This window comes from Toxorhynchites rutilus, chromosome 3, assembly GCF_029784135.1.
Source record: "Toxorhynchites rutilus septentrionalis strain SRP chromosome 3, ASM2978413v1, whole genome shotgun sequence".
Taxonomy (NCBI): domain Eukaryota; kingdom Metazoa; phylum Arthropoda; class Insecta; order Diptera; family Culicidae; genus Toxorhynchites; species Toxorhynchites rutilus.
Genome location: NC_073746.1, coordinates 180,920,809 through 180,978,771, shown reverse-complemented (window position 1 = coordinate 180,978,771; position 57,963 = coordinate 180,920,809). Strand labels below are relative to the sequence as shown.

General features: G+C 39.0%; 1 protein-coding gene across 1 annotated transcript; it reads left to right on the top strand.

The window, feature by feature from the left end:
• The first annotated feature begins 16,130 nt into the window (after positions 1 to 16,130).
• On the top strand, positions 16,131 to 46,988 carry LOC129777244 (ER degradation-enhancing alpha-mannosidase-like protein 3). Its single transcript, XM_055783411.1, has 12 exons — positions 16,131 to 16,694; positions 16,755 to 16,901; positions 34,922 to 35,074; positions 35,131 to 35,284; positions 35,338 to 35,901; positions 35,960 to 36,049; positions 36,117 to 36,369; positions 36,437 to 36,699; positions 36,763 to 36,994; positions 46,158 to 46,253; positions 46,321 to 46,493; positions 46,554 to 46,988. Exons 1-12 carry the CDS (start codon positions 16,552 to 16,554, stop codon positions 46,686 to 46,688), a joined length of 2,403 nt encoding a protein of 800 aa, XP_055639386.1. The 5' UTR covers positions 16,131 to 16,551; the 3' UTR covers positions 46,689 to 46,988.
• The last annotated feature ends 10,975 nt before the right edge of the window (positions 46,989 to 57,963 follow it).

The window sequence follows — 57,963 nt, the reverse complement described above, 5'->3', positions numbered from 1 at the left end:
AAAATTCCATTCTGTATTCCGTTCGAGTTGTGTTTGCATTTCGTTTGATCAGTTTCTCTTCGAACATCAAATTGGCAAACCGTTTGAAATAGGAAATGCGAAATTATAACTCGATCGAAATGACGGTTTCGAAAGGAATGAAAATCCTTCCGAATACAGAATAGGACTAAAAAGTCACAGGAGGTTGTGTCCGACACGACCGCATAGTTGACGTAGGATTACGTTAGGCTGTCTGTCGCATGCTGATTTTGGAAATGTTTCAAAAAATATATTGTTAAACTCTTTGATAATGATCTGCTGGCCCTGAAAAGGGCCGTTTGGTTTGGTTGTTGGGTACTTTCTGTTCACTTCACCAGTGTTACAATCGAGCTTCCGGTATCAGTGAAAGACAGTTGTTTCAGCTCCGATGCACGTTTACGGGATCGGCACTCATATTGCGTAAACATTTATTGCGACATATGTACTCGCATAAAACTTTATGAAACAACAAAAACAACAATTCACTTCTGTTGGTTTATTGGCAGCGGTAGCTTTTATCTGAGCCGCTGCTGCTTATTTCTGCTTTGACGTCTTCGGCTTTCTAGAGTTTTCGTTGACACCACCACAGCGAGCAAAGCGACGGATAGCGAGTTTGATACACTGGATGTTGTCATGTAGAACGATAATGTTCGATCCTTCTTTGCCTTCCTTGCCGCATGAAGTCGTGTTGGTTGATGTTGATTTGATGTGACCACACTTGAAACACTAAAAACATAGATGTTCACCGATCTAAGCGTCGAATAAGAATGAGAAATCCGACTGAGCAGCAGCAGCAGCGAGAAAGCATGCCTGAAACTCTCTCCTCATGATGTTTGCTGTTGCCACTAGTAGTGGACCGATGCGAGACACAGCTTGATTGTTATTGTTAGGCCTCGATGTTTACCGCCGTTGCTGCTGCTACTGCCACTCAAGTTCGATGTGAGACACAACTCAATTGTTGGCCGCTCAGATTCGATGCTCGTATTGAATTTCACTGCTGCACCTTCACGATGTCGAAAAGCGCGTTCTTGCACTTCTGACGTAGAGAGCGTGCCCGAAACGCTCCGCTCGTAATACTTTGCTGCTGCCACTAGTAGTAGAGTAGTAGTAGTAGTTTGTCGCTGTTTATACTGCCATAGAAACTCAATGTGAGGCACAGCTCGTCTATTGACCACTCAGCTTCGATGCTCGCCTTGATATAAGCTGCTTCCACTACTGCTGCTGCTACTTGTTGTCCGTTCCACGTCCGTTGTAAGAATGAATGATATCTACTTTTTTTTGGCGTAGGACTACGTCTTACATTAAGTAGCCAAATCTGAAAACAGGTCACGTTTTTATGAAATAAAGTTAACGTTAATAACTATTTTTGCTGCGAACGGATTTTAAATATTTGCGTACCAATCGAATCGGAAACTTTCTAAGATTTGTTTGATATGCTAGACATCACAATCCCATAGTCTGTATATGGTTAAAATTGATGAAAGTTGGAAGCATTCCCATTTCTACATACATTCGTTCTGTCCTGTCTGTGTGCTTTCCCAAACAGAGCTGTCAATAACGAGCAACTTATGCAGCCGCTAGAATAGAAACAGTCGGAGACGAATGAATCGTTGGATTCAAAGTCTCCGTAAATAAATGGAAAGAAGAAGAAGAAGAATAGAAATAATGAAGGGGGGAGAGCGAAAAGAAATTTTTTAGAATCTTTCTGTGCCCGAAACAGCAAAGATTGCTTATTCTACTCGTTTTGTGTTTCACTTGAAATTTATCGCTGCAACTGTGTCCATCTGTTAGACGCGTGTTTGATGTTTTTTGAATGGCGATATATGGAAAATGCCTCTCGTTAAATAGTTAGTGCAATGCGTGCATTGATATAAAGAAACAAATTGCGACATATCGCCAACTTAGAGGCGAATGAACTGCAAAGTTTAAAGCCTCTCAAAAACAAAGAATCAACATATCGCCATTCGTTGCGTGGACACCGACTGGACAACATCGTTGCTGGACGAGCTGGACGGCGAGGGATCGAGTGCCTTTCTCAAGGCAATGAGGGTGGAGGTGTAGTGCTGAAGTAGAGTAAAGTTTTCCAATGGCCTTTCTTCAAGACGAATGAACTGAAAAAGTTTAAAGTCTCTATAATACAAAACCATCGTTCCATTTCGCCAATTAGTGTATTGTTCTCGCAAAGGCAAGGAAGAATCTTTGATTCTCGAAATGATTCTTCAAAACTACGCAAGCCATTACATTTTTTTCAGGGTCTCCGGAACTTTTTACTAATGAGTTATTTATGAACTTTCGACGTATTCGCAGATAATATCCGAAATTATAAACCAACATTTTTTTTTAAAAAAAGATTGCGTTGTCCTACGCATTGAGCGGTCATGTCTCGGATACAACCCCTAGAATTTTTTTCACTTAAATTCTTTTTATTTCTTAATTTGGTTTACATTATAATATAATACTACATTTCAAGTGATCAACCTAGGGTTCTACATATTTAAGTTGAATGATATCTACGAGTGCTCCCTCGTTTTATATCATTTGGTATGTGTGAACTACGCACCTCCTACTCGCTCGCGATACAAATATTATTGGGCGCGAAAAAGCGAAGCCGCCACAGCAAAGGTTGTATGAGAACAAAGATTACTTTCACGAGTCGGTCAAACAGAACCCGGGGTTTTAGTTTAGATAATATTCGAGATTTTATAAACAAATCAATTCTACACGGTTGTCAATTTTGTATGTAGCTACTTAATGTACTTACAGTACGTACACCCGCATTAGGTTTGATGACATAGAGAATGACAACGTATGTTGCGAAATATGCGACATTTTTGTGGCACTCCGGTGCCACAAAATATATGAAACAAATAATATATGCTACAGTTGTGGGAAAATCATCTGCAGAAGTTTTAAAACATTTGGAATCCTCGCCGTGATTAAAGATCTCGATTACTCGATCGATTAACTCTAATATCTGCAATTATAATCGAGTAATCTTGTTTCGAATGGTACAAAATCGAAATATGAACACATCGAGTAAATGGGGGCGATTAATAAGCCAAAAAAAAGTCATAAGCGCCACATATATATTTTCTAAACAAATATGCTACTCCAGGAACATTTGACAAGCAGAAAAATAGTACGTTTTCCAATAAGAGTAATGTTGTTTTTTTTTCGTAATTTGTTGATTTTCCATCGCTCGCATGAATCATGAATTGTTAAAATATTCAACAAAATGAAATACGAATTTATTCAAAATATTTATTGTGCACTTCGATTTTTGTTTCAATATAACTTGTAAAAGAATGATATCATAACTCTTTCCATTATCGATGCTTTTCCAACAAATATTCGCTCAATTAATCGAATACTTAAAGACAATTAATCGAATGAATCGGTTATTATAAAATGCCCCAACGAATGTTCCATGATCAATTGCCCGAAAATTTTAGACATTTCTAGCTGTTAGGCAAGGCGCAAATTGAGAAGCGTATAGCGCTCGTAAACGAACACGAGACCACCAACACGACTCATACGTGCCACAAACGTAGCTTGGTGGAGCGCATATTCAGTCGCAGTTTGGTGTAAATAACGTGCCACTCGCATACAATGTCTGATTCATACAGTTTTGCGCGATATATTTATTTACTAACACAATCACCCGACCGGTACGACCAGCACGAGAAACTGTGGTTCAGCCACAGCGTCACGCGAGTTGACACTCACGAGCGCTCCACAATCTCGCGTCATCTGGCCAATTTGCGCCGTTCTGTCTGTTTTCATTAGCCACAAAAACAGGCGCTATTACGCGGCAAGTTACTCGCGCTATACGCGTCTCAACTTGCGCCTGGCCTTAGGCTAGGCGCAAATTGAGAAGCGTATAGCGCTCGTAAGCGAACGCGAGGCTACCAACACGACTCATACGTGCCACAAACGTAACGTGGTGGAGCGCATATTGAGTCGCAGTTTGGTGTAAATAACATGCCACTCGCATACAATGACTGATTAACACAGAGTTGCGCGATATATTTATTTATTAACACAATCACCCGACTAGTACAGCCATACAGTGTCAAACAAACGGCGCTATTTGATTGTTCACCAACACAACTACCACAACCGGCGTGACCAGCACGAGAAACTGTGGTTCAGCCACAGCGTCGCGCGAGTCGTGTCTCACGAGCGCTCCACCATCTCGCGTCATCTGGTCAATTTGCGCCCTTCTATCTGTTTTCATTAGCCACAAAAACAGGCGCTATATCGAGCCAAGTTACTCGCGCTATATGCGTCTCAATTTGCGCCTTGCCTTATAGTTGCACCTAGTCAAAGAAAAAGCAAAACTTAACAGTATTTTTGATCATAGTTTTATATCATTTTCATGATAAGTGGAAAACAATAAATTAAACTCTTTCGTTCAAAGCAATATCGATAGTCCTGAATAGATAGTCCTGGATGATTTCTCTGTTCATGTTTTAGTCGGATGTAGCAGTTGTTTACTTTTTAGCAGCGGTAGTTTTCTCTAAAGCCGCTGCTGCTTTCCTTGGCTTTGGCATCTTCGGCTTTTGTGCGTCGGTTTGCGGGGGTTTCGTTGACACCACCACGACAAGCTAAACGACGGGTAGCGTGTTTGATACCTTGCATGTTGTCATGCAGAACCTCGCAATGCGCTTCACTCCTCTGCCTCCTATACCTCTCTTGCCACATGTAGTCGTGTTGGTTGATGTGAAGAGGGTTATTGACCACACTTGAAGCATAGTGACAGCACAGATGTTTGTCAATCTGAGCGTCGAACAAGAATGAGAGATCTGACTAAGCAGCAGCAGCAGCAGCAGCAGAGTAAGAGAGCATGCCTGAAACTCTCTACTCATGATGTTTGCTGTTGCCACTAGTAGTGGAGACGCATGCGAGACACAGCTCGATTGTTGATGTTTGGCCTCGATGTTTACCGCCGCTGCTGCTGCTACTGCCACTTAAGTTCGATGTGAGACACAGTTCAATAGTTGGCCACTCAGATTCGATGCTGCACTTTCACGATACCAAGAACACGTTCTCGTACTTCTGACGGAGAGAGCGTGTCTGAAACGCTTCGCTCGGGATGCTTGCTGCTGCCACAAGTAGTAGACCGGTTTCAGCAACCGTTGCTACTGTTTGCCGCTGCTTATGCTGCCATAGAAGCTCGATGTGAGGTACAGCTCACATTTTGACCGCTCAGCTTCGATGCTCGCCTTAAGAGAAGCCGCTTCCACTGCTGCTGCTCTCCACTTGTTGTTGTCCATGCAGCTTGCCGGTGAACGAACGTCAATTTCGACCAATCAGGACTGGGTATCTATGTTTGGATAGGGGTTGAGATTTTACAATTGTTCGATAGTTAGTTACATGATATATACTATTTTATTCAATGTGAAAAAAATTATAGGAGGTTGTGTCCAAGATACGACCGCATTGTTGACGTAGAACAACGCTGTTATTTTATATAAGTCGCTTATTTATACCTTCGGATATTATTATATAATGCTATGAAATTTTAGAAACAACTGTTGTGTTGTTGTTGAAAGTTGCATTACTTTTTCATTCTCGAGAGAAGCGCAGCTGTCACCCTTAGTGGAGGAAGTTTTGCTACTGGCATGCGAAACCTAATCACATACAAAATTTTTGTTAATAACCTCGAAAACAGTAGCAATGCTTCATTCATTATAAATATTAGCGCAAATGCAATCCTAGTTGAAGGCAGTTTTGCGACTGGTACGCTAACCTAAATAACTTATAACATTCCAATAAGACATTCAAGATGCTTGGTATTCTCTAAATATTTTTTGGCACACAACCTCAACGCCTGCTTCGCCATAACGTCAGTTTAATGCATTGATGCATTCTCAAATGCACCAACGAAGCCCTTATGATGACGGAGAACGAACAATGTTAACTGCTTGGAAAAAGACTGAATTATGCCACACAGCTTGTACTCTGCCCATGGATGCGAATTCGCTGATGAGTTTGTCAAGAGCGGCCGCCTTCACCACCAGCGGGAGGAGCTTGATTTTGGTTGCTACCTGGGTAACGGTGTTTACATTTTCGACCAACGCGCCGAAATCACCTATTTCGCTGTTGTTCGATGCGGTGTCACACTCGCGAAGGCTCGGTTCAATGCGAGCGCTATTCACTGCACCAACATCGCGTGCATCATTAGATGACGCTTGCCTCGAAATTTTATTGCCCCTGGCAATGCGTTCATTTTTTGCAGGGCTCGAGCCTGCCTTCTTCTTCTTCGTGCTCATCACACACTACACGAAGCGTCCAATTTATGACGCGGAAAGAAAAACACAATACGAATAACGCGAAAAACTAACAGAAAAACCAAACGACGATATCCAAGTTCGATTACCACTGGTGGGGTCCAATCTTAGATCGAAGCGCAGCGAAAGCAAAGTGAACTGGATTACTCAACAGTCCGATGCCGAATGAAAGTTTTCCTCAGCGAGATCCACTGTTTATACTCTAGGCAAGTATTCCCCTTCATTCTTCTACTTTTCCTTCGTTCACGGAGACTTGCAATCCTACGATTTCCCCTCCGTTAGTCGTCGATAAGTTGCTCGTTATTGACATCTCTGTTCGGGAATGCACACAAATGGACAGAACAAATGTATGGGAAAATGGAAACACTTAAAGTTTTAATGAATTTAAACCATTTACAAACCAGGGGATTCTAATGTATAGCATATTTAAAAAATTAGTTTGTGTGTAAATCGTCAAAATCCGTTCGCGGCAAAAATAGTTATTAACGTTAACTTTATTTCATAAAAACGTGACCTGTTTTCTGATTTGGCACCCTTAATGAAAGACGTAGTTCTACGTCAAAATTGTTATGGAGTGTCGAAATGCAAAAATCTCACCAATCTATCAAGAAACGAATGAGTAATAAGTGTTTGAAATTGGACATTTTTCACGACGCGATCGATTTTCGTTTTTCAATTTGTACCCCAATATGTTCCCGAAAGACGTAATCCTACGTCAAAACCTGGTTGCTAAAATCCCTGCAAGCCCGCCATAGTCATATTCAACTGAGGATAGTCAGCTGATTATCTGACTGACTATATCCGTATTCAGTTGGAAATGACTTGGCTTCTTCACGCAGTTTCTCCGCCAAAACGACTAAACAGTCAATCGGATGTTTAGGCCATGTTCTCACTGCAGCGGGGCGTCAACGTGGCGTGAGCGGGGCGTGTTCACTTCTCGCAACGACATTTTAATTCACTCACATTGCACCGTGCCAGCGGCGTGGTTTATACAAATTGTCAATGTGTATTTTTGAATGAAAGAATGAAAATTGGTTTATTTTTAAATATTCCAAATCGTTGGACGAACGGAGACAAAAATCGGACGGTGAAAAACGTTAAAACTAAAAAAACGCGAAACATTAAAATTATGTCACTACTACAAACAAACATATGCAAGAGAGAAGCGGAGAAGTACAAATATCGCCGGCGTGAAGTGTTTTCGTTTGCACGCCAGCCACACGCCAAAACCACGCTCACGACACGTCAGTCTGGTGTGAACACATCGGTAAGAACACACACGATTAATCGTAAGCATCACACGCCCCGCCCAAGTCACGCTGACGCCCCGCTGCAGTGAGAACAAGGCCTTATTCGCTTTCCCCCTCTGCGACTGGACTATCTCATTCCACCGAGAGTACTACTATGTACTATAAAAATGGTATCGAAAAGTTGGAAGATCGTTATAATCGTTGTATCGCTGTATGTAGAATAATAAAATTGAATTTTGCAAAAAAAAATTGTTTTACTGTGTTACCTTATAAACTTTTCAGCCGAACTGTTATTACAGGTGAACTATATTGTTTTGTATTGTAGACTGAAATAACTCACACATATAAAATAGCGTGCAATGTTGTGCCCAAACTGCATGCTATTTACTGATAATAACGCGAGGACCTTTATAGCATACACCTAATAACTGTATAAGTTCGTTGGTTTGAGTTCACGGTGTACAGACAATAATCCGTCCCAAGGCGCGTAGAAGTATATCCTAAGGTGGGCCAACTTGCTATAACCACTCTTCAGCCATCTTGGAAGTCTATTGTGTTTTGTTTGTAAACAAAACACAATACGCTAGTGCCGAAGCTCGCTCCTGATCAGTCAGTCTCTTTCACGCTTCAATGAAATAATTCCCCTTCTGCTTTCTTCCGTACTGTTTTCATATACCGCTCCCCTAACCAATTTAGTGACAAAACGGCCTCACCTAGTACCATAGACCCGTCTTGAATCCGTCCATTAATGGTGTAGCACTTTTTGCATCAGAAATGAAGTTTTCGTTTCACTTTATATCCGCGTTGACGGCATTGAGCTTATTTTTACGGAATGGGGGAGTAGGCATTACCAGGGCCTGACAATTTCACTTCAATTAGCACATCGTCACTCAATAATGTGTCTATGGCTTCTCAGAACAGAACCAGAACCATGCAGGCTAAAAATATATCTATTCTCTTTTCACGCACAATAAGAAAAATATCTCGTCTCTTTCGTACATATTCCTTTCATTTCACGTTGATTCCTTTCATTCTGCAAACAAAAGCAACGTTAGAAATCGTCACTTGGAAATTAATTTGAAGCATCCATGTATTCTGGCAGTTTGTATAGAAATGAATGTTTCCTTGTTGCATTCGAAACTTATTCACTGAAACTAATGAAAACGGTGCAGTGAGGGTTGTGTAGTATGCCTGCAGGAGTAATTTTTTACCGGCGCTAGTTGTCAGTGTGAAATTAGTGATGAAACGGATAGTAGTTTGGTCGGATACTGGATACCGGTCAGCTTCGAGTCCGGATAGCCGAGTATTCGACAACCCGATGTTTGTGTTTGTGCACGTGTATTTGTGTGGGTGTTTGTGTATGTTCGCGCGTTTTTTGGGTGTTCGTGTGCATGTGTGCGCGTGCGTTTGGGCCTGTTTTTTTTGCTTGCATGCAGGTGTGCGCTTTTTTTATGCGCGGGCATGTGTAGGCGTGTTTGTGCGCTTTTGTGCGTGTTTGTGTGCGCGTGTGTACGTGCGTTTGCGCGTGTTTTTTTCTTGCTTGTGTGCAGGTGTACGCGTTTTTTTGTGCATGGGCATGTGTGGGTGTGTGTGCGTACGTGTGCACGTATTTGTGCGTATTTGTGTGCGTGTGTGCACGTGTGTGCTTGATTCTTTTTTTCCGTGCGTGCGTCTGTGCGCGTGCACGTTTGTGCGCGTGTATGTGCTTGTGTGTGCGCGTTTGTGCGCACCTGTGCGTCCATTTGTATGTTTGTGTGCGCTCACGTTTTTGTGCACATGTTTGTGCATGTTTGCGCGTGTGTGTGCGTGTTTGTGCACCCAATGGTATGTGCGTGCGCGTGCTTCCGGCGTTGTGTATGCGTTTGTGCGTGCGCTCGCAATTCTGCGTGGGCACGCTGAAAGCGCAGACCTAGTCGAAAATCGCGTAATTTCGAGCAAATCGTGTAAAAAAATCGCGTAATTTCAAGCAAATCGCATAAAAAAATCTATTACATTTTCTGTAACAATCATGTATTCCAAATAACAGAGAAACATGTTTTTTACAAGTGATTGAAGAATTTTGAACACGGTCCGCGACGATCCATTTTGGTAAAATAAAACTTACGTTTGAAAGCAGCAAGCATCCTCTAACATGCGAAATGAAAATAAATATAACCCGTTCAAGCAGTTTTAATCGTCAGTGAAAGCTTCTGCTTTTATACTTGTAAGAGAACGAAAGAGGAAAGGAACGAAACAAAAGAATCAATGTTACTGTATTCGTAGAGAATATTTCGTTTCCACTTCACCCCGATACACTGAAATTAATCCACCGAAAATGACTGTAGTAGAAGTGAGAGTTGTATGAATAAAATTCAATCACATTTATTAGCTTCGAAAAAAACTAGCCCTGGGCATGACAATATGGGTTTGCAGAAGAAACGAACACACTTTTAAAATAAAAATTATGAATGAAAATCATTTTCCCAAATGAAATTAATACTCTATGTAAATGAAAAACAGGAAGTGGGTTATATCTATGGTATAACCGCAAGGGTGACGTAGGACTATCGTTGATTTAGAGATCATTTGTATGAATTTGAATCTTAATTCATTCTGTATGAATGTTAAACCATCTGTTAATAGCACTTGAGAAAACATTCAAATAAACTCTTTCACATGAATGTATTTTTAAATTCCTAGAGGAACTGGCAGATTATTTTCCGGATCTTTCTCGATCCAAACGGAAAGAATTCCGTGCGTGTATGTGTGTGTGTGTGTAGCGGCTGCTTCGAGATCTTCCCGGGGAACCGTTTGTAGCATCACTCTCCTCCTGATGGATTCCCTTCTGGCCTAAGGTGCACAAACAGGCTCTTGGTGACACCGTTCATCCGCGCTTTCATGATAAATGAAAAGCTTCACCACAAGAGCGACAACATGCTCCAATCGCTGTTCAATTAGAACTGAGTGGATTTCCGAGCGGCGCTCGCTTATATACCGATTGGTGATTTCAATAGCCTATTTTGAAAGCAAATTTAAGACTATTGAAACAAGTTTTTGGATCAGAAAGTAACAAGTATAGAACGCGTTGACATTTTATCTTTCGAATGAAGTGTTTATCATACCATTTCGTTCAGTTGTTTAGGAGCTATTAACACTCAAAATCTCGGTCTCCGGCTTAACGCTTTCGTTTTCGAAACTTTGATTTTACACCCCGGTATAGAAATGAAAGACGTAGTCCTACGTCAAAACACTTTTGCTTGCTAGTAGTGAAAAAATATCATACAAAAATTGTGTCTAAAATAATGTTATATTATAATGGTAAGTTTTGGTGAGAATATCTGAAAATTCATAGAAAATACTTTAAATTGGGGTCAGAACAACGTATTTCTAGTAGGTAAATAACGGCCAGAAAAAAATTTCATCAAATTTTAGCAATTTAAAACTGCCTCAGAGCTGATTAACCTGATAGAGAATAGTTGGCCTCATACAAACTAATGTCGTATCCAGATGTCGACACCTAGGTAGTGCGGACTGAATCAAAACGGCTGTCAAAAAAGATCCAATTGAAATGTCAAAAGAGATCCAACGATTAGGAGTGTTATTTTTCTTATGATAATCAACACTACAAAAGAGGTATTGTTATCAAAGGCAAACATAATTAAACTTATAAAATGAACGAACTTAATTTTTCCGTCAATTGTTTAATTGGCCATTGCATCTCTGAAAGAGAATCTCATATTGCAAGGTATCAGGACCTGACCGATCATCAACAAACTACGAATAACACTTAGTTCACTCCAAGATTTCAACGTGGGAGCGAAATTCGACATTGGCGAATTTGATACGTACATACATAGCAAAAGTGAAATGTTTTGGGTACTATTTTTTCTAACGTCGGTGAAAACAGTTTTGCTAGTGAAGCTGGCCGAATGAAATCCGCGTAATTATGATCCGCTAGTACTGGTTATGAATATAACGGTAAAGCAATCTGCGCTTCGTGGTTTCTTTTCCGGTTGAAATGTAACGATGTATCTCTATCAAAATTGTACAGTCACAAGCACACTGAAGAGAGAACAGATGCATGCGATGCAATCCCTCGACGCCAGACCCTAAAGTGCAATCCACAGCTCTCTTGCAAAAAGAAACGAACATGCTCCGCCAACGGATTGGATGATAGTTTTTGCTGTACAAGGACAGCACACCAGTTCGATTAAAGACAGCAGAGTGTACGCAACAGCAGCAAATTTGAAGCAGAATTTAAGAAGAAATTGAAGTGCTTGTATAATTTATAACTCTGTATAATTTCATGTATATTTCTATAGTATTAAGTAAAATACAATGTACATAGTTATAGTTTAGGCGTGTGTTGTGTTTTGTCTCCGATGAAACGAGTCCCTCAATCTGCCACAGTGATGTGAAGTTTCATGCGAATGGAAAATCCCCGCTGCATCACTTCAATGAAGGCAGTCTGCATCGCGCCCACGGGGGGAATTTGGTTTCTCAACGTTTGGCAATCCGCATAAAGGCTGCTTTGGTATCGCGCAGCGGGATTAACTAGCAATTTTTACAGTCCACTGCATTAAGACGCTATAAAAATAAACCTGAAAATGTGTATGAAAGGTTTGCTACAGTTTTGGTTTTCAATAATTCAAACATCGTACTTACTCCACAGATACGCGAATCCTCATTCGGAACTAGTTTGTCGTCTCCGCAAAAATCGACCCAGTGCGTCTGTAAATACGTTTCCGAAAGAATACGATAAAAGCTAACGCGAACATTTTCACTCGTATTCGGGCAGTCTTTCACTGAGCAACGCATTTTTAATGTCCACTTTCCCTGATATAATATTTCTTCGAATGAAATAAAAACAAACGAAGTCACAGTCACCTAAATGTTTACTCTTGCGATTTGAAAACATTCGATGAAAAGTGGAACGAAGAGTTGCCAGATGATTTTAAAAAAAAGTCTGTAAAAATATGTGAAAGTCTGTTAAAAATGTGGAAATTTCTGTAAAAGTGTGCGGATCTGTAGAAATATCTTTTAACGTTATTTTTTCCAGATTCATTGATACTTTGTACATCGCGATGCACGTGAGATTGTCTTTTGTATATTATGGTATATTTTGTATATGTACATCTTTTATATATACAGCCATTCCATGCCAAACCGATATAGTAGTTCTCACATTTCGATGAAAAGTGGTAGTTTTGTTCTTTATCGCGAAACATTAGACCCTTTTTTCCACCATTTCCATTTTAGGGTGGTCCGAAAAATCATTTTTCCCCAGTTTTTCCCAAAACTGACTTTTTTCAAAAATTTAGAAATTTTGAATCACTGAACCGATTTAGATTATCGACATATCTAATTGAAGCCAATGAGCTAGCTTTTCATTAAAATATAATATATTGAAATTGCAATGAAAAAAAGGATTTTGTTTTCGTAATTATCGATTGTAGTTTTTTTTATTATTTTTATGGTTTTAGACTATTTTTTTATACTTTTCTTGAAAGCTGCGGATGTTATACATTACATATCTAGATTTCAGGGATGCTATTTTTTTTTGTTTTTGAGATATGATTTTTTGAAGTAAACCGGTGGTCCGAAAAATCATTTTTCCCCTTGAGAACCACTTTATTGGCATGAAATGGCTGTATATACAGTAGTTTACATTTAATGCGAAATTTAGCAAATTGGAGAGACCTGTAATGCGACACGTTTAATTGGACATTTTTGTAAACATCAAGTTTGGGGCCTAAACTATGGTCAGCTGACCCGGCGAACTTCGTCCCGGGTCAGCTAGTATATGTAGTATATGTCATATCATTATTGTTTTGATATAAATTCTATAGAACGAATTTCAAAACTTTTTCTCATCATAACATTGTTCTGTGGGCAGAATACTCCAAATACAATAAAATGAAGACAGCTCAAAAGGGACCTTTCCTTCATCGGATTTTGGGATAAGCAACACATTTAGCCTTCCATTTTTATTTATATAGATATATAAAAGATACAGGAATGCGTTGTTTTGCCTGAAAATCCATTTCCACTTTCGAACAAAGATCAACTTCGCTAGCGCAAATATTGAATGGACTAAAAACGCTTATCATGATGTAATTTTCGGTCATATGGAAATTCATTTTTACGAATTTTCCGACATTCCTTCTGAGTTTTCCGGAAACTTTCCGATTTTGCTCTCCACTATATTGATCTACGGGAAGAGACGAATACAACAAAATAAAGAAGGCTAAAATCAGATCATCCCTTCCTCGAGGCCCGCTTACGAACAGATTTGGCCTTCCATTTTCATTTATATAGATAGATATAGGCTAACAGTGCGAGATTAAAGGGATGCTCAAGGACTGGGATAAAACGGTCTCCGTTTTCGCTCGGATGTAGTCAATCTTAATATTACTCAAAGATGTTCAATTAACCCTTTCATTACGGCAGTGTGCTCCTCCGAAGTGCTACCCCTGTACGGAGTATTGCGCCGAAAAGTATGCACGTCGCGCTAGTGTGATCGAAGAGCAGTATGAATTTCATGCCGTCTAAAGACGACGCTCGTACACACAGCTCGTCGCGCGGATGTCGTCTATAGACGACGCTCGTAACGAAACGGTTAAGGCTTTGAGAATCAACTCATTGTCGTTTGCTCAAAAGATACCCCTCTAGGAGAGTCATTTTTAAGGAAATTAGCGACGCACATGTTGCACCGTACGTTTGCTAAAAATGATTCGCTTGGCGGCGGCAGCGCTAATTCGGTTTACTTGGTTTGTCATCGGCTGTTCTTGATATTCTCGGGAAATTACAATCTGTTAAGTTGTACCAATCGCATCGATAGTTCTCATAAGTTCTCGACTCTGTTCCCTCACTGTCATGAAATTTTGAAGCATAGTATAAATACATTTAATGCAATTTTTCATTCATCGTGAGGAATCGTATTGTCTGTTTCGTCTGCAATGAGTTCAGGGCAAAAGCACTTATGAAATCATGAAAAACGCTGACGTATACAACTTATTGTTACCAAACCAAACACCAACAGAATGCAAAAGATACTGAAGTACTGTCGTCGGTCACTGAGCGATACTATGCTCACAACATCACTGCAATGCGACCTATTTTGCGCACGTAATCACTGTGGTGACACCGGCAGTTAGGCGCTAGTTTGCGCACATAACCACTGTGGTTACGCCGGACTAAATAAAAACTAAATATAAACACACGCCACAACTTATATAAAAACTTATTATGTATTAAAACTATGGAAAAATGTAATACGAACAGTCAAATATCTTTGATGTGATAAATAGAGCCTCTCATTTTTTAAAAACCTGTGAAATATTGTTGTATCCAAAAAGTCTGCAACAAAAATAAAAAGTATTTTACAGATATGTCTGTAAATTCACAAACATATCTGTTAATCTGGCATCTCTGGTGGTCTGAGAATTTATTGCAAGAAACCGCTTGAAAAAATCCATAAATTTGCTTGAAAATGAAGTGGATTGAGTCCGCACCACTTAGGTCGACACCATTCCGCCGTCAACGCGAATGGACGTAAAAATAAAATTGTATAGGCGGGCATGAAATTAGTGTCAGGGGGAAATGGTGTGCATTGAAGTCAGGTAAATGAAGAAGCAGATTTGTATCCATTGGTTGCGTCAGTCAGAATTAGTATTGACTAGAATAATTCATCAGTCATCCTCGCTCTCAACGCTAGTCGATTCATTTTCTAGTCAATTCACTTTCTGCTAGCGACGACTGCCGAAGTAGTCCAATTTCCGAATTCCATCATTAGTATGATATCCCTTGTTCATTGCAACTATCTTTAGCTGTTTTTAGTCTTATCTATGATTTTGTTGATGTATTTGGGAGGTATATTTATCATGTTTATCATCATTATTATCATGGTTTTTAAAATCGTTATATTTTTGAAAATTCAATGGTTTCTAAACTTTCTACACAGATAACTTCCCTAATTTTTCACTGGGATTGATGTCGGAAGATTGTGGAGGAATATCAATAACTTTTTAGCAATAGTAATGTAACCATGTGCGAACTTTATATGTCTTGAGCTTTGGGTCGTTGTCTTGGCAAAACTTGAATCCTCGATTTCATCTCATTTTGTTGACACTTTGCTTCATATTTTTCTTCAGGATGTTCAAGTAAACATTCTGATCCATTACACCATCGATAAAGACCAAATTGAGCAAAAAAAGTTTGTAATATGGCTAGGAAGGGCAACTTGAATGCCCGAGATTTTTCCAAACAGCATGAAACACATTAATGTCTTTTTATTTATTTATTTATTTATTTATTTTATTTGAGTTTGAGTCAATTTTCATATATTAGCATATACATTCGCCATTTTTAGAGAACCATTATTCTGAAAACAGATAGCAAACCTTCTAACTCTCATATGACACTATGACCTTTTCTAAATAGAATGTTCCGAAAGCTTGTTTTTGACCTTCAAAAGAAGGGAAAAGATGTCTGCATGGTAGAGTACGATTACGAGTCCGAGTCACTGTATGTATAAACAAAAAATAATAAAGGCAACACTGTATGTGCAAAATGTCATAAGTTGTCACCAGCGTGCAAATGTCAAGGCAGAAGTTGTGTTGGAAGAGTGAATGTTTCATGGGAAACAAATGAAAGTGGTTCTCATCCGTATGCTTTGTTATCTCTCGAATTGTACGAATAAAAATAATAACTGTACCAGTTTCGTCAAAGGATGATTATCGTCATGTTCCCGGGATACGAATTCCACCGATCCTGATGGTGGAAGCTACACAGTGGATCGCTTAAAATTGTTTATTGTTTATCCTTTAAAAGCCAGAGATTAGCCAAAAAGCGAAATTGCGAAGCGTCCTCGAATGAAGTTCCGGAAAGTGTTCTCATAAATTCCCCCTGGTTGGTGGAATTAAATATTTCTGTTGTGATCTGTGTTTTGTTTTGTGGAGTTTAGAGGAAGAGGAAGAAAACAGTGATTGGAAGAGGCATTCGGTAGCAAAATGCGGACATCGAAAGAAAATCGACACTATTGGATTGAATATGCAGCAATCTTGATGGTTTCGTTGGGATGGGCTGTGAGTTCGGAGAAAATTCCTGCTATACCGACTAACAACATATCCAACAAGGAGCGCCATCAGCTGAAGTAGATCCAGAGTTAATGAAAAAATGTAACTTCTTTCGTAATTGTGAATGTATTTTCTAGGGAGGAAGCAAGAGAAATGTTTTACCATGCCTACAATGCTTACATGGATAAAGCTTATCCGGCAGATGAACTGATGCCCCTCAGCTGTACCGGGAGATATCGGGGAATAACGCCTTCGAGGGGAGACTTAGACGATGTGCTGGGGAAGTAAGTATTCGGGATGGGAGAATGTTAACATCGTCAGCATTGTTAGCGTGGAAGTGCTGTTGTTTACCTTTTGCTAAATTTAAACTGACGTGTCATTATCAGTGATAAGAAATATCCACGAGAGGTTGTTTGATTCGAGAATGTTACTGATATTATATTGCTTTACGAGAATTTAGTCTGAACGAAACATTCCTTCTACGCTTTTATTATACTTTTAAGAATCAACCATGTTCAAATTCTGTTTTTCTGGTCTTGGAATATATTCTTTTTGTTATTTTGAAGTCAAAACAACTAATAAGTTAACATTGGATAATTGATAAAATATTCTTATTATGAAAAAAGTAGAACGTTACAATATACCTGTTTTTCGAAGTAATTCCTCAAGCAGTTCAAAAGGGTCTCATTTATTATTTGGTCTATTGTTTGAGTATTCAACCAAAAAGTTCAACAGAAGCAGAATTTATTATACTGATTTTTAATTCCTGAGTCAAGAACATTCATTTTGAAACGAAATACCTAGAATGAAACGCGATTCAGCGTTCAATTTTCGAGGTTCACTTTTCTTGTCTGGCCATGTGATCCATGTTTTGAGTTAAGTTACTTATTTTAAGAAATGGGCCTACCGTAAAACAGAGGCGAATAAACTGAAAAGTTTCTCAAAGCCGAACAGAAGAAGCCTACCGTAAAACTGGGTCGTTGAAAATTCTATTTGTTTAATGTTGTTTGATTACTATTTTGTATATCCATTGGACAGAGTATTCGTAACGATATTTTGAATTCTTTTTGTTCCATATTCAACAAATTATTCTTATAACTTGTTATCAAACTGAGAATATTCCAATTTTCTGCGCGAGATACTATATATGGGAATACAGCTGATCATCAACCAGGAAAGCCCCCAGTATGTACCCCGCATCGCCTATGGTGCATTTCTCACGACAAGAGGGGTCCTCCGCAAAATGGTCGCCGGTAGCCACTCCGTTCAGTTCTGTTTCTACCTGTGAAGAGTATCTGTATGTATTGGTTCTAGTAAGTAGGAGTTTATTGAACGAATAGAAGAAAAAATGGTACAGGGGTATGACGGAGAAAACATCATTAAACGTTGACATCAGCATCTAAAAAGAAAGGTATAGATCAATAGCTGGAGGAAAAAATAAGGAAATATCTATTCGTGAAGAATAGTGTACTATAGCTGCACGCTATTTTGCTTCAAATTTATTCATGTAACACGGAAGTCAAAAACACAAAATTCAAGGCTAAGGATTTCCTTTGATTAAAACATCCAACGCAACTGGTTACTTTCCTGTAATACAGTCAACTCTCCCTAACTTGATATCCAAGGGAACCATCGAGTTAGGGAGGTATCGACTTACAGAACATTTTTTTTATAATTTTTCATGTCATAATTCGCAAATATATTATATTAGGGTAAGTGCCCCAATTATGGTATGAATTTGAATTTATGATTCATCCCCTTAAAGTCAGAAAACACCTTTCTCTCATGAAAAATATTTGTTATCCAGAATGTTTCAGGAGGTTATATTTGACGAAAAAAATTACTTCTACGTATATGTTCGAGTTTGAACGATGACAGAGTTATAGATTTTTTTTGTTTCGGACTCTGTTGTCTCAAACTGGCTCTACATTAAAAAGAACGCTACGGAAGACGACTATGTTGCTTTCATTTGAATGTTGAGAAAATGTTGTACAGGATATAGTAGTGGAACATCTAAATTAGTGGAATTCAATAACATTTTGGAAGTGAAAAATTTAAAAGTTAGTAATTTTCAATATGTAATTATTAATATAATCCCAAAAATTTCTACTAAACGTGATTGTTTCTATCAATAAAGTTAAACCTTTCTAACCACTCTACAATTTGTTCTTGGACACCCAACTTATCTTAAATTTGCTGCAACAATTCCTGGTGAAAATTCAAGCAAAATTTTTTAAAAATGGCGATTTTTAACCTACTGTACTTATAAAAGCCACTTAAATTTCACTTTAACGTTGAAAGGTTACATTGCTTCTTGAACCTGAGAGAGCAATGTAATTTTTCTCTCTGGATTGATAAGACAAAAAATCCATAGATCGCTTCAGCTTTTCGATTCCGACCTACCTTGTATGCTTTTTGTCTAGATTCAATTTTTCCTTCCGATTCCATTTTATCTTTAGCTTGAATAGTGTTGATACCGTACTTTGTGCAATACTGAAATCTTTTGCAGCTTCAGGCCCCTTTCGTTAATACTTTTCGATCTGCTCGATCAAGGCGCCTAGAAGTATATCCTAAGGTGGGTCAACTTGCTAAAACCACTTTTCAGCCATCTTGGAAGTCTACTGTGTTTTGTTTGTAAACAAAACACAATACGCTAGTGCCGAAGCTCGCTCTTGATTAGTCTGTCTCTTTCACGCTACAAGCAAATAATTCCCCTTCTGCTTTCTTCCGTACTGTTTTCATATACCGCTCCCCTAACCAACTAAGTGACGAAACGGCCTCACCTAGTACCATAGACCCGTCTTGTGCTCGATGATGCCCAACGTTGCGCGATGGTTAGCGTTTTGATTGTTCGCTTGAAAGGTTTTTCGTGGTTTCCATACTTGAAAAGAAATTCCTTGATGACACAAACACTTCGTCTTAACTTTCAAGAGCAATTGAAATGACAGTTATTAACGCACAAAAATATGTACGCGAAAATCAATCGAGTTAGGGAGGTGATAACCCATGGAAAAATGAATCAAAAGCCATCGGGTAAGGGAGGCATCAAGCTAGGAAGGTATCGAGTTATGGAAAGAAAAATGCTTGTAAAATCAAAGGTGCCATGAAATTCATCGAGTTAGAGAAAATATCTAGTTACAGAACATCGAGTAAGGGAGAGTTGACTGTATATGGCAAATGAACAACACAAAACACAACTACAGTAGAACCCCGATTATCCGCGGAATGGTCTGGCTAGGTCACCGGGGATTACGGAAATCGCGGATAACGCAATTAATGACTAAAAAAAATGCAAACAAGATATTTCAGCATGATTTTTTTTTTTTTTTTTATCCAAAATATATATTTTATTAAGGCTCATATGGCGTCAGCCTAACGGGGCCTGGAGTTCAATATTTTGACAATGTTTGCTTACAACTATGTTAGTAATATGTAACCGATTACTCGCGGTTGACATGAGGTTAGTATTACAAGTGTATGTTGCTGTCTCCAATGCTCTGTACGTGTGCTCGACACGGGATACTTCCTATTGGGATGCAGCTGACCATTAATCAGCAACGCCCCCCTAGTCTGTACCTCATATCTAGCGTGGTGCGTCTTTCTCGACTCGAGGAATTCAGGATAGAATGGTCACTAGCCGGCGCAATCATCAGTTCGTGTAGAGTTGTCATGAGCGGTACAACCTTTGGCTCTTGTTGAATGATCAGTGGACTGCACAACCTTTGGCCCGTGTATCTGTAAAGAGTGTGTGTATGTATTGCCGCGACTAAGTAAAAGTTTATCGATCGGATAGGAGGGATATAAAACGGGGACACAACGAAGGAAACATCATTAAACGTTGACATCGGCGTTTCTGAGGAACAGGTATAGATGAAGCAGAAGATCAGGATCCCAGCTACCTAAGATATCCCGGACGGGGATATCCGATTGTCTGTCTTGTGCTCTCAGTGCTCTAGAGAGCTGAGAGCGAACAGCATGGAACCGGATACACGACCAGACAACATGCTCGATGTCGTGGTAGCCATCGCCACAATCACAAAGATTGTTTGCTGCGAGCCCAATGCGATAGAGACGAACGTTTAGGTTGTAGTGATTGGACATAAGCCGATATATCACGCGAATGAAATCACGACCTACATTCAATCCCTTGAACCATGCACTCGTCGAGACCTTAGGGATAATCGTGTGTAACCAACGACCGAACTCATCTTCACTCCACATGCGCTGCCAACTTACGAGCGTATACTGACGAGGAATGTGGAAAAATTCATCATAAGCAATTTGCCTTTCAAAAATATAGTGCCTTCTAAAGCGCCCACCTTAGCTAGCGAGTCCGCTTTCTCATTCCCCGGAATCGAGCAATGAGAGGGAACCCATGCTAAGGTAATCGTGAATAATTTTTCGACCAAAACACTCAATAGTTGTCTTATTCTTGTTAGGAAATAAGATGAGCGTTTATCAACTTTCATTGAGCGGATTGCCTCTATTGAGCTGAGACTGTCTGAAAAAATAAAATAGTGGTCGATGGGCAATGTTTCAATGATCCCTAATGCGTAATATATCGCACCCAGTTCAGCGACATACACGGAACAAGGATCTTTGAGTTTGAAAGAGGCACTAGAATTTTCATTGAAGATTCCGAAGCCAGTGGACCCGTTTATGAATGAACCGCCAGTAAAGAACATTTTATCAGATCTAACTTTCCCATATTCTGCCGAAAATATCGGCGGAATAGAATCGGAGCGTAGGTGATCTGGGATTCCATGAATTTTTTGTCGCATGGACAAATAGCATGATAACTATGTTTTATCAATACAGAAACTATTAAACTATCCATCCAAAAGGTCGTGTACACCAGTAGTCAAATAATGTGAAAGTTATGACCAAAACAAAAGAGCAAAGGCCAACCACTCACTGATAAATTCCGGGAAAGTCCATAGAATTACTATGGAACTCGCTTTCGCGGATAAACCGCACCGCGGATCATCCGCTCGCGGATAATCGAGGTTCCACTGTAGTTTGAAAAGTAAACACGAACCTGTTTCAATCATTGTCAACCTCCTTTTGCTCTAGCATTTATGCAAAACCAATTACTTGTAACAACTCTTTCCGGATCTTCTGGATCTGGTAATCTCCTTCCCGGTATATGCACAGGATTCTCCTCCTCCCTGAGCGAAATCAGTGAAGCCACAATCAGCGTTATTTCTTGTCACCATCGCCGTAAGCTGTTAGTACTCTCTTCCCCACCGATGGGAGCCAAACAGAAGTACATCTTGCTTGGAAAGAAAGGCATTGATTGCGGGGTTAGGAGCGAAAAGACTAAACACATCCTTCTGCAGTGTTATGATTCTACCGCTAATTGTAGATATCTGAAAAAATAGAAGCAATTATGAGAAATTGTTATAATAGACATCCAGGTATTTTGCCAACGAAAGCATTTGTCACCAATAGTATACGATTTGTTTTGTAAACGAATTTGTTTGTTCACTAGCAATGGCCGAACAGCAATTTTGTTCCGGTCCACCTATAGTACAACGCCTTGGTATATATAAAGTTGAAGATCAGTATGGCAGCTATCTAAAATATTTCGGACGGGGATTATCGATTGCGGATAACGCAATTATGTCGCATGTGCTCTGGAAATTGAGAACGAGCAGCATAGCACTGGGTACATGACTAGACAACATGCTCGATGTCGTAAGCAGTGTTCTTCTTCTTCTTCGATGGCACTAACGTTCCTAGAGGAACTTCGCCGTCTCAACGTAGTATTACTTGCGTCATTTTTATTAGTACTTAGTTGAGATTTCTATGCCAAATAACACGCCTTGAATGCATTCTGAGTGGCAAGCTCTAGAATACGCGTGATCACAGTGCAAGTCGGAGGAAATTTCTTTTGACGAAAAATTCCCCCGACCAGAACGGGAATCGAACCCGAACACCCGGCGTGTTAGTTATGACGCTAACCACTCGGCCAAGGGAGCACCGTAAGCAGTGTTGCCACATTTAAATCTGTACCATCGAAAATATTCGTTGTAGAGAAAAGTCTATTTTGTTAGCATGAAAACAATGCTCATTTATTTACTACAAATCCTACATTTACATTTGCAAGTCATTCGTGTGTTTGTTGATGCTTATACATAGTTTTTCTGAATCTAAATGAAATACTATCATTTATTAAATTTTTCGAGATGCCGTCACGATGTTTAATCAAATGTTCTGATCTCAAAATAGTAAGAAAATTTTATGTTGCCCCAGAAAGAATGGCAAGCAATTGAAGAGAGCGTATTTTTTGGGAAGAAATATCAATAAATTTGTGTGAAGTTGAGATATAGACCAGTTCTGCTTAGTAAAATGTTTGTATTAGTATGTTCTAAAAATCTTTCGAGGACAGTTTGTATGTAGAATTTGAACTATAAAAGTTATAGTATAAAAACCGTTTTTTTTCATGGTGCCCCTAACGCAACTTAGGAAAAAAATAGGAGGTTGTGTTCAAGGCACGACCGTATTGTTGAAGTAGAACTACGCTACGCTACGAATTATTTTATAATACTACGTAAATTTTGATATTACCATTCTACCAGGTCGCCCTGAAATGTTTTTTTATTGTAGAATCATTTCACGATAATTGTTTGATGTTTCATTCTTGTGCTCGCAGAACAATACATGCTCGAGATAAGCGCAGCTGTCATCCTTAGTAGAGAACGTTTTGCTACTGGCAAGCGAAACCGAATCACATACAAAATTCCAGAACAACATTTATTTTCTTGGTGACTAAATAAGCGAAATAAACTCTATCTGCACACGAACCCAAATAAATTAATGACTTATTAGAAGTTATTAAATAACTTGGTATTCCCCAAATATTTTTTTGGTGCACAACCTTAACACCTGCTTCGCCATAGCGTCAGTTAAATGCATTGATGTAATGTCAAACTCACCAACGAAGCCTTTATGATGACAGAAAACAAACAATGTTAACTGCTTGGAAAAATGCTGAATATTTGCCTCAGCAGAGATTCATTACTAATACCCTAGCGTAAATAATTCCCTTCCGCTATCTCCCCTTCTTGTTTATATTTATCATTACAAATGGGGTTTCAGCGTAGCGAATATGCACTATTTTTACGTACGGGTTATATTCTCTATTCTTTATTCTTTATTATTATTGATTCATCTGACAGAAATAGTCTTAATGAATAATCTATCACGTTTTAAAATACATGCAGTCTTCTAATACTATTAACAAATTGTGACGTGGACATTCCAAATTCAAACACTGATTCAACGGACGAAAACATGCGGATCATTGCACAAACAGGTTGGTTGTATCCATACAAAGTACGATGAAATCCCGGCTGCATTAGGGATCGGTATCTCAGCATCCTACCCGAGGCTCGAAAGTCCAAAAGCGATAGGAGATACGAGCAGTCGACATCGCCATTGAGTAGTTTAACTACAAACGTCGCTTGTTGAATCTTTCGTCTCCGATCAAGTGTTTCAAGTCCAAGCAAGCGACACCTGTCAGCATATGCTGGTAGGTTCAATGGGTCACGCCACGGTAAATTTCTGAGCGCAAGCCGTACAAACCTCTTTTGCACTCGTTCAATCCTTAGGTTCCACGTGACATCATTAGGAGCCCAAACAGCAGATGCATTCTCCAGGATCGGGCGAACAAGAGAGCAATACAATGCTTTTAGGCAATGCGGGTCCTTGAAATCTTTGGCAATCTTGAATAGAAAACCAAGTTGTCGGTTTGCCCTAGATATGGTCCAGGTATAATGAGAATGGAAGGAAAGTTTAGGATCCAGCACTACGCCAAGATCTACCACTTCTATCTACTCTCTCAAGAACATTTTCAACGATGTGATAGTCAAAAATGATTGGGTCCTTGGATCGATGAAAGGTCATTACATGGCATTTACCGATGCTAATAACAAGTTTGTTCTTGTGGCACCAATGAACAAACTCATCGAGTAGCCTTTGAAGACGTAGACAATCCCCGATGCAACGTACCACGACATAGATCTTCAAATCATCAGCATACATAAGTTTGTTCTTGAAGCCTAACGAAGATGCAGCGTCATTGAAATATAACACGAACAATAAAGGTCCCAAATTGCTTCCTTGTGGGACACCAGATACGCTCACAAACGATGATGATACGCTAGAGCCATGCTTGACACGAAGCTTCCTATCAGTAAGGTACGACGACAACCACGACACCAATCTGTTCGATGCGCCCATCCGTGATAGTTTACACAGTAGCACTTTGTGGTCGATCTTATCAAAGGCTGCCTTTAGGTCTGTGTAGATCACGTCTACCTGTGCCTTTTGTTCTAAAGCTTCGAAACAAGTACTGGTGAAATCCAACAGATTGGTACTTACGGATCTACCGGGAATGAAACCGTGCTGATCGGACGAAATGTGGGACTTAGTAGCATGTAGAATTTGATCACTGACGATAATCTCAAAAATTTTCGATGCAGCGGGGAGGCTGGTTATTCCACGATAGTTCTTCACATTACGTCGATCCCCACTTTTATGTACAGGTAACATATATGATTCTTTCCAGCACATGGGAAACACTCCTCTTTCAAACGAGTGTCTGAAAATGAAGGCAAGCGGCTCTGCAACTGCAATTATGCAGCGACAGAAGACAGATGCAGGGATATCATCCGGTCCAGGAGAAAATGAATTCTTCAATTTCTTGGAGGCGTGGATGATCATTGCAGGTAATATTTCAAACGTATCCAAATATACTGCATCCGCAACGATGTTAGACGCAGCCAGTTCAGCATCGGAATCGCTAGATGGCTCGGGTTGAAAGACGGAAGCAAAATGTCTCGCGAAGAAGTTGCACGCTTCGGCTTCATCACTGGATTCCTTGTCTTCATACACTAAATTGGACGAAACTATTGGGTTTTTGCGTTTGCTATTGACAAAGCTCCAGAAGGATTTTGGATCACGACGTAGACCAAACTGCACCCTTAATACATGTGATTTGTAGAGTGCAGCATTTAGATGCCTGTAGTCATCGCTTGCATGTTTGAAATTGACTTTTGTAAAGTTGGATCGATGAGTTCGCATACGTCGCTGCCATTGATTGCGTACACGCTTCGCCCTCCGGAGGAGAGGCGTACTCCAAGGAGGTGAAATTGGGCACCGTTTCAAAGGAACGTTCGCAATCAGCCATTGGCGAATGATGTCGCAAAATTTGAATGCCATGTCATGGACGTTCGTACAATCGTAGATACAACTCCAATCAGAACCGGACAGATGGGCAGAAAGGCTGTCAAAATCAATTTTGCGGTAATTTATTTTCCTTTCTTCTACATTTCCCACTGGAAGCGAAGTCACTGATTTAGCTGGTGCGTTGAAGCGAATGGTCAAAGGAGGGTGATGAGGATCTACGGACACTAGTGAATCAACGGCGGTCAATACTTCAGCATGGCTTCCTTCGGTTAAAAAAACCAAATCCAATGTACGGCGCAGGTGATTTAGTTGTGCATTAATTTGATTCATGTTCAAGAAATCCATTCCGTCAATCAGCGCTGCGCTCGCCGGAGTCAAAAGTATCGGGTTGTCGAGACGTAAGCTGTTGTCGTCGTTAGACCATGCTAAACGCGGCTGGTTATAGTCGCCACAAGCGAGAATGATAGCTTCGGAGTTGGCGGACACACTTAGTTCACGGACGGTGGCGATATGATCTTCCATCAAAACAACGTCCCGGCTTTTATCGGGTGGAATGTAAATGTTACACATCAGGAAACGATGGCCCCGAATATTCGCAGAAACACACACTTGCTCCAGTCGATTTCCGTTAAGCGTGTCGATGCGTGTGCTCACGTGTCGATTGGCGACAGCTATCAGTACACCGCCAAAATTACGCTTGTCGCTATTCAGAGAACATCGATCACATCGAAAAACGTTATACGATGATCCGAAAATTTGCAGTGAATTGATGCTATCGTTTAGTCCAGTTTCCGTCAGCAATATAACGTCATAACCCCAGTCGAGGGAAGTAAGAAATATATTGTCCAGCTTGGTCCTCAATCCTCTTACATTTTGGTAATAAATCCAGACGGCATCATCGATGGAAGTAGAAGTATGCTGCAACACAGACTGATTGAGTGCTGGGGTCGAGAGAATAGAATGGATATACTCGCCTGTGATGGGAACCCTTGGGTTCCCACCATCCTCATCATAACGCATTGGAACATCGATCAATTCTGCATTGCATCTACCGGTGGTGTGATGGATGTTGGCGTCAGGTTGACAACGGGAGGTTTCCGAAATTTTTGGACAGTAATCTCCTCGAACTCACGGAACATGATGCCCTTTGGCCAAGACGAAGGGTCCATTGCTTTGGATTTCAAAGCTGGATCAAGCCCGACTTTGAACGAGATGAAGGTCATGTTGCCGATGTCTGCTCCTTTGGGGACCAGTTTGACTACATCGGGATCCTGGGTTAATTGCAAATTTGCACGCACCATTGCTGAAATTTCCCCATTGTTCACATCGGGACGTATGCGAGACAGGTAGAGCCAAAATTTGGGTGCTGGTTTTGCACTGATGGCAACAGATACAACATCATTCCCAATCAGCTTAGAGCCAGACTGACATTCAGACGATTTTTGTGTGACATCAGGTCCACGAAGACGTTTGGCAGCTCGAACAGGTTCTAATGAGGGCCAACGCTTCACTGCGGGTGACATGGTCAACGAAGTGGGCCTAGATGACAATTGCTTTATTTCCGATTGCAAATTGGTGATTGCTTCCGTGAGTGCAGCCAGCGGAGATTTTTCATCTGCTACCTTAGTAATGGAGCGGAGATGGGAATTGCTGAACAGCTCAGCGCATTCATCGCACATCCAAAAGAGATTTTTCCGATGTGACGAGAAATAGCCCAGAAGGGCACGTGTCACTACCGGCTGGCCAGCACATTGCAAGTGGAATATGCCACCACAATATCCACGGCATGTGACGAATTCAATGCCGTTTATCATTTGGCAGCAGTTTGCACAAATCTTCTCCATGATAACCGTCGAACTTATTCGCCTATCGGTAGGCTTACAGCACAGCACAAACACAAGAACAGCAAAGAGGTGCCGAGGAATGTTTATTGTTTTTGTGTAAAAGTGGATGATAAATCAGATGAACAAAACGAAAACTTTTAGGCAGCTACAGTTGCAACACAAACGTAAGAACGATAATATCGACAACTTTGTCACATTCGCACAACAAACAGTCAATGGACAGTCACTAATTAAAAAATATTTGAGTGCGAAATCACACTCGGTAAGGAATAACGATCAAAACAAACACGATACTCTGATCGTTGCATCTGAAGTTATGAAGTACGCACGTACGCACGTACGCACACAAATATCCATATATCGATGACTTGAAGCAACTAAATATACACACACTTATCTCTGTTTTGCGCTCTTCTCAACAGAAGCCCTTTCTGTTAGTATTGCCTGTCTGGATTAGCTTAGCTGTCATCCTTTGTGAAGAGAGTTTTTTCTACTGTCATGCGAAACCAAATCACTGACCAAATTCCAGAACAATTATTTTCTTGGTGAGCTGACGATAGCCTAGCTTGATGATTCCACACGCAATTGTGTAGCTCAAAACATTAATGCAATGGCGTCAGTTTGATGCAATGATTGCAATGCCAGAGACATCAGCGAGTGAGTAATTTGGTCGCGTCCACAGCTCATTCCGAAACAAAGACATGTGATGGCGCAAAACAAGGAAGAACAAACGATGTTAATTTTTTCGTATCTAGAACAATACTGAAAGTTTGCCTTTCCTTTGTTTCCTTGTTGAATTTAGGAGACTTTAAACTTCTTCAGTTCTTTCGCCTCTAGCCTTCAAAAAGGCCCTTAAAAAACTCTACTCTTTCCTCATAAAACTCCTCCATCCCCATTGCCTTGAGAAAACCATTCGATCTCTCGTCGTCCAGCTCGCCCAGCAACGGTGTTGTCCAGTCGGTGTCCTCACGAAGAATAAAGTTTGCCTCAGCAAGATCCACTGTTTATACTCTAGGCAAATATTCCCCTTCGTTCTTCTTCTTTTCTTTTGTTCACAGAGACTTTACATCTTACGATTTTCCTTTCGTTGCTCATCGATAAGTTATTGACAGCTCTGTTCGTGAAATCACACAAATGGACAGAACAAATGTATGAGGAAAAGGGGATGCTTCCAATTTTCATCAATTTAAACCATATACAGACTATAGGATTGTAATGTATAGCATATCAAACCAATCTTAGGGAATTTCCGATTCGTTTGGTATGTAAATCGTCAGAATCCGTTCACGGCAAAAATCGTTATTAACGTTAACTTTATTTCATAAAAACGTGACCTGTTTTCTGATTTGGCACCCTTAATGAAAGACGTAGGTCTACGTCAAAAGGCGCTATATTGGTTATTTCAAGTGATAGAAAATAAATTGTTCTACAAAGTTGTCTCAAATAACTGGGACTACAACATTGTTGAACTATGTTTATCTCTATCTATAAAGATAAAAAAGTTATATTTTTTATTTCCTCGACAATTTTGGTCACCCTATTTTTGACAACATGAAAATGAGCGCTCTATCCTATGTAACAACTTTGTCGAAGACAGTTTTTGTCTAGAGAACAACCGTCGAGCTCCACTTAAATGCATCTCCTGGATCATTGTGCACTGGTCGTAAGAGCCATCGTTGAAATCACATATGTTGCTTTTAGCGAAATAAATGCTATAAAGCAGGAGTGGCCAAAGCATAGACCGCGGGCGACTGGTCGCCCGCCTTTCTGATCATGTCCAACATAAGTCGTTCCTAAAAAATATCACCCTGAAATATAAATTCATTACAGAACGTGCGAATTATTTTTAAATTTGAAATGAAAGTAAAACTCTTGCAGCAGAAGAATTATTGTTTAAAAATGTTAACAATGAATCTAAAATAATTTGTTTAATATTTGTTGTAAAGAAATGTCACTGTCAAGAAACACAATTATGCGTAGAACAGAAGCTATGAGTAAAATATTTGAAGAGATGCTGGAAACATATATTAGTGATTGTAAGTTATTATCCTTAAAATTCGACGAATCAACTGATGCCACTGATACCGCACAGTTATGTGTATTCATGTTTGATATTGAAATTTGTGTTTGCAGGATATGTTTGACAGGAAAGAACTGTTAACAATTTTATCAAAGGAAATGTCAAGAGATTTACATCTCGTTCGAGTACTTTATCATTAAAACAAATTTCTAATACAACAATTTGTATCGATTACAACTGGAAGCTATAATGGATATATAAATCATTGCAAAATTGATGATCATATATAAATTCCAATAATTACTATTACCAATTACCTGTGTTATCAACCAGCAGACACTGTGCTCTAAAATACTAAAAACGGATGAAATGATGGTTTTGGCACTAAAAAACTAATTCTATACATAGAAGCAGTGTGCAGAGACGCAGATTCAGAGCATTATTAGAGGATTGTGGTTCAGATATCGGAGAATTATTACTACACACCGTGTTTAGGTGGCAGACACGTAACTAGTTTCTTTATAAAAACCTCGATCTTTGCCGAAACTAAAGTATTCATGACAACTGTCAATAAATCTTATTCTCAATTGAATGATTACAAGTGGGTGCATGTTCTCGCTTTTCTTTGTGACATCATTTGTTTATTCGTTTTACACTTTACAGAAAATTTCTTATCATTACAATGAATTTTCGTCGAACAGCACTTCGTGAAATATGGCAGTCGAAACCCGAAGTTACTTTGTTGAACAGCGGCTGTAAGCCTTGAACGGCTAAGTTGCATCCATAGCTAGTACGGCGGAATGGTACTCAAAGGAAGACGTAGTTTCGTAAAGTTCGAGATTGAACGTTAAAATTGATGTTTTCGAGTCGCCGCAAAGTCAACCGAATAAAGCATTTCTGCACGGTTTCGATTCTGTTGACTCGATTGATACGGATTCCAAATCGATGAGCAGTATTCCAACGTAGAGCGAACTAAACTGAAGAAGCGAACACTGAACAGATATCGGATATTTCAATCAATAGACATCGATGAAATCTTTAGCAATTCGCATAATGAATTCAATGCTGCGGTGGCTTTCCCTACGACGTAGTTGACATGTGCTTTGAAGTTGAGCTTGGAATTCAAAAAAAAAAAAAAAACACCCAGATCCTTGACACATTCGACTGTGGCTAACGGAACACCATCAAGATGAAAGTCGAAATGAATTGGGTCTTTTTTTTTCTCCAGAAAGTGATCGTTCATCATTTATTCGGATTCAGCATCATACGATTGTCCACGCACCATTTTTTGAAAATTTCCAATTGCCGTTGAAGGAACAATGCGTCAATCTCAGACTTCACGTGGAAAAATAGCTTCAAATCGTCTGCGAAGGAAAGTCGAGGGCTCTCCAATACTAGATTCACAACATTGAAGTAGATCAAAAGTATCAAAGAACCGAGTTGACATCCCTGAGGTATTCCTGATGTAGCCGAGGGAGGAGCGTTCGGTCAATCAACGCAAGATATTTGCGTTGAAACTCTCATTTGAGAAAATGCTTGAATACTTCGCTGAGAAAAGGTTGCAAATCCCTTGAACATCAGAGGCGCCTTGTCCGTTAAGGAACTTAGAAAAGACCCGGCTCTTTACGTTATGTTTACGGTCTTTACGCTGAAACTATTCGCGGAGACTTCCGGTGTCAAAAAACATTAAGTGGGTTATATCTATGGTATAACCGCAAGGGTGACGTAGGACTATCGTTGATTTAGAGATCATTTGTTTGAAGTTGAATCAAAATCCATTCTGAATGAATGAATAAATGAATATTTGGGGGACTTCGAAAACGAGAGCGTTACGTTGGAGGCACAAGGTTTTATGCATCCAATATAGGATACGAAAAATCTTGTTCTGAAGAATAATCTTCAGAAGCTTTCCTGCTAACTGCACTTGATTGACAAATCACAAAACCAAATGTATTATATGGATATTTTATGGATAGAAAACATTAAAATAAACTCTTTCGCTTGAATGTAATTTTCAATTCCAAGGGGAACTGGCAGATTTTTTTCCAGCAACGATTAGATATTTCCACATTTCCCTCGATACTGGAAGCCCACCAGTGGTTAATACTAACTCGATAACCACCTGTTAATAGCACTTGATTGAAAAATATTTGGTCACAGTGTTACATGGATAGAAAACATTAAAATAAACTCTTTCACATGAATGTATTTTTAAATTCCCAGAGGAACTGGCAGATTATTTTCCAGCAATGATTAGATCTTTCCGGAACTTTCTGGATGCTGAATGGCATCCAAACGGAAAGAATTCTGCGCGTGTATGTGTCGATCCTTCGCCGTCCACCTCCTCCAGCACATTAGGAAACGATGTTGTCTTGTCGATGTCCTCACGAAAAATGAATGCGTCTCACGACCAGAATATCGCTTAAGTATGCTTTTTGTGCGAGATTGAATCGAGAGAAGGTGTGGTTTACGATGGCAATTTGGAAGGCAAACTAGAGGGGAATGAACTCTCTGAGCTCGAAACTTTCGGCGACTGAGCAATAATCGATTGCGTGCGCAAACAATATTGGATACGAAAATATCCTACTGATGGGGAAGAATAATCTTCAGAAGCTTTCCTGCTAATTACACTTGGTTGAAAAATTACAAAATCAAATGAATTTGATCGCTGTGTTACATGGTTAGAAAACATTAAAATAAACTCTTTCACATGAATGTATTTTTAAATTCCCAGAGGAACTGGCAGATTATTTTCCAGAAATGATTAGATCTTTCCGGAACTTTCTCAATGCTGAATGGCATCCAAACGGAAAGAATTCCGCACGTGTATGTGTGTGTGTAGCGATGTCTTCCCGGGGAACCGTTTGTGGCATCACTCTCCTCCTGATGGATTCCCTTCTGGCCTAAGGTGCACAAACAGGCTCTTGGTGACACCATTCATCCGCGCTTTCATGATAAACGAAGAGCTTCACCACAACAGCGACAACATGCTCCAATCGCTGTTCAATTTGAACTGAGTGGATTTCCGAGCGGCGCTCGCTTATATACCGATTGGTGATTTCAATAGCCTGTTTTGAAAGCAATTTTAAGACTATTGAAACAAGTTTTTGGATCAGAAAGTAACAAGTATAGAACGCGTAGACATTTTATCTTTTGAATGAAGTGTTTATCATACCATTTCGTTCAGTTGTTCAGGAGCTATTAACGCTCAAAATCTCGGTCTCCGGCGTAACGCTTTCGGTTTCGAAACTTTGATTTTATGCCCCGGTATAGAAATGAAAGACGTAGTCCTACGTCAAAAGTGAAGGGTGATGAGACACTAATTTCAGGTGCGAGACACAAAGACACAAAGAGGTGCGAGTGCTACCAATAGTGTTGGGCCTCCGTCAACTTTTCTCGCAAAGCAAAGATCGTTCTCATTACTAACGGAATTTATGTGCTCGTTCGTACCCGTACCCGCATGAATGTTGAACAGCTATCAGAACCGGGGCTATGGCAACCCTATCCCAACCAATGCAAATTGAGCGTAGGCAGCATAAAGCAGGGCTCGCGCTAAGGGGGCTCACATATTGTTTACTGTTTGGAGTCATATATGTTAATATTTGATTACGTTGGATAGTTTCCTTTAACCAGCGATGTTTGATACCTATCCGGAAGCTTTCTTGGCGATTTGCAATTAAAATCACTGCTACAGGATCGCGTGGAGCACTTCATTTTTAATTTCAGGTTATGATTTCTATGCTCATGAGTGTCTATGCTGGCTACAGAAAGACGGCCATCTTAGCAATCCTTTGATCAGAACACCCTCTCCAGATGACTTAGTACTGTTGTACTAATTTCGGTCCGGCACAAACTTGATGGACAGAGTACGGTCATCAAGCCAAGTTTCTGTCAAAACAATGATGTCGTAGCAATCATCAAAACAAGCGAACAAATAATCGCTCATGCAGTGTCTGTTAGTAGAAATAATAATGGGGTTTCAGGTAGAATGCACACCTTTCAAATAGAAGAAAATTAACTTCTCCGTATCAAATTAGTGTTCAATGTGAATGGAAAATTCTGTTTTCCTCATGTGGTAAAATAATCTCTTACAAAAATTGTATCTGAAGCTTATTTTATATTATAATGTTAAGTTTTAGTGAGAAACTGATTTCGTATCCAGATGTCGACACCGTTTCGTTGTGATCGTGGATACACTTCATTTATTTTTCACCGTAAAGTGGAAACGGGAATAAGGGCCATACTGTCGACGATTTTCACAGACATGACACATCCGATTATACAAGAACGCGAATAGTTGAGAAAAGAAAGAACTACGTTATGGTAAATTTTGTCAAATGCAGCAGAGAAATCGGTGTATATTGCATCAACCTACTGTCGCCATTCAAGTGAACGAGGTATATAGAACAAGATACAATGTACTGGTGTGTAAAGGTTTAAATTGATGAAAACTAGAAGCATTTCCATTTTCCCATACATTTGTTCTGCCGATTTGTGAGCTTTCCTATCCCTGCCCTCAATAACGAGCAACTTATGTAGTCGTGATAATATGAACAACGAAGAGGAATATTTGCTAGAGTATAAATATTAGATCTCTGCTGAGGCAAACTTTCAGTCTCGTTCTATACTCGAAGCAATGCTTGCTTTGCGTCATCACATGTCTTCGTTTCCCCTCGAGCGTGGACGTGACCAAATTACTCACTTGCTGAGTCCTGTGGCATTGCAATCATTGCATAGAACTGACACTGTGGCATTATGGTTTTGAGCTGCACAATTGTGTGAGGAATCATCAAGCTTGGTCATCGTCGGCTCACAGCACATGATTATGATTATTTGATGATTACTACGACATCATTGTTTTGACAGAAACTTGGCTTGATGACCGTACTCTGTCCATCAAGTTTGTGCCTGACCGAAATTAGTACAACAGTACTAAGTCATCTGGAGAGGGTGTTCTGATAGCTGTTCAACATTCATGCGGGTACGGGTACGAACGAGCACATAAATAAAATGAAAACACCACTGAATTGATTCCGTGGGAAGCCGGATTTATGCCCGGTTGCTCAACAACGGACTAGATTCGAACAGTACGGCAAATCTTCAAAAAGTGCCGGCTTATTTATTGAAAATTGAATTATTTGGAAAAAAATCTTCCAATCACATAAGCGAGTTTCATTAAAATTTTCGAGAATGTACAAACGTTTTAAACCAAAATACGCTAAGCTCTTCTGTTCTCCATTTTCCACAGCTTCTCGATGACGTTAGTGGACACACTGGACACATTGGTCATTCTCGGGGATCTAGAAGAATTTGAACGAGCTGTGAAATTAGTGATTAAGGATGTACAATTTGACAACGATATAATTGTGTCCGTGTTCGAAACCAATATCAGAATGATCGGGTATGTATTCGTCACGTAACGTGGATCAGTCGATATGTTATTGTTCTGATTTTCAGTGGTTTACTGTCGGCACACATCCTCTCCGAATACATCCAGAAGCAGGCAGACGTAATGACCTGGTACCGGGGTGAGTTGCTTGAAATGGCTAAAGATTTGGGCTATCGTTTACTGCCAGCATTTAACACATCCACCGGGATCCCTCACGCGAGGGTAAGTCTAGTTGTAATAATTCACGCTTTTGTTTATTAAGCCACTTCTTCAAGGTTAATCTAAAGCATGGTATGAAAGTGGAAGCCTTGCGTCATTCCAGAGAGACTTGCACAGCATGTGCAGGAACAATTTTGTTGGAATTCGCAGCCCTGTCCAGGCTCAGTGGGGAACCAGTTTTTGAAGCGAAAGCTCACGCCGCCATGGATGGGTTGTGGAAGATGCGGCATCGAAGCACCGAACTGATGGGTACAGTTTTGAACGTTCATTCCGGGGATTGGGTTCGACGAGAATCGGGAGTCGGTGCAGGGATCGATTCCTATTATGAGTACCTGCTGAAATCGTACATACTTCTGGGTGATGAGCGATATCTGGGGCGATTCAATAGACATTACGCTTCGATCATGAAATACATCAGTCAGGGTCCAATGCTGCTGGATGTGCAGATGCACCGTCCGCATAGTAAAACTAGAAATTTCATGGATGCATTGTTGGCTTTCTGGCCCGGATTACAGGTGCTTTCGGGAGACCTAAAACCAGCTGTACAGACACACGAGATGCTCTATCAGGTCATGCAGATGCACACCTTTATTCCGGAAGCGTTTACATATGATTTTCAGGTGAGTTATGTTATCCAATGATCAGTTTCAACATTACATTACATTACGTTTTATTTAGATTCATTGGGGTCAACATCATTTGCGGCCAGAGTTTATCGAATCCACGTATTTCTTGTATCGTGCAACGGGAGATCATTATTATCTGCAGGTTTGTAATACATAGCAAGAATTCTCTTTGAAAGGGAACCCCATTTTAACATCGTTTTCCTATATAGGCTGGTAAAAAGGCGATGAAAGCACTGCAGAAATACGCCAAAGTTCCCTGCGGTTACGCTGCGGTTAACGATGTGCGTACGGGTAAACACGAGGACCGAATGGATTCCTACGTTCTGTCGGAAACCATAAAATATTTGTACCTTTTATTTTCTGAGCCATCGGATTTGCTGTTGAATATAGAAAATTTTATTTTCACGACGGAGGCACATCTACTGCCACTTACCTTAGGTCAATTGGGTAATCATACCTTTAGTAAGTAGAAAATAGTTTTCGAAGAAAAAGCTGGTCATATCCACATATTCGATTGTAATCAATGCAGATATGAACGAAGAAGAACGAGGCGGAATGCTAGATTTTACGCGATCCTGCCCAAGTCCCAATAAGTTGTTTCCTGAAACGGTTAGACGTCCCCTTAGAGACCTGGTTACGGGAGTATGCCCGCGTATATCGAGTGCCAAAAGACTTAGAGCGGCTGACTTTCAAGCAAGCAATGCAGATCATCTACGGACAGTTCATGACATGGGTATTACGATGGTTTCTCTAGGCGAAGGAAAGGTTCAACTGCTGCATAGCTTCTACAACGTGAGATATATTTTTTAGAATCATTACTTCTTCTGGTTAAATCTAACTTTGTGATCTGAACAGGCGAAATCACCAGAAGATGCCGAAAGAGGCCTAATATTCATGCAAGAAATGGTCGAGCTGTCCAAGTCGAACGCAATTCCAAAGACACAATTACAGTGTGTATCATTCCGAAGGTCCGGGAAGGAGATGCAAACCCTTAAAGCAGGGCCCAGCCATTTCGGACCGGAGCTGACCGGAGATATGTCGATCTCCCAGAGAGGTGTTTTTGCATCGCCATCGAAAGTTTGCACAAGTAAGTTATTTTCATACATACGTATCATGTGTGACTATGTTAGTTCTGAGACGAGACTAGTCAATAGAGGGATCAATCCCGGACCGGTTTTCGGACCAGCTGCTGGTTGGTGAGTTCTAAAGGGTTGGCAATAATATTTGAAAATAAACTTTTACGTAATGTACTCATGGGTTGGAAGTCACGATGAGCAAATAACTCTACGAAATAAATCAAACAAATTTAACTTTATTTCTTCGCATGTGTTTACATCTGTGACGATACTTTTAGCCCAGCAGTGGAACTCCATGCAATTCACTGACTAAAAAGTGTCCAGATTTTCAATCCTTGTTTACATGAGGAATAAATTTTTTTCAAGCATACTTGATTTGAGAGTGTATCGATTTCTAGCTGTCTTGACGTAAGGTTTTCAATGAAGAATGATAAGATGGGAAGGTTTATATAAACATGTTCATAATAACATGAGTTTATTCAAATATTAATATTGATCTTATATTAACTATTCAGTGCAATTTTATAGAAATTTGAAAGAGAAAGTAAAAAACGGAATCTGTTTTTTCAATAATCTTTCTGATAGGGTTATTAAAAATCTATGATAACCTGTGCTTTATCATTTACCATGCATTATTTGTCAATTTTTCCAGCTTTTTTATCTTTGATCTATCGTTTTGACAGTTCAATTTCAGAGGTTTGGAATTGGAAAAAAATTGCGACAAGATAGAAATTTGTTTTGATAGAACAAATTGTAAAAACTATTGATTGTAGTCATTTTTCATTGTTTTCATGGCTTTGGACTAGAGGGCGCTATTTTTTATATTTTTTCTGAGGATTATTTACATAACATATCTTGATATCAGAGAGGCAGTTTTTCGTTTTTGAGATATGATTTGTCAAAATTAACCGATGGTTAAAAAAAATTCCACCTTTTCCCACTACAAAAATTCATAACTTTTGAACTACTGAACCGATTCAGATTTTTTATATTTTTCTGGGAAGCTGAGTTTTTTTTTACATAATACAGGGTGGTGCATATGTCACGCAACCGATTTGCACAAAAAAATATTCGTATAAAAAAATGTCCCACGATACAAAATTTTAATTTTTGTCGATACGAAGCGAAACCTCTTCAGGGTCCCCGGAACTTTTTACCAAAGAGTTATTTACGAAATTTCGAGGTATTCGTGAATAATATCCGAAATGATAAACCAACAAATTTGAAAAAAAAAGATTGCGTAGTTTTACGTCCTAAGCGGTAGTGTCTCGGATACAACCCGTCGATTTTATTTCCTTCAGAGAGCGTTGCGTGATTTATGCGCCACTCTGTATATTCGAAAATCAGAGAGGTGTTATTTTTCGTTTTTGAGTTATTATTTTGCAAATTTCACATTATTTAAGTCTTCGTTCAATATTCCTATTTGACTAGACTAGACCTATGCGAGTAGACTTCAATCTTCCCGTAAGTGTGATATTTTTTCAAAGAAGGTTAGCTCACAGGCTTCCATCTGGTGTGTTGATTATCTTAATCGGTTCAGTGGTTCAAAAGTTATGAATTTGTAAAAAAAGTAATTGTTGGGGAAACATGGAAAAAAATGGTCGGACCACCCTAAAATAGAAATGGACACTCTAAAAAAATAAAAAATACGGATCTAATATTTTGCGATAAATAACCACTTTTGACGAAAATCTGGGAACCACTATATCGGTTTGGTTTTAAATAACTGATTACTTATATTTACTTATATTATTCTCAATATTTTCTTTCTCCTTATTGCACAGAATTCAAGCCACTGAGAACAAAATTGACTAGGGCTATACATAAATTAATGCGGTTTATCGTGTTTACATTCGAACGAAATTGAAGTTGACCGTCTTGCTATAGTATAAAATAAAACATCTCTTGAAATAAAACCATTGAAACTTTCACAGTTTTCAACAGAACATATTTTCTTTCCCATTTTTGTGATTTAATGAATCTTTTTGGACAAACCTGAAATACTACTACATATGTTTTCATATAGTATGTAGTATTTTATATTTCAATGTTTTCATTGTCAGCATCACATATGTGAACATAAAAAAAATGGTTTGGTATCAATTTCGCCGGCAACTAAGAAACTGATTACTAGAAACTAATTGATGCTCATGTTTCATTACCTTGTAAATTCTAGATACAATATCACGACCAACAGAGGATATTTTCAGAAATAAAGCTGACTATTTACAGAGTCTGTTCGAAACCGAAATAATGAGATTTATTCAGAAATCATGTTTTTATATTGTATTTTAAGCGTAGATACATTTTGCAGTCGTATAATTAGTTAATTATTCAATTTATTCCGATGAAAATGCTTTGAAATATTTTTTTCACAACTGATGCTCTTACCACGTTTTGATTTTTTTTTTATTCAATGTCCAATTTCTATGGTGAAATTTTATTCGTAAATTACGACACATTTGTCATCATTGGTGGAATACGATCATAAATGTTGTTATCAATAGCACAGCAAGTTAAGATTACATTAGAGATGTGTTTATTTTGATAATGCAAATATTAACGACATTATACATAAACCGATAAAAATGCGTTATATTTGTCCACAGCTCTTTCAGAGTCTATATATATATATATATATATATATATATATATATATATATATATATATATATATATATATATATATATATATATATATATATATATGTTTTATTCAATGTTCAGTTCGTAAGTTCTATCCCATTCCTCGTGTTTATCATGATTATGCCAATAACATTATATACGAACCTCCCACCTTATATATGATGTTTCCCACCGTTTTAGAGACATCTCAACATTCTGTTGAATTTTTAGAACGTAAACCATCTGTCAATTTTTTCACTGTTTACATTTTCTTACCACAAATCGTTGCCATTTTTCTCTCTCGAGTTCCACTTCCATTATCTGCTTTTAAAGGCTCATTTAGACGATGCCAGTCAGCGCTCTAGTTGAAGTATCCAGTGAACAGAGAACAGACACTCTGTTCAAGATACTTGTACCAGTATCGAACAAGTAATTGGCCTCTAACTTGAACAGAGTGTCTGTTCTCTATTCACTGGATACTTCAACTAGAGCGCTGACTGGCATTGTCTAAATCAGCCTTAACTTTGCTCCACATGCAGTGCAATCAGATGCCAGTACAACTAATCGAATAGGGTCACCACATATGCCCCTTCAGTTACACTAAAAAACGAACTCTGTGTCCTGATTGTGTAACCATGGTTTTTTTGTAGACTGACCAAACGTACCGTTTTTTCGACCAATTTTGATTGTCCCGTCTTTTTATAAGCTTGTACCGTATTTTGAGTATAAAGAAAACATATTTATTTCTTTGTCATGATTTTCAATAACACAGTGCTGCAAAAATTCAACTTTTCATCTGCCAGGGGCTCTACCTATATTTTTTATGAGCTTTGGAACAAATCCGGATGTCCTTGAGTTTGAGCCTTTTCATCCTGATAGAAAGTGATTCATCATTTTCAATTTTTGAAGAATCTGATTCGATTTCTTTATCTATGGTAATGATTTATGATTTATAATTCTATGGTTTGTGGATACCTAATCTGATTGCATTCATCTAAAGTTGTAGTTGTGCCTTTCATCGGAGACCGTACGAATTATCCTAATGTTGGCAAAACCCTTGAAATGGTCCCCAATGTGCTGGTCGAACTTCAACGATGTGTCGAATGATGGGATTTGGTTCTGGTCATAAAGTAGTCCTTTTCCTCGGTATTCTGATCCGGAACATATCCGGTTTACGTCAATAAGGTCATATAGGTTTGAATTAATCACGAATAAGCTACTTTGGAAAAATCATGATGTTTGATACGACGGGTTTTATGTTGTTTTAGGTTCTGGAATCTATGGCCCCTAATCCTTTCTCTGCCAAATGAAACTTGTTGCGTTCAATTCGGTTCAGCCGTTTCCGAGAAAAATGAGTCGCAACATCGGTTGTCCTGTCAAGCAAAAAAAGTTCTATTTCATGGTGCTTTTTGTATTAGGTTTGGAAAAAAGTTATTCATTATTGTCTCGATAGCAAAAGTATAGGCTCGTTGTAAAGGTGACTAAACACACTGACACTAAAAGCAAAAAAAAGGTACTGTTTTTTGTTTGTTCTATTCAGTTGTGAGTTACAGGGTGTTAACAATAGAGATCAACAAATTCGGTACATTTTACACTTTTTCTTCTATAAATGCGAAATACAAGCCAGCCCGCTGAAATTGTGAATTGTGTTAATGGTGCCGATAATGCAACAGTAAAATACGTGCAAAATAATTTATTTTTCGAAATTTTTATTTCTTTAAATTTTTGTTTTAAATTTAATTTTAGTGCAATACACTAACTTGATATCTCTACTGTCAACAAATGCACCGTTTGAAGCTAGCGATTGACCAGAAACGTTCAGAATTGGTCAACAGAAGAGGTGTTGCGTTCCATCAGGACAAGGCAAGGCCACAGAATTCCGAGAGCTTGATTGGGATGTTTTAATGCATCCACCATATAGTCTGGACCAGGTACTAAGCGATTACCACCTTTTCCTCGCATCGCAAAATTTCCAGACTCATGAGAAATTGGGATCGAGAGAAGATTGTAAAAATCTATTGCCATGGTTTTTCGCTAATAAGGAAGACCTCTATGATATAGACATTATTAAGTTGCCTCTAGAATGGCAACAAATTTTACAACAAAACGGTGCATATTTGACCCAAATCGGACATTCCGGAGCATATTAAAAATAGTTTAAAATTTCGCCCAAAAATGATGGATTACTTTTTCCCCAATCTAATATTTTTCTCGCTTGTTTTAATAACTATTTGATTACTATTTCATCTCGTAAAGAAAGTGAATTATTATGTTAAGCATCTATGAATATCGTTTTGATTTGTTGAAAACATGTTTCTTTATGATGTTAAAAAAAATCAAGGGGTTGTATCCGAGACACGACCGCTTAGGACAACGCAATCTTTTTTTTTTGAAATTTATTGGTTTATCATTTCGGATATTATTTGCGATTACGTCGAAATTCCATAAATAACTCTTCAGTAAAAAGTTCCGGGGACCCTGAAAAGTTTTACTGGCTTGAGTGGTTTTATAGAATCATTTCGAGAAGCAACGATTCTTTTTTGCATTTGCGAGAACAATACACTAATTGGTCATATGTCACAATTTGTTTCTTTATATCAATGCACGCATTGCACTTAGTATTCAACGAGAGACATCTTTCATACATCGCCATTCAACAAGCATCAAACACGTGTCTAACAGATGCACACAGTTGCAGTGATAAAAATGAAACATCGAAACACACTTCATGTGAAATATTCGCTAGCGTTCACAGCTGGAGGGAAACACAAAACAAAAAACGAGCAAAATAAGCGACCTTTGTTGTTTCGGGTACAGAAAGGAAAGGCTGCATAACTTGCCCGTTATTGACAGCTCTGTTCGGGAAAGCACACAAATGGACAGAACAAATGTATGGGGAAGTGGGAATGCTTCCAATTTTCTTCAATTAAACCATATACAGACTATGGGATTGTAATGTATAGCATATCAAACAAATCTTAGAAAATTACCGGTTCGAGTGGTATTCAAATCGTTAAAATCCGTTAAAAATAGTTATTAACGTTAACTTTATTTCATAAAAACGTGACTTGTTTTCTGATTTGGTACCCTTATGTAAGACGTAGTCCTACGTCGAAAATCTCAAATGAGGATCAACACTAGGGTAGGAACCTGCCCGTTGGTCTCAAATGTCCCTATCTCACGCCTCCACGAAGGTCATATGACGACATTTTTAGATCGGGCGTAAACCGGAAACACACAACTGGTCTAGGCTCCGAGAATGGGTGTCGAAAGTGGCTAAGTGAGGGGGTCAGTGAGCGAGTAAGCGGTATATCTCTCCCGGGGAAGGCCTCCCAGGTCATTGGAGGCTTAGGGGTGCGTCTGTCTCCATGTTAGGGGTGACGCCCCGAAAAGGTTCCTCTAGCAAGGTGGGACTCTAATATACCTTGCCAACCCGCTGTTTCCCGGGCAAAGAAGATACACCCAATTAAATGAAGCTAAGATCGAGGAGAATTATTAGAATGCGATCACCCGAGGAGGGTCCCCGAACTGGAGCTGGTCCTGGAACGGGCGTAAGAGCGAGCGAACAGCGGCTGGATGGTGATATGCAAGAGCGGGCCACCAACCGGGTTCAACCTGAAGAGCTACCGCCACACGGAAACAGCAGCTATCGACATCACACAAGAAACGCTGCGCTCACGAGACGTGTTGCGACTGCCAGACGACAGTCGTCCACACTTGTGGGTACCACTAAGCGACGGATCATGTGGACACACGAGATGAATAAATTTGTAATCCGCGCCTTTTACATCTGCACTGCTTTGGAGACGAACATGAGCGGTCGCCCTCGAATACTAACAATGTACGAGGAAGCGTATCCAGAGTACGTCGGGAGGCTTGATCAGAACGCAATGAACGCAAGGCGTAGAGCGATTATACGCAACAGCATGCTCTCTCAAACGGAAATCGACGAGATCAAGCAGCAGGTGCAGAGAGAACTAAGCTCCAGAACGAACAGAGCAAGCGATGTGTCGAGACAAAGTTCAGTACGATGGGGCACGCGAGTCTGTAGCACAAGTGGAGACCACAGTACAACAACCCCCTGAGCCGGAAGACCCACAGCCATATCAACAACCACTCCGCGATCTGGTCTTCCACTACGACGAGGCGATCTCACAGATGTCGCCAAGTTGCTGTGATTGTGCGGCCTACTGAGCTTCCCCAGTTTGGAGCTCACCAGCTGACGGAAAAACTCAACCCACTGGTACAGCAATTGAGCGCCCTAACAAGACGGCTGGAACGTTATTTTGACTCTGCAAAGCGCCGGGAACAAAATCGGATGTTCAGAGATAACAAAAAAGCGTTCTACGGCCACATTAGCGACGAGTAGCCCAACTACCGCGAAGGTTTGCCAGATATTAGCGATGTATCGAGCTTCTGGGCTAGTAGTTTGGCCGTATTGAAATCCACATCGCAACGCGTTTACATCGCATTACCCGTTTACCTTTACTCCTCGGCCTTTGGGACTATACTATTGGATTGGGGAGTAAGTTCGTAGCGTAGCTTTTGACATGGGACTACGTCTAACCGGAGTATATGGGGGTGAAATTAAAACCTAAACACAGAATATGCAAGAAAAAATTAAAGATTCTGAACGCTTATAACTCGAACATTTTCTAATAGATCGGAAAGATGTTTGCATCAATTGATAGGAAATTTTTCTACGCGTCTATCACATACAATAAAATGTTATTTTCCATGAAATGAAAAATTAAATAACTGTAAAATGTCAAGCGTTATCTAAACGCCCTAACTGCCAAGTTTTGATTGGCCCGATTTACGGTTTCCCCAACACAGACTTCAAAATTAAAGTGCCAGGGGGAATCCGCTTTGCAAATATATGCAAGCTGCGAGTACTTTCGTACTCGCTTTTCTCTGTGCTGACCGTAATATGTTTCCCTAAAACGTACTTCTAAACTGAGGAGTCTGGGAAAATCGTCTTTTCAGATACTAGAGGTGAATGAACATTCGCGATTCGAGAACTACGTAAACATGAGAGATGCAATAATTTCTGAGGGAAATGTAAAATACAATGATCGTTTGACAATTCTTCCGGTCTCATATTTTGATAGTCCTAGGCAAGGACGTAAAAGGACGGCCATCAAATTTACTTATAACGAATAACATAATCTATTACAAGGCAGGAATTGATCTTACATGGCAACTGTTCAAACTTTTTACTTACAAAGCAAATATGTTGAATTCAATTGAATCCGAAAATTGTTTCATTCAATCGATAATTTAATCAATACAATACCAATGTTTACTAAGACAACGGTAGTCCCACATCAACCTTGCGCTTATATCATAGATATAACCCATCCATTTTTTTTAAACAAAAAACAATAATTAATTAATCGATTATATATTCGTCGCAGTTCATTTTTTCCGCCAATCCCGTGCTGTAGACCTTCTTCATACAATGTCCCTGGCTGCTTTGGCATCTTTTTGACCTCGATGAAAAGCAAAAAAGAGCAAAGAAGAAGAGGTGTCGAAAATGTTGATTCTTGCCTCCTAGGTATTTCATTTCAAAGCCTCAAAACTAATGAAAAATTAAGATAACTCAATAATATAATAAATGAAGGTTTGTAGAGCAGAAAGAGTTCTATCGAATTAACACCTACCCTTTGCCAAACAGCAAACAAATCGTAAAATAAAAGAAATATAAATACGCTATGAACTTACTCTCCAACCCAATAGATAGGACCTTATTATAGTAATCGAGTCGATAAGAATTTTACTCGTAAGTTCTATTTTACTGTTATAGGTACCGTCGATAGCAAGTCGATAGTATCGACCGAGTGAAATTCGAGCTTGGTAAGAGATAATCTCATGTGCTCCCGTGACCGAGTGGTTAGCGTCCCACATTATAATACCGGGGGTTCGGGTTCAATTCTCGTTCGGGCCGGGGGATTTTTCGTCAAAGAAATTTCTTCCGACTTGCATTGTGGTCACGCGAATGCTAGAGGTTGCCACTCCAGAATACATTCAAGGCGTATTATTCGGCATAGAAATCTAAACTAAATACTACTAATAAAATTGATGCATGTAATACCTAGTAATAGTAACGTTAGTGCCATCCAAGAAGAAGAGATTATCTCGATTTACAAAATAGGAATGTTCGCTCGGTGTGATAGTGATAGAGATTGTATCGACTTCTCGATTCGATTTACAGAATAGGGCCCATAATCTATCAACTCGAGGTTTCAAGAGTCTGAGAGGTTTTTTCTTCTTGTTTGTTTTTAAGAAGTTTTGAACTTTGCAGTCCCCTAGTCTAAGATGTCGTTTGTTTAACCTTGTTTGAATTATGTGGTTCACATCACGAATCAATCTTTTTAGCGGAAAATGCTCCTACAATTTGACATGTTTTGAACTGAAATTACATTCTGGATGAAACATTATAAATAATCTACTAGAACATATAAAACGATTGTGGTAGCAGGAATATACTTCCAAAATAGTTTCTCCAATGCGTATATATTATTGACACACCGTTTTTTTCTACCGCAGGCCTCAAGAACAGCAAAGAGTTGAACGGTAGGATCGCTGTGGTTGAACGCGGAGACTGCACCTTTGTGGACAAGGCTCGAAGGGTACAGTCTGCAGGTAATACAGTCAAAAGTAGTATAAGATTATAAAGTTATTCAGTTCTTTTCATAAATCTCCAAAATAGGAGCGGTAGCTGCTATAGTGTATGACAACACGCCCAACACATCGATCGACAATCAACAAATGTTCGCCATGTCTGGCGATGGACGGGATGACGTCAAAATCCCGGTCGTGTTCCTGTTCACTAAGGAGGCAAAAGTGCTGATAGCGGCAATCAAAAAAGAACCTGAGCTTGAGGTAACAAATTGTGAAGTAATGAAGCCCATTACACGTGGTTTATTGCTGTGACTGTTACAGATTACTCTTAAGTCTGTGATGGAGCTGGTGGAACAACAGTTTGATTCGTTGCCGAATGCGAAGGACAAAGTTTCCAAACATGATTCCAAGACTGAAGTAATACAGACCTCCAGCGAGTCAAAACAAGCGCCATAATAATAAAACATTGCGTCTCTCCGAACGAGGCAAATCCAAACTAGGTGTGAGAATGTGAACGAGAGCAAATAAATAGCATTCTTCATTGAATGAAATTCCAAGAAGCTGGTTGGTATGAATGTGATAAGTGTGAGAAGTTATGTTTTTAGTATACATATTTTTTGAAGTGATACATTCGTTGACCGAGTTGAAGTGTGATGTAAAAATACTGAAGTAGTCCTGAAAAATGTGTAGCTAAGACCTAGTGTATAATATGTTTTTAGGTAAGATTCCGAAAAAATATATTAAACTTTGCAACGATTTGTTATTCAATACATCACAAAAATAACCTAAGCCGACTAAGAAAAAGTGCTAATCAACATATCAACAGTTCTGTTCCGGGATCATCTTCCAGCGTTCGAACGATATAACAGGTACGATGATGTCCGCTGTATAAAACAATAATTGTAAATATTATTATCAGAATCTGCCGAATGTTAGCCCAGCTGCACCCTATTCCTTGCGTTATTTATTGAAAAATGAATAATTTCACGCACTCCTAACGGCCACACTTGTGTAAATAGACGAAGCATTGAATGGGCTTGCTTCCCTCTGGGTAGACCATAGCACCGTTAGCAATCCATAGTTAGTCGAAATGATTACGCGATAGAGCGAAATGTTTGATTGGGTATATTGAATGGAAAATTTGTAAAAAAAGATTTGATTATCTATTAGCATGTAAGTGATTTCTTATGCCGACTGTAAATAAGTGAAAATAAAAAATATTCTAGAAGAAGCTTTCTCAGTAGCTCGTTGCGTTTTATTTGTACTGATGACTTAAACATATTCACTGTTCGATTATAACCTTATAGCAGTGGTCACCTATGGTAAATGCGTAAATAATTAAATCCCTGGTTCTGACTTCAATCTTGGATTATTACTTTCCAACACGAGTAAAAATCTGGGGTGACATTGCACATTTCGAAACGAGTGATTTTTGTTGCTTTGTTCACGAACTCAAAAATTTTCAAATTCTCTACGGGACAAATTTTGCTCTAAATCTAGTACACTGAAAATATTAACTTAAAAAAAATACATAATACTAAAATCAATTCGACTTGAGCTCGAATTTTCTCGAAACGAATTACTCGTTTCGAAATGCGCAATGCCACCCCTGTTTTTGTGCGATTTCTCATTTCCGTGACTGTTTAGGTGCGATATTATTATTTGTGCGATTAGTTTGTGTGATTCAAGACCCCGATGTCATAATAAAATCGCACAAACGAGGAATCACGCGAAAAGGGACCACACAAAAACAGGTTTGTTTGTATATCACAAATAGTCAACGCGAGTGATTTTGCCACATGTTTAAGGTAAACTATTGAAGTTTAGATTTCAGAATACACGGGGTGTATTATTTTTAGAGATTAGGAACGTTCTATCAGTCTTATCTGGGACGGGTAAACCCAGACGTTGTGTAGGACTCATAACATGGCCCGAAATCTTCGAAAGTGAAAAATGTAGACCTATTCTACTCTCAGTAGCTTCGCTTTGACTAGAACTGCTTCGGCAGTCGCCCACAACAAAAAGTGACTTGACTAGAAAATGAATTGACTAGCGTTGACTAGCGAGGATGACTGGTGAACTAGTCCAGTCAGTGGTTATTTTAACTGACTCGACTAATGAATATAAATCTGCTTCTTCATTCAACCAACTTCAATACACATTTTTACTCCTCTAGGAACGAAATTTATACTCGCGAAAGCAATCTCATTTTTACGTCCATATAAAGAGGAACGAAAACATGATTTCTGATGCAAAAAGTTGATGGGTCTGAGCCTGGGGGCACGGACGGGATCTTGACATAGGACTGTGATTGTGTGTAGTAATTGCATTTGAATTGAGTTTTTTTTTCATTGTTGAAAATCTGTATTTTTTTCTCTTTTGACACAACAAATGGAAGCCCTGAAAAAAATCCGTTTCCTGTATAAACTTGGTAGAATTCGTAGAATCCGGAGACACATTTTGTTCAAAAATGTACACAAAAATACCATGAAAGCCATTACAACTCTTTTCTTATGTTCATTCAATTATGCAGAAGAAGACAAGGAGTCTTTATTTATCATCTCTAAACACATGTCTAAATAGGTAAGATCCACATAAATATAAACTTAAGTCAAATAATTCTATTATTACAGAAATGTATTATGGATAAAAATAGCATCTTTTTTCCTTGTCACGTTGTCCGGCACATTGTCGGTAGCGAGTTGTAATAACTTTATAGCCAGTTGATGTATTTTGAATTTTCTATGGCCATGAGTGCTCTCTTCGGAAGTTCGTGTAGCTGCTGTAGTGAACTGAACTCATTGGATGCTGGAAGTAAAGCGAGCTTCTGAAGGCGGCATTTCATCTATTCGACTTGCTACATGCTACAAGTCAATGCACAATGGTCCAGGAGATGCATTTAAATCGAAATTAGCATTTGGAGCTTGACAGTTATTCTCTAGACAAAAACTGTCTAAAAATCTAACTTTCTTATCCTTATAGATAGAGGTAAACATAGTTCGACAATGTTGTAGCTCCAATTATTTGAGACATCTTTGTAGAACAAAGTTTTTCTCTATCTTTTGAAATAACCGATATAGCCTTTTTTCTAAGTAACGTTAGGGTCACCATGAAAAAAACTGTTTTCTTGCTCTAACTTTTATATTTCAAATTTTTCATGCAAACTGTCTTCGAAAGACTTTTAGAGCATACTAATACAAACATTTTTCGATGCAGAACTTGTCAATATCTCAACTTTACTCAAAGTTATTGATATTTCTTCCCAAAAAACACGCTCTTTTCATTTGTTTGTCATTCTTACTGGGGCAAACATAAAAAATGTTTGTAAAATTTGAAAGAACAGATTTCACTCTATGGTCCTGATTCTCGAATACACAACGAATACACTTCACGGTGGAAACGGAATGAAACGTATTCGTGGTGACAACGGTACGGTGTCCACATCTTGATGCGAGATTAGTTTCCCACTAAATTTATCATTATAATATAAAATTATCTTCAGATGAAGTTTTTGTATGAGATTATTATATCACATGAAGAAAACAAAGTTTTCCACTCACATTGTATACCAGTTTGATACGAAGAAGTTAATGATTTTTTATTTGAAAAGTGCTCATTCTGTCTGAAAACTTATCATTATCTTCGACACTTCACTAACTCGTAAAACGTAGTTCAATGGCGTGCCGTTTATTTCGTTTCCACCGTGAAGTGTATTCCAGAATCAGGCCCTATGTAATATGTGATTTTCAAAACTATGTTATTTTTTGTGTTTGAGTAAATAAAAATTGAAATCATGAGTTTTTGGATGAAAATCCATCAATAACTTTGAACAGGATTAAGATATTGACATGTTCTGCATCGCAAAATGTTGGTATTGATATGCTCTAAAAGTCGTACGTAGACCATTTTGATGTAGAATTTTAAATGTCGATGAAATGAAAAATCTAACTTTCTTATCTTTATAGATACAGATAAACATAGTTTAACAATGTTGTAGCCCCACTTATTTTAAACAACTTTGTAGAACAAAGCTTTTTTCTATCTTTTAAAATAGTCCATTTAGCGCTTTTTTCTAAGTTGCATTAGGGTGACCATGAAGAAACGTGTTTTTTCTGCTTTAACTTTTATATTTCAAATTCTACATCACAACTGTCTTCGTACGACCTTTAGAGTTTATCGATACCAATATTTTGCGATGCAGAACTTGTCTATATCTTAATCATATTCAAAGTTATTGATGGTTTTTTACCTAAAAACTCATAATTTCAATTTTAATTTACTCAAATACGAAAAATAACATATTTTAGAAAATCACACATCATGTAGAGTGAAATATGCTCTTTCAAATGCCGCCAATAAACTTTGTTTACGTTTGCCCCAGAAAGAATGACAAACAATTGAAGCGAGCGTATTTTTTGGAAATAAATATCAATAACTTTGAGTAGAGTTGAGATATCGACAAGTTTTGCATCAAAAAATGTTTGTTTTAGTATGCTCTAAAAGTCTTTCGAAGACAGTTTGTATGTAGAATTTGAAAAATAAAGTTAGAGCGAAAAATTTGTTTTTTTTTCATGGTGACCCTAACGTAACATAGAAAAAAGGCGCTATATCGATTATTTTAAGAGATAGAGAAAAACTTTGCACAAAACTACAAAGATATCTCAAATAACTGGGACTACAACATTGTCGAACTATGTTTACCTCTATCTCTAAAGATAAGAAAGTTAGATTTTTCATTTCATCGACAACTTTGGTCACCCTATTTTTGATAACATAAAAATGAGCGCGCTATCATATGTAACAACTTTATCTAAGCCAGTTTTTGTCTAGAGAATAACTGTCAAGCTCTAAACGCTAATTTCCACTTAAATGCATCTCCTGGACCATTGTGCAATGGCGTTACTTTGGTTCTCAAGAAATACGGGATATACGGGCCAAGCTAAGGCGGATTGAGGATCACTGGTCGATTGTCAAGGGCAAACTAGAGGTAAACTGTGAAACTATAAGCGTTGTCAAGGTGTTCAACGAAAAAAGGAATTTGAATGCCAAACAAGAGCTAAAACAGCTGGTGCAAAAAATAATGGGCCGTTTTCGGGGGAAACTTTGAATAATAGGCTAAGGAATAAATATGCAATAAAATGCACATTTTTCTCCTGGATTTTTAGGTTCTACAAACTCGCTGATAAACATTCTTAGACATTCTTTGATCTTTGATCTCTACTAAAAATGGAGAAAAATTCGATCAATCACAGATTGAAGCATTATCCACTTACAATTCGTACGCGTTTTTTTTTATTTTGAAGCAACACGTTCATTGATCGCTACAAGAATTTTTCCATAGCGATTTGATTATAAAGTAGACTTCTTCTGGTGGAGAGAGTTTCACTGCTTTTCGTGCAGCGAGTCAAACATTATTCTAGATGGAAGACGAGAGAACGAAATCATCGCACCCACTTGCATTGAAAGTTCAACCTGGTAAGGTGAGCCAATCGTAACACAGTTGAATACTGTCAGAACTAACGTGTGTGATGTGCTCAGACATTTCCTGATTCAAAGATGAATTCCGGACAGTTTCCTAGCCAAGAAATCTTACCTAGGAGGTGTTCCTGACAGTTTTTAATTCACATTCATGGATAAATTTGCTCGTATGCTCGTGATTTGGCAAGGTATTTGCCTCGGTTGAGCGAAAAACAAGATATGGAGATGATCTTCGAGATATCGGTGATTTTTATGTGAGTTACTCTCAAAGTATACATTACAGTGAAGAAACTCAACAATATGAGAAAAAGATGGATGTTCTAGAGTGCTCAGGCAGCTCAACCCTTCTATTAAAAATTACGAAGTTCTAAGGGTGGAAAGTTATAAAAAAAATATTGAAAATGCAGAACAAATTTCAGGCTTCATTTATACTATACTTATTAAGCGTGTCCACGTGGACATTATCCGTAACCCCTACCAACCTCACTGTGGACAAGCGTGCACATTCTCGTACCCCCTACCCCCTACCCCCCGTCAAGTTGGAGGGCGCTTCCTAATCGGTGCACGTCTCGACAGGTAACCGGATACTGCCGCGGAGAACAGCAAAAATGCCTGCCTGGCAACGCCTGATCGTGGCCTGGATGGAGAAACACCGCGAAGGATGAAGCCGTGATCAAAATGATCAAAATGGTGTATACCCCACGAGAGTAGCTGTGACGGAGTGCGCGTCATGTAGGAGGGCACTACCTAATCGGCACTCCGCTGGGAAGAGAAATCCTGCGAGGGTGATTGTGACGGGGCGCGCGTCAAGTTGGAGGGCGCTTCCTAATCGGTGCACGTCTCGACAGGTGAGAAATCCCGCGAGGGTGACTGTGACGGGTTGCGCGTCAAGTTGGAGGGCAATTCCTAATCGGTACACGTCTCGACGGGTAAATGGATGCCTGCGAAGAGGACATAAGCGCAGTGGAATGAAAAGCGAATAGAGAGAAAAAATGTTGAGAAAAAGGGAAGGACAACGCTAGTCAGCGTTGAAAACTCGAAGAGTGCATGAGCACAGCCGCCCCCTGAAGTAGTCGCCTAGATGTGGTCCCAGGGGGAATAAGGCAACGAGTAGAGGGCTTGGTTTTTGTGGGTGCGATCCCCACTCGACGTCTGGGTTAACCCTTCCCAGATAAGGCTGGTAGAGCGTTCCTCACCTCTATAAAAAAAAAAACCCCTACCCCCCCTAAGGTGTCCGAATTTCAAACACCTGAAATATCTCTCCAGTTGCTTGAGAACAGGAGGAATGATTCTGAAACGATCCACAGTTCAGCTGGCGTGTATACTCTTTAACTTCAGTAACTTTTTCGCTGCGTCTGTCGAGAAACGAATCGTTGCGCTCTTCATCCAGCGATATGCCTTTTAAACCGGATTTTCAACTTTGCGCCCGTTGTTTTCTGCCCCCAGTTTCTGACGCAGGTCCTTATCAGTGGTGAACAGACTGAGGAATCTTCATTCTATCGATGTCTCGAAGGATAAGGCCCTCATATTCGTTCCGTCACGGAGGACCTTTTCGACAAGGTCCTTGTGTGACACGTCGTCCTTTGCTTCGACGATGAGTGCATCGCCTTTGCCTCTCACTTGCTATCACCCTGGTCGGCACTATCGTCTTGGTCAACGTTGTCGCTCTGGTCTTCAGCTAGTGCGAGACTGATGTTGTAGTCAACCGAATTTGGTCGAATGTAGTCAAAATAGTGAGGCTGAATTTTATACGATGTCTCCGTTTTCTTATTTCCATTGGATAGAATGATATGCAGGAGACATAGCTACGATTGTTTTTGCAGTGGAATTGATGTATTCAATCTGTATGTCGCTGCTACTTCAGTGGCTTCTTTTGGTTGGTACAGTTTGAGGAGAACAAATTGGACCAATCAATATGGATTTAGCACGTTCAGAGAATGCTTGTTATTTTCCAATTATTATTTTGTTTGTTGAAAAATTTTTTTTGTCACATATACGTAGAATTTTTTTCGATCGATCCCAAAATGGTCGATTTTTGAGCGTTCGAAATTTTTCACTTCTTTGATTTTTTTCATTTTACATTCCACATCTTCCTGTTAGTGCACCCGTGGCCGAGTGGTTAGCGTCTCACATGATCATGCCGGGTGTTCGGGTTCGATTCCCGTTCTGGTCGGGGGATTTTTCGTCATAGAAATTTCTTCCGACTTGCACTGTGGTCACGCGTACTCTAGAGCTTGCCCCTCGGAATACATTCAAGGCGTGTTATTTGGCTTAAGAAATCTCAACTATGTGTTGATAAATGACGCTAGTTAATGCATACGTAGAGACGGCAAAAGTTCCACAGGGAACGTTAACGCCATTCAAGAAGAAGAAGAAGATCTTCCTGTTAGACGTAGTCCTACGGTAAAAGTTGATGATATTGTTCTGTCTGGCATCATTCTTGAAAACAAATAGACCAGTCTTCCGAAAAACACTTACACATGTCCACGCGATGTGAAAATTCCATGCTTTTGTTTGAACTCGAACTTGATTTTCGCTAGTGTTGGATGTCTATCGCAAACACGAACAATGATACACATACATAAACATGTGTAAACAAACACGATGTTTATAATTTCAAGAACATCATGTACAAACATATCACCCGATATCGCAGTATTCATTGCTTTTGTTTCGTTTCTTTTCATGCACGGGAAGAAATTATTCATCCTAAAACATTTCTTCGTAGAATACTTTTTCACAGAAACGCTCTCGAAATTTAGTTCGCTTTACAAAAATTACATGAACTAAGAGGCTATAGGTTCATGCACATTTTACAAGTCTGATTAAATAATCCTTGGTTTCATGCAAAGAAAATATTATCTGAATAGAAAGAAGCTTTCTATGAGATTTTTTTTGCGTGCATGTTGCCAATTGAAGTCTGGGGAATTGGCTGCACAGCGGACGACGTCATACAAATGCTGGCCAAATAAATAAATAAATACACAAAAAATAGTTTTAGATGCATGTTTTCAGGAAAGTTTACAGATTTTCTTGATATTTTTATGAAAGTTTGATTGGGGCGGTCCAAGTTAGGGCGTTCAAAAACCAATTCCGAAAAAAATATTTTGCAGGGTAATGTTTCTAAAATATGTCTGCATCAAACGCATAAAATCAGTTTGAGTTGAAACCAATTGTCACCTGCAAAATTATTATGGGAAAATCTGTATCATATTCATGATTAGCCTTCGCGATGACGATTTGTGAAAGAATTACAACCAACCCTCCGTTAATCTACGTTGTGTATCTCAATACTTTGCCTAATGTATTTATATCATTATTAATGGGTGTTGAAGGAAAGATTAGCTTCAACGACAGGTATACTGTGCATAGAGACATATCAGTCGCCGTAGCAAGCCATTAATTTCTCGATATTATCACAAACAAAATGAAGGAAAAAACTAAAAGCTACACTTACACTACACTATATATGCTATGTGTGTATACGATTGCATCATCTTTTCTTCTCCTCTTCTTCGTTCGTTTTATAGCTCGGGTCTCGTTCGTCGCGAACAAACAGTATTAGCTATTTGTAAACATTCAAAGATCCAGTCAAAATTGTTTGCTCCCGTGCTCGAGAGGTTAGCGTCACACCTAACATGTCACTGCTGAATAATCCTGGTACTTTATATTCGATTGAAATTATAGAAGTATTGTAATACAAATATGTTATGGGTAGCTAAATATCTCTGCCACGCTCTATTCAATTTTAGTACTTGTTCAAATTGCTAATAATAGCGAATGTTACATAAATTCAATATATAAATTGATGCGTACACTAAATATAAAGATAAACAGGTTTATTTTATTTGCCCAAAATTTTAGACGAAGCACCCATTGTCTTGGTAGGAAAGCATTTTTTCCATGTCAACAAACCAACACACCACGTGTTGAGTGGTGGTGGTGTGGTGTCTGATTCGCTTCTTCTACTCTTCGCACTGCCGGTGCTTGGGGTGAAAATGCAAGAGAAACTGTACACCATGTTCGAACATCGTGTGAAACATTAGGATTAAACATCGTATGTCCAAACATACTACGAATACAAACATGTCACATTTTGAAACATAGGTACGAAGAAATCATGTTTGTATTCAAACACAAAACTGCGAACAGCAGCGTGGACATGTTTATCCCGGACGCAGTGTTTTTTGTGAAACATGGAAGACTGAAATAGACTAATGAGCTGCCCACCGGAGCATTGTATTCAAACGTTAACATTACACATGAGTGCTTCAACACGTACTGTTAACAGTGTGTATGGCGGCTCCACTCAATTAAAAAAAAAATAATCAGATGACCAATACACCAGAAAATCTAAAGTTAATCACGATAAAGATATCTAATTTACTCCGTCTTAAATTCGAACTTTCCAACCGTGAGGAAAAGCTCATTAGAATGTAAGTAGGTATTCATTTCAGTGGAAATGAAAATATTATTCGCACAAATGAAGGAAGAATTAATTTATCACTCTGCTGGCTCCACAGAAATGACAGTCAATGGTTGCGATGGCTGGATTTCGTTTAGTGGCAAAATGAGGAATGGTCACCAAGTGAGAAAGGAATAAATTTGAATTCGATTACCACAGCAACGCTTTGAATTCGAACCAAGCGTGAAACCATTCCGTCTCTGCGGAAAAGTTTATAAATCGGGAAAATATTTAATCTCTAATTTGCTGCAAAAGTATACAGATTGAAATATGCAAAATGCCAGGAATAATACTAAGAGGGCGTGATATATTTTCTAGATATTGGTTTTCATTTCTTTGAATGCGACTGAAAATTGGGTCAATGGAAAATATTGAATCTAAGAATGATGTCGTACAGGGTAATCCATTTCCTCACAAACAATATAAGTCACGAAGTTTTCATTTCTTTCTATTTTCCGACCGTGGTTTTGAATGAGAATTTAATCCTTTTGAGATTTTAAGTTGGATAAAACATTAACAAATCTTTTGCGTAGCTTGGTGTCGAACGGTTAATTTTGGAGAATGGTAAACCTTAAAGTAAAGAAATCACAAACTCGATAACATACTATTTTGGAAGCACTCTGAGCACAGAGCTAATTTTCCAAATAACAAAAATATGAAATTTTGCAGATATCGACTAGGAGATACTTTTTGTACCTTCAAATCACGCAGAAGATTCGATACAAGGTGCAGAACATTGTTCCAGAGCCATGCTTGCAGAGTTTTGTGGCAACAACTGTTATGTCCACTGAAACAAATACGGGAAAATAGTTAAAGAGGAGCTAATCGGATTCAGTTGTTTCACAGTAAAAAGGTGTTTGTAGGTTCGAGGTCGAAACTAGAGTGCCGACTCATTTCAATGTTTTATTGCATGAAATCTTTCTCCAAGCGAGACACTTATATTTATAGCAAGGTTTTCGTCTCTTTCTGATCTGATTCAATAATCAGAACTGTCATTTAACAGTACATCACAGTACTTCCCCTAATGGAAAGTTCTATTTAATATTTTATAATCGTAACTACTAATATTTCTATTTCTTATTTTTCAGATGTTTTTCAACTGTGAAAAACTTTCTGACAAATCATGAATTCAATAAGTCATTCGAAATTTCAACTAAAAAACTGTAACTTATTAATATAAACTGTTTAACCGTAAACGAAATCGAAACCTTCGCCGTTCGTTTTCTTTTCAAGACCCTTGTTCCAGAAGAAGAATTAGGCAAAATATCAGGATGCTCGTTTCCTCTTACGGATCCTTGTGGGCAGCTCTACTACTGACTCCGTTGATATTCTAAGACGGTCATCACTATTGCCGACCGGCAATCTGTCTGTACGGTTCGGAAGGGACAGCGTTACAGTAGATTTTGACGATTTCTTATCAGTAGTGTTCCTCAGCTGATTTCGATGAGCCATTAGGCGAAAGTTTCCAGTTTCCATTTCCACCTGAAAAATATTTTTTCGAAAAACGTTTTATAAAAACTGCTTTCGTCCAACGAGCATTGTTATATGAGTGGTTATTTTTGCACCAGACTATATCACATGTCGTCAGATTGTCAAAAGTATTATGTGCTTGATTACTAGCACTCAAAGCGTCATTTAAGGTTTTAGGGTCATCAGGTGACTGTGATGTTAGTTGTCTGCTGGCACGTTTTTTAGGGTTAAGTAAATCCAATAATGTTTTATGGACGTAAGAGAAAACTTTCTCTGAAGGAAACGTACCATCACTAGTCAAGCAATTGTTTCTATAAT

Excerpts from the sequence above, each read along its gene's own strand:
- LOC129777244 (XM_055783411.1), top strand. The coding sequence starts at position 16,552 with ATGCGGACATCGAAAGAAAATCGACACTATTGGATTGAATATGCAGCA. Across the intron at positions 16,695-16,754 it reads AAGGAGCGCCATCAGCTGAA|GGAGGAAGCAAGAGAAATGT; the intron begins GTAGATCCAGAG and ends TGTATTTTCTAG. Across the intron at positions 35,285-35,337 it reads CCGGGATCCCTCACGCGAGG|GTTAATCTAAAGCATGGTAT; the intron begins GTAAGTCTAGTT and ends CACTTCTTCAAG.